Source organism: Physcomitrium patens, chromosome 24 (assembly GCF_059467195.1).
Source record: "Physcomitrium patens ecotype Gransden chromosome 24, ASM5946719v1, whole genome shotgun sequence".
NCBI classification, from domain to species: domain Eukaryota; kingdom Viridiplantae; phylum Streptophyta; class Bryopsida; order Funariales; family Funariaceae; genus Physcomitrium; species Physcomitrium patens.
Window position 1 is genome coordinate 13,922,381 of NC_143433.1, and position 72,089 is coordinate 13,994,469.

The window sequence follows — 72,089 nt, forward strand, 5'->3', positions numbered from 1 at the left end:
TTCTATTAACAAGATGTCAAGTATTTATTATATAAGCTATCTTGGATATAAGACAAAGAGACAAAGAAGTTTTTTGATTGATTGTGAAGAAGAAAACTCAAAGAACTTGGGAAATACAAGGAACATAGGGAACGTGGGAACAAAAGAATGTTGAACTTATGGAAAGTGGGAAATAGGGAATATGAGAACAAAAAAACCAACATGAGAATGAGAGAATGTAGAAACGTAGGAACTAAGGAACATGGAAATGAAGGAGCATGAATAAATGAGGAAATGGATGGATGTGCCAAAGATTACAATTCTCAATGGTATAAGTTTCTGCCAATATTATATATATATATATATATATATATATATATTGATGTTTATATTTGATGTAATAATAAGATTATTTTTTATTATTTTTTATATTTTAAATAATAAAAAATTATTATATATATATTTAAAATTAAATTATTTGATATGAATAATATTTTTACAATATATAATATTATATATAAAGTTATATAAAATTAAATTTAATAATTTTTGTATCAATTAATTTATTTATCTAAATTAATTGAAGAAATTATTGTTATAGAAATTATAATTTAATTGACACATATTTGAAGCTTAATATTGAATTTATAAAAAATATTCTTTTATTTTATAAAAAAAATGTTAAAACTATAGTTATTATTTTAAATATATGTTATATATTTAGGAAAATGATAAAGCAAACCAAGTTTTTACTAAATCAATTCACATGCCTCATTTCCAACTGTTCCTCTGTTTCCTTGTTTCCAACAGTTGCCACTGTTTCCAACCCCATGTCCCATCTTTAGCAATGGTTGGAAAACAAGAAATGGTTGGGAACAAGAAGTAATTGAGAACAAGAATGGAGGCTCTAAGGATGTAGTGATGCTTAAGATAGAGTGGATCACTTTAGTAAAAATTTGGGTTGCTTTATCATTCTTCTATATTTATCCTATTTTATTTCAATGACTTATTTAATTATAAGTTATATTTAAAATGGTTTTTCTTAATAATTATTGTTATTTTGGGTCAATTCTAAAGACCTAAAAAATAAAATTGATAGATAGATATAAGATGTCAAAGAACAAAAAGTTCTTCATAAAATAATATCTTTTACAAGTTTTTATTTATTTATTTATTTTATGCTCATTAATGTGGAATGAGAGACATCTCTTATTTAACATCAATAGAAAAAAATTACAATTTTAAGAATTGGTTTGTATATATATATATATATATATATATATAAGCATTTTGATGTCTTTTACAATCAATAATCAAACATGTGATCTTATTTAATGCACAAATAATCTCATAATGATTAAAATGTGACTATGTTCTTATATTAATAGTTATTCAAATTGACATTATAATAAATATATTAAATTGTATTTATATTCATATGCATTAGATTATAGATATTAGAAACAAATGCTTTATTGGATTTTAAATTAATTTTTGTATGTTTTTAATGGAAAATTATCTTAAAATATCATTTTGAATAGTTTATGAATTATTTCAAAATCAAAAAGGGTAATTTTATTTTTTAAAATAATTATTTATTAACTTCTCATCTGTAAATTGTTTTCATATTTATGAAGTTTAAACTCAATTTAAATAATAAATTGAACCAAAAAGAATTGAAATTAACTTTATGAGGTTATATTGTTATTTTTGTATTCTTCCTATGTGTCTAAAATATAAGAAACCAACATATTCAAATCCCATAATGTAGAATTAAAATTGTAAAAATTAGACAAGAGGCTTAATTGAATATTTGATTTTATAAATGTGACTTGGTTCTTTTTGAGAAAGAATTTCACAAAAAAATATCATATATATATATATATATATATATATATAAGGTTTCTTTCTACATTCACGTATTAATTTATAAAAGTAACTTTAGAAACTCACATTATGTTTTAATTTAGAATAGTTGGAGAAATCATTTTGACTTTTACATTAAACATAAAGTTCTACAAAACTTTTTTAAAATTTTATCAAAATAGCATTCTACATGGATGTGATGCATTCTTTAATTTTAATATAAAAAAGATTGTTAGTGACGCAACATGATGACTTGGATGTAAGTGATTGGATGGAGTTACCATGACAATGGCAAGACTCCAACATTCGATGTGAAGCCACGGAGACAGAAGAAGCTCCCAATTCCAAACCGAGATTTAGAACCGGCGAATCCTACCTGAGCATGTCAATAGCAAGTACCAACTGTACAACTTCTGCTTACCCGGGTATCTGTAGCACATACTATACCTGTTCATACACCCGCCCAGTCATGAGAATGTGGAACATACCCGTTAGCCTAGGTAGAGTGCAAATATTAGGGTTTACTCCTCATCGATGTCTTTCAGGGCTTCGCGACACTGTTTCTGTTGCAGACAAATGATTCTTCCGACGTAGGTTTCATCAATTTCGTTTTACGGACTGTGCAGCTCGGAGTATGGAGAGCGCGGCGCTCCGCAGAGCGTTGTGCTGCCCTCGCATTCGTTAATTTCGAGGGTTTCTTCATCCTCCAACCATACTACGTCCCTATTCGGCACTTGCTTCGCTGGAGTCGGTTTGGAAATTGGTTCAGGAAATGTCATCTTCTCTGAGCTTCAGCTGAGAAAACGGCGGTTTCATTGTAATTTTTGGATTTTTTTTTTTGGTTAAGTGAGGCTTCCAGAGAATTCTACGCGTGAGAGCCAGGTTGATGACATTGGAGGGGTTAGGATTTTCGTCGCCATGGCTGCGCCGGACGAGGCCATGTTTTTGTATGACACTTTAGCGCCGCTTGGGGATGAAAATTCAGAGATCGGGAAGAGAGATTATACCAGCTTGAATACTTCCTTTCTGCCGCTTGGAAGCGACGGGAGTCCGAGTAGAGAGGACTCTGTAGTTGAACTGATAACGTCGTCTGTGGAACGGCAAGAGGCAAAGGTTTTGAGGAACTCGTCACAGAAGTCGAGTGGCTTAGCAGGAGGGAGCAGCTTGACAGCCCTAGTTGCCGCGGAGAAGGCGGTGCTCGCCAAAGCCTCCACCCAAGAGTTCAAAGCGAGGGCTTATACCTCAGGTTCAACTGGCTTGGAAGTGCTCAGCACTGTTAATACATATTCTCTTACTCGAACCAATATTCAAAGCATTGGCAGTCCTCAAGTTGAAGACGATGCCGAAACATCAGAATTTATTGCCCTGGATATGGATGACGGGATTGATGCGACTGTTGTACATGAGGCATTGCAATATAAAGGAAAGGGGGTGGGCAATCTTGTAGACCGTAGTTTGGCTCCGAAAGAAGCTCCTCCCTGGGCCCGTGGTCGCGACTCATGGATTCAAAGTCCCCTGTTGCAGCTCCATCAAGGTTAGTTGCTCCTGGTCAATAAGATAGGTTTGCTTTTCCATGTTTTTTGTTTACAGTCTAAGAACATCTCGGAGGCTTCAAATCATCCTCGCGAATCAATTTCTGCACACGTTTCTTTGATGACGATCAGTATAGCTGCACTCAATATCTCATTTACTACGTATCGCAATGTCCAGAGATTGTGGATTTCTGCGAGTTTGTTGCACCAACTGAGGAAGAACAACAGATGCGAGAAACCGCAGTGGAGCGAGTAAGCGGTGTGGTTCAGTCAATTTGGCCTCACTCCCAGGTATCACATTCATCCTATTTCATGCTATTGAGTGATTATTGGATTGTTTTCGTTGAATCTCCATTTTGTTACGAATTGATGGTATATCTCTTGATATTAATGTCGCTATCAAATGTGATCGTTTTAAGTTTTTTCTATGGAGAGCATTGTGGGCTTCAATTGAGGGTTAGAGGGTTTTTGTGATAACGCAGGTGAAGGTTTTTGGTTCATTTGCGACTGGTCTCTACCTGCCCACCAGTGATGTTGACGTAAGCTCTTTTATTCGGCTGTTTGAACCCATTTTCATACATCCAGGAGGATTTTATCGTCCAATGGATCTTTCCTGTCTGTAGAGGGTCCATTTTGTGAGTGGATTTATCTTTCTTAGCAGGTTGTTGCAAATTCGTCTCTTTTCCAACTTTCATTTTTTCTTCCCAATGAAGACGAGGTTTTCAGCACGAATGTCAAAGTTTGTACTCGAGTTCTGAACCTTTCCTTGCTACTTGGCCTTGCCAGGTGGTTGTTTTGGACTCTGGATGTACCGCTCTACAGGATGGATTGAAAGCTCTTGCAAAAGCCTTGACGAGGGGTCATGTGGGCAAAAATATCCAGGTTGGTATTATCTTGTCTCTAGCAGTCAATTTAACTGAAGTACTTTTTCAGGGCTATGACTGAAAAGCTTTTATTGCACTGTACATGCGAGTAACGGAAATGTTGGATGTGTGTTCATGTGAAGATGTTTTTCTAGTATGCCGTATGTTGTAAAAATGTGCGGTGATCCATAATTGAGTTTTTCATCATGAAAAGACTCCTGTTTGAATCTCTACATTGACATAATTTATGTACTTAACCTGTTTTGTGTATGCTTGGTTTTAGGTCATCGGCAAAGCTAGAGTACCCATTATAAAGTTTGTGGAGACAGTAAGCAATATACCCTTTGATATCAGGTATGTGAGGGTCATCACGCAAACTCAGGTTCACAGCGATCATTTTGCCTAAAAGTCTCAAAAGTTCAATATGAACTGTTTCTACGCAAAGTATGAACTGCTCTGAGAATCCTTTTGTGTTTGTTTGTCCAAATGTAACACTTACTAGAGATGCTATTGCGTAGAGCTCGGGATCAGAAGCCTTTAATGTTGTCTTATGCTGCCAGTTGCATTCGTTGTGCTCGGAGCTGAAAGTCTTAGTTTAAGTTGAATCAATTTATGAGGGTCGAGCTAAGAATTCTTGGTGCATTTTGAGCTTATCAGTTCGTTAGGTGACGTCTTCTGCACGGCAGTTCGATGGTTTGTTTTGCATTACCTGTTTAAACATTGTCCTTCAGCAGCTTCACCATGTTGGTGACCAATGTGTAACCTGATTTCTGATATCCTGCAGTTTTGATGTTGCAAATGGACCTGAGGCTGCAGACTTCATTAAGGTACTTGCTGCATTTATCTTTTATGTAACATTCAGAGACCACTAGGTATTGGGAAGAGCCTACGCACATGGACTGTAGATTTGTGGAGTTTGACATATTGTTTCCTAGGGTTATTATATCTGGAACTTTCTTAACATTACCTTTTCATACATATATCCTACAGGCTGCTATGGGAGCTATTCCACCTTTGAGGCCATTATGTTTGGTGTTAAAGATATTTTTGCAGCAACGAGAACTGAATGAGGTATTATGCGTCTGCTATTGGGGTTTTCCTCCAAGGAAACGACTCTGAAGTCATTTGTTTTGTTTTGTTTTTGGTTTTTATTTTTTATACTGTCAACACTAATCATGTGACTTTCAACAAGGAAATTGCCTTCCGTAGCTGCCAAATGGTTCAGATATATCAAGTGATGAGATGAGTCCATTTTTAGGGTTGATCAACCAGTATCTCAGTTTTACAAATTTCTTGGTTGTCTAATATCTCCACAACGAACTTCTGCATGTCTATGGCTTTTCTGTAGGTTTATCAGGGTGGAATCGGTTCGTATGCTCTGCTCGTGATGCTTTTGACTCATCTGCAGGTTGGTTAGACCTACCTGTACCAGCGGACGGATCCTTTTCTGCATTTGCTGACGAGGTCTCTACGTGTCTTTAACATTTTCATCCTGACTCATAAAACTTGGAACAAGATAAATATATGTACGGTGTAAGTATTGGAGTAAGCAAACCTGGATGTGTTAAGTGTATATTAGACAAGTTCTCACTCCCTTTTTGATTATCTCCGTGTCATGCAGATGCATCCAAGCAAACGTCGTGTTAGTAGTCGTGGCCAAGGTCCTCCACTTGAAACCAATCTCGGCATTTTACTGGTAACATCTCATTCTTTATTGATCATTCAGTATATAAATTGGTAGTTCATCTTTACTCAATACTGAAGTTCCTTTGCTTACTACCCATTTGTATTTGGTGAAATCCAGCTGATGTAGTTCTTGACTACTTAGCTTATCACAATTAAAGGGGCGGTGAGCTTCATACATGTCTCACTTGGTTATTATTACACGTCCTCTTATGGCCTTTGTTCCCTTGTGTGACTCATCTGCGATTTGATGGTGTGGCTTATATCAGGTGGATTTTTTGGATTTGTATGGTCGGACTCTCAACATGAAAGATGTGGGTATATCTTGTCGAGGTGGAGGAAGGTTCTTTCCCAAAAGAGATCGAGGGTGAGAACATGCTCAATTTTTCATCATCACGATTTAGTTCAAGTTCCTCATTACATGAGGCTCTGACTTGCGTCCATGTGCTATTGTTTTTCACAGTTTCAATGACTCAAAGCGACCGTTTCTTCTTTGTGTTGAGGATCCACAGGTGAGTAATACATCGTGTTTTTACAATTCTGATTGTGAGTTGTCTAGGATATTCTTTCTAAGTGTGTTTGTCTGAATCGCTCATGGAACGTTTCTCACTGTTTTTTTACATCGTGCAGTCACCAGATAATGACATTGGAAAAAATTCTTATGCAATTCAGAAGGTACGTTCCATTAGTCTCTATCTGGACAGTTAAAAGACCCCTGAAGCATCAAATATGATCCTTTAGTTATTGCTCGACTGTATCATATCTAGATGATCGTGACTGACCAAAACAGTCATGTAGTTAACAGCTTACTTAGATTTATCTGATTCTTTGACTCAGGTCCGTTCAGCATTTATGATGGCACATCGGCTCTTGACAAACTTGAGTGCAAACAATGAAGTTGGTATACTAAGTCGAATCGTTCGTGTGGATGAAAAACTTGTGGGGCGCAAAGTACCTGCAGCCCTTACTCCGATGGCACAGAGTGTGCCTGCAAAGAGATCACGTCCGGCAACCTTTGCTGGATACTATCATGAATCCAAACCTGTGTCGGATGAGGACCGGTATGTTGTAGGTGATGGAACATTCTCAAATTCAGATTCCGACGATGTACTGGCGTACAAGACTCCACAGAGAGGGCGTCGAGGTCGCTGGCAGGACTACGAGGAGGAGGATTTTCCTAGGGGAGAATCAGCAGATGGTTATCTGTCTAAGAAGGCTAAAAGAGCTCATAAATACAAAGAAAGGGGTAATGATAAAGATCCATATCCTATGCCTCAATTTACACCTGACAATTACAAAGATATTGTCTCCCTACCTAAAGAGAAAGGAAGTGAGCACTCAAGAAAACGCCGTCGAGAGGAAAACCTGAAATCGCATTACAACTCCAGTGATGTACCGAGAACCAAGAAGTCATCGAATGTGGCGGAGAATTCTGGTCCAGAAGAAGGAGAAGTTAAACTTGGTCGAAGAGCCAGAAAGCGTGAAGAATTTCTGAGGTGGAAAGCTGAAAAGAGCGAACGTGAGAGCAAGAGCTCGAGCAATGCCATCGTGAGTGACGAGGAAACCACAAAGCGTGCAAAATCTGCGGCTAGGGACAATGGACGTAATCAGCACACGCATTGGAATGAGGATGAAGTAGACAATTCCAGAAGCAGGAAGAAGCATTCTAGATTCAAGGAGACGCCAGCAACTAACAGGGAAAAAGACATCAAGGATAGGTTGAGGGGTGATGTATCTGATTTTACACGCCGAATTGTTGTTACGAAACCTGCGCACAAGAAAATAAAGTATATGTAAGTTCTTCATCCAGGAAAGCTTTGGTTGTACTATGGTTTATTTTGGTGCCTAATTCATGGTATGTTGGTAGGTGCCGATTTTCACTGGCAACTTCGATTAGATTGTTTTTGCGCATGGGAAAGTTATTACCGACACTTGAGTTGGACAAATCTATTCAATTGATAAAAGAAAGCTTCAGTTGGAAAATTCGATATTATGTATAAAGTCGAAGCAAACACTTGCAATTTAGTCTTGTACCTCGAGAGGTGTCTTCAGTGGGGTTAATGCAAACATGGGAATCTAGTATGCTTGATCTAAACTCTGAAAGCCCAATTCCACGCCACTAAAAGTGGGCTAATTTTGCTCAGAATTGGGGCACACTAGTGAGACGCTGAAGGTGATGAGATTGCTTTTTTTGTGTTCTTGCTAGCTTTGTTTGAATTTGTGTCCCCACAAACAGCTATTGGTGCCATTCAAACCTGAAATCATCCTCGCTCACAAGTTCAAAGTATATGTACACGCTTATTCTTAAGTAGCACTTCTAGTTGATCACAATGAAGCAACATTACCTACATGAGTGTACACAAGAATGTATAAAGAAGAGCCTCTTCCTTTTGTAAAGAAAATGGGTGATGCGAGATCCTACATTTGGTGCCTGCCTAAAAAATCATGCATCGAGGGTGGAACCCATCGTGTGTGTTTCCTTGCGGTGGCGTCGCCCGTTAGTGCCAAAGATGAGCTGAGGTGGATGGACATGGCAGCTGCACCTCTAAAGGTTCAAAGAGTTGTGATGTCTGTGGTTACGTATAAATATTTGTTTGTTTTTTTGTTTGTTGTGCTATTTCATTGACCAGGTTTTGAGGTTGATTGTAGTGTCCGTACAATCAAAACACTTTTTGACAAACTGTGCACTGCGATTGGGTCACAATGTTCATGCCCACAGAGCCACAGTTCTCTTCAGACCACAAGAGATTTGCAAATTTTAGCTTTATGATTTAGTAGGTATCATGTAAAATATTGAAGTAATTCATGTTTGACAAGTACTATGATTTTCAATTTATTGATGAGTGTTTTTGACTGAGTTGTCTTATACATATGTTTCTAGTTGCTCTTAAGATTTTTTTGAAATTATCGTACTCTAGATAGAGTGCAACAACTATGTGCACCAAAATTTTAATTTGAATTACTATTTAGTTATGATATACTTACAAGCTGTAGCACAGCCAATACGAAACTTGGCAAAGGAATCACATTTGCTTGGAGGAAGGAAGACCAGGCACATGTGTGCTCTTTTTAATACATAAAATAGAACTCTTCGAAGGGAAGTTTCTATAGACTTTTTCGATGTTTCATCTCAATGAAGTGCTAATATAGCAAGAGTTCGCCTACGTGTAGTCTTCGCTACAGAAGCTTTATGCCACTTTGAAACATCATTGCGAGGAATGATAAATTAAGAATTTTTTTTCTGAATACTCCAAGTTGCATGAGTGATGTTGCATTATTTAAACAAGGTGCTCCGTCAAAATTTTGCCTCTTCCCCAAATCCAACCACACAACAAACACATTATTTACACTCGAATTTGTTCGTATTTTCAAAAAGGGTAAAGAAAAGCAAGCAAGACCCGGGTTGAGTTCAATTAAGGGTTGCGGTCCTGCCCTTTGTCCTGTTCAAGTTAAAGATTGCATCATTCCATTGCGAATCAACCTGACCTGGCATCTCTATCCTGCTCTCCGACTTGCAAGACCTTGACCACTACAGCACTGTGAGAGCTACAATTCCCCCACTTGGGTGAGAAGAATCAACTCCTGGCTTAGCTTCTTGTAGACCTGTGGTTATGCCCTCTACTACTGATGGCCCTGACACCACCCGATTAGACGTTGAATACAGTTCTCCAAGGAGTTAGCAGCCCTAAACTTACTGGCAAAACCTCTGAGATACTAGTTCCGCGTCTGACAATTATCACATCCTCTTCCGACTGCATGGTCTGAGCTTGTGAAAGGCTGCACTCGCCTGAGCACACGGCCGAAGCTTTTTGCTGGTTTCACGTCCATCATAGCTCTTAACCTGCAACACATAATTGTCAAGAGCGCAAGCTTGATGCTTTATGTTGAAATGGCATTCACTTGTACGCAGAAATGACAGACGGAAATGAGTACAGCCAGGCGTTTGATTTCGTCGATCACTTGAGGGAGGGGGGGGGGGTGTTTGGTGCACATTGTTTGTAGTGGTTGTGTAGCGCTGCTCATTCGGTTGGATTTGCAGTGGTAACATTGACTACCTGCTTGTTGAATTTAAAAAAGCAACATGCAAAAAGTCGAGAAATGCACGAACTTAGTATCGGCAAAAATTGTCTCAAGTATCCTCTGACGCCATACATATCGATGATTGTGAGGCAGTAATACGTATATGATTGAGAGTGTGTTTGGCTTCAACGCTGGAATGAAGACAACAATCTGAACAAACATTAATCTCTATCTGATGTCGCACACAAAGCTCAATCTGCGCACCTATGTAATTTTTACACCCGTGTCCAAAAAAGTGTTAGGGGTGCACTCCGTCCACTCAGCTTCTCCGAAGCTACTCGAAGTGCTACAATGACGGTTCTGGCTGCGGAATAAAGTTTACATTTCTACATTTATCGAATATGTGACAAACTGGCTTGTATCCAGCAGCACTGATGCATCTAATCCCTAAGCAAGTGATTTAGACTAATGCAAAACCTGCTAGCTGCGCAACATAACGAGTGTTAAAATCAAATTGGATAAAGTGGATGCTCCAAGTCCAATCTCCAGGTACTCTCCCAAAGTGAAAAGTTCCGGCTTCTCGTCTAGCTCTAGCTGCAACACATGAATCAGGATTGCAAGTCTCAACTACTAACTGGTCGGTATAGTAATTTCGGATGGTTGTGTGGCCCCAAGCAGAAACACAGGAGCTGTCATCGGCTCCTGTCAATCACGTTTCAGCTTCCAACATGAGGTTGAAGCTTTGTTTATTCCTCTCTTCTGTGGCTAAGACGTTATCGTCAGCCAAGGCAAATCAATCGAGCCCCTCTCCATGGGCTTCCTCTAGAATCCGAGACGGAAGCCGATTCCCCGACTCGTCATACGTGATAATCCCTGAGAAGGAGAGCGGCCGACAGCGCCTACCTTTGGGAATTGTTCGCTGCCACAGAGCACCATTACCGTCTCGATCATAATGGTCCACCACTTCGGCTGCTTCCAGCTCCTGCGACAAACCACTAGCACAACTACTCGTGCTCATCGTGCTTCTCGGAGTCGCCTCTCCGTCCTCTTCAGCTGACCTCATCACCAGTGGACCACGCACGGCACACATACCCATTGCAGTCCCTTCAGCCAACTCTTCTTCTCAACTTCCAAACTTGACAACAAAGTAACATGACACGCTTCCACCCCCCGAATCCTACCACAAACTCTCACTTCATTGCCAGAGCCCAGACCTCACAAAGTGAAACAGTAACTGAGACCTCGTAAGCAGACAGATATAACGAATATCGAGCTTCCAGTGTCAATAAACGACATAGCTGCGAGTTCTACGCCAAGACACTGAGAATCTAGACGAGGAAACGAGCCAGCCACTGTTACGATATATGCGACTCTTGTCGCAGTGGCCGGTGAACGTGATATTCTACTCTCTGTGATATGGGTCTCTCTCTCTCTCTCTTTCTGCGAGTGAAAGAGTGAGGGAGAGTGTGCATCGAATCCGCTCTCATGCGGTGACATCGCAACATCACCGACTTGTCTAGAACGCCCGGTGGCCTGGAATCGCAGAATCGCAGCATCGATCGCCGGAGTTTGGACGCGTAGCACCGATCACCTATTCTGGGTGGGAAAGAAATGAGCTTTTTGCATTTTAAACTTGCGAGAGGTTGATAGTGGGTCTTGGTGAGAATGGATCCAAACTTGATTTATTGTTATTGTTATTCTTATTTATATCAATAAGTGGGACTGCTCCTCCGACATGAGATTGATTCAGTCAAGCTCTCTGTATTTGGAAACAATAGGTGCCAATAATTCCCCTCTTTGTCTCAACACTTGCTCTCTTTTTTGTTTTGTTTTCTGGATTTGGTCGGTGGAGACTGATGCTTTCTTTTGATTAAGCTTTCAAATGTGACTTGAAGAGTACAATTGAAGTGAGTGTATTTAACCTTGAAGCATATTAAACTCTAGAATATATATGTATAAATATACACATACATACATACATACATACATCCATTCAGGCTTGATTCAAATTTTAGAGCTTCAAATCATTAGTTCTTTTTTGTAGCCAATCAAGGTTTTAATGTTTATTTTAGGGATTTAGCTTCTCATTTCTATCAAGTCCTTATTATGCATATTATTTTAAACTTGATTATTTTAAAGTTTTATTATCTCTTTTTGTTCTATATTTGTTTTTTTAAAATTATTTGAAATTTGGTTTAATAGGACTATTTTTTAATTTTGGTTAAGTTATAAAAATTTTTCTTTCCACACCTTAGTCTAAGACCAATGTTATAGCACCAATCATCTCAACAATTGGGTTTGCCAACTACCACAAGAAAATTGGTGTTGTAGTCTATTTCAAATTTCAAGTGCAATATTGCTAAAATTACAATTCTATCACTAACAACTAAATAATATCATCTACTATTAATCATATATGTAAATATAATAATATTTCTTAGGACTCTACTAATAACTCTTAACAACAACAATATAAGCTTTGTATATTATCTATAATATTAACTCCTTTATTTATAAAATATAATTAAATAACATTTTTACCACTTTTATCAACTCAAAAAAAGAAGAATTTAGAATCAACTTTTAAGAAGTCATTTTAGGAGAATCTCTTCTAAAAGAATATACATGCTACTATAAAAATATGTAAATTTTAAACTTTCATTGTAGGATTATGGTTAGTAACAAATTCTTTGGATAAGAAAAATAGAATTTTATTTTTTTTTAAAAAAAGAAAAGAATATTGTATGTTATATAGCTAAGCAAGTTTTCAAAATATTGCTAGAATTATAACTAATTTTTTTATAATTAAAGATTCATAATAGACTCATTTAAAAAATAAACATATATCAAAGATTTTTTATTTATCAACATCCATATTAAAGAGAGAGCTAATATTTTATTGTTACTATAATTATTTTACTTACAAAGATTTCCATAATTTCTAAATCTTGGAAGTTTAGATCTTAAATTTTTATCTTTTAATCAAAATAAGAAAACAACATAAAAATTCTTCTAAGACTATATTTTTTTAATTTAAGTTAATACATATTTTTAGATCCAAATAACTTCAATATAAAAATGTATGACAATTCTAAATAAAAAGATATTAAGATCTTACTTAGAAATTTTATCATGATTAAATAATTTTAAAATATGTAAGTAAGTAATAAACTAGATCAGAATGTGATAACCAAAGAATTATTGATAAGATGAATTTATAAGCTACGAAAGAAACTTAAATCACACATACATATAGATTTTATTTTTTAAAATTTATTTTTATGTATATTTTAATTTCAAGGCTAAAGGCTTGTTATTTAAACTTCTAATGTTTTTCTATCTTAGCTACCATTAGAAGATTTTAATAGAACTTTCTTAAGATGATATATTATCTATGTCATCAAAACATCATATTAAAGAAGTTTCTTTACAAAAAATTTTGAGCTTTAAAAAAGTCTCTTTATTTAAGAATTGTTCTTTAAGTTTTTATATATAAAATCTAGAGATTTTTCTACAAAGTTTTAAAAAAATAATAACAACCTATAAATTATATATATAACACCTATTATATTTTATCCTTCTTTATCTATTTGATCTAATATCATTCTAATTCAATATTTTGATTTAGCTTACTTCAAATCAAAAATCCTAAATCTTTTTATATTGATAAAGTTCATACCTTTTTTTTATCCAATGTTAATAATTTTACTTCCAACTACTAATTTTATGGCATATCTATAAATTATTTGATTAATTAATTAGCTATAGAATATAAAATTATAAAAAATATGATTAGTTAATATTAGAAACTAAGTTATATTATAATTAATATTTAATTATTTTAAGATCTAAAACTCTACTATAGAAGTATTATATAAACCTTATGGTTTTTTAAAGCCTCAACATTGCCTCATTATTAGCTAGTATATCTAAAAGGAATACTAAAATCTAACTTTAGTTTCAAAATTTATTTTTTATATTCTAATCTTAATTCAAAGTTATATATATATATATATATATATATATATATAGTTATTTTTTGTAGATATATTTTAATTTAGTATAAAAAAGAATAAATTATAAATGGTATAACCATGTATATTATAAAAAATATACATTTAATTAGAATTTTTCATTAGTTGGAAGAAATATAGATCCAAAATATTAATTTTAAATGGATAAATAGTAAGAAACTTATTAAATTATTTTATTCACTTTTAGGCAATAATTCTTTAATTTTTCAATCAAATTATTTAATTTTAAAATAAAATAATAAATAAAATAATAAATTTGATTTTTGGACTACAATCAACATAGTTCTAATTCAAGAGTTAAAGTTATCAATTATAAATTAGTAGATGTAAATCACAATGTTGAGGTTAATTAAGGTAGTCAATTTATTCTTAGTAACTTAAGTATTTCAATATATATATATATATATATATATATCTAGTAGATGTAAAAATAAAAATAAAATACTTCTATTTAGGAAAATAAAAATAAAGAATATTTGAAGTATTTTTATATAATTTGGATAAAAAAAAATTATATAAATATTTTAACTAAAGATTCTCTTCAATCCATTTCAAACATACAAGTCAAGCTAATTTTCACTAGTGGTGGGTTATAAAACCAAGAATCTAAATTTTATTAAAACATGATGTATAGCATTTAATTATGCTATCAAATTTCAACTAATTTTGTGCTACCTATGCATGTAAATAAATGGATGAAGCAACAAAAGTTCAAACAGTAGGTTATAAGTAATCCACCATATTTGAGTGGAATTTTTGCTACCATTCTTTTTTATTTTTACTCATCTTTAAATAATATCTCATACATCTTTCAACTTTTGATTTTGCTCCAATGGATTCCTAAAGATCTCTCTCTACTATAGGATTGCAAAAGCCACTCATAAGATATCAAAATGTATTACAAATTTGTGAGATTTAGATGAATCCAAAATTGTTGTGGTTGCAACATGGATTGTTTAGGATTAATATAGTTTTGAAATGGCCTCCCAAAGAGAAAATGAAGGCCCTTCATGAATTATGAACCATATACTAGAGGATGAAATAGAATACAAACTAGCCTATTATCATGGACATACATATTTGCTCTAAGATTTACTTATATGATTAAACATAAGTAGATGAAAGTAGATTTATTTCATAATATTTTCTAGAATAGCTTCCTAAAAGCTTCATAGATGCTACTTTGACTTTACATGTATTTGTAGTTGATTGGTAGGTTAGAAACTTGGTCAACAAGTTAACCACATATTAATAGCTTGTGAAACATGCTAACTATGTTGCATACATATAAAAAACTTGCCTTGCAAGTTAAAATATATGTCTTGCAAAGTCAATGCATTTTGGAGGTCCTATTGGACATCACTAGGTAGCTCCTAGTTAAGAGTATATATAGAGGTAAGAGTGAAGCCTTTTTCACTCTTGTCAACACCTTTCTATTCTTTAGTCTTCTTTCAAGACTTTTTAGTCTTCTTGTCTTTGGAAATAGCCATTCTATTGTAATATCATATCATCTTTGAGTGACTTTGTAGTTCTTTTGAGTGACACAAGAGTGTATTAAGGATTTCTTTTTTCAAGATTTTTGTCCTTGACACGTGTATGCTAGAAGTTGTGGTCAAGTACTTGATTGCAATAGTAAGGATAGATGCTACAAATCAATTTCAAGTAAGCTTGCACTAGTCTCAAATCCAACTTTTATATCCATGTGTGTTGATGAAGAGGTCCCAAATTACATCGTCCATCTACACTCCATGCTAGAGTCTTAGCATCAACAATCTTTATACACCTTTATAATCCCTCATAGTTTGATTTGGAATATTAAATTTAGAATTATATATGAATATTATGCAATTAATTCAAGATAAAAATCTTGATTAGAAAAAAGAGAATGAAAGAACAAAGATTTGACAAAAAGAATCAAAACGCTAAAGATTGATGGATTTAGAAAAAAAGAGGATTTTAAAAGAAGCTTGTCATGGAAAAAAAATAGACCTACAAAGTTGTTGAGTGAGAGGCTATTATGGAAGCATATGCCTACAAGGTGCTTGAATAACTAGCCACATGCAAAGTAATTACATCTACAAAGTTGGTACAACACTTTCAATTTTAAGCCTAATAGGTGAAGTCTTGGATGCTGGAGCTTACAAGAAGGTTGTGAATATCATCAGGATTATCTAGCATAAACATTCTTGCATGGAATGCAAGGTGATTTTTGAACCAAGTCGATACTATAGGAATTTTTTTAATCTATGTCAATATTGTATTAATGATTTTAAAAAAATGACTATAGAATCCACATTATATCTTATTAGATTGGACATATTTGTAATTGTGGGTACTATTAAGAAGCAAGTTATGGATTTTAGATTAAGGCATATAAGATCTAATTCATCAACTTTTTTTGCCAACTCCAAATCCGACATATTTATTTTAATAAATAAAAAAAATTAGTGGTAGAATTTGGAATAAGCTCTAAATTTGTTGTATTGTTGTGAACTAGAAAGACATGTAAGTCTTCACCAACTAATTTCATGCTTTTGCCTTCATTCTTTGCAAAATTTCCAATTGTGTTGTTTTATCTTGTCCAACTTCTTTTACAGATTGTATATATGTTTTGTTTGGATCCATATAATTATCCATTGTTGTTTTATCAAGTAGAAAGATTTTAATAAAGTTAAAACTATTGATAATATTGATCATTGTCAAAGCATGATTCAAGCTCAAGGATATCCAATGCACAAGAATTTGTTTCTATATAAGGTGGTTTAAGTTTTTGGATATCCAATAATCTTGATATTCTTTGAAATAGGTCTTAAATGGTTCAAATATACATATATCTAGAGGTTGTATGACATACAATGTGTAAGATGGTAGGATTAGAATGTCCAATTCTATGTCTTGTGCTAATCTTGCTACTTCAATAGTAACATTGTCATATAACATGAATTCTTGCATGAAAATATACTAGACATTTAGCTATGGAAGATAAGTAAAAAATGCAATAATAAGATCCTATCAAATCTAATAGACTCTTGAATAAACTTTAATTAGTCTTTAATAAATCTAATCAAATTTTAAATAATCCAAAAAAATTAAAGAAATTATTAAAGAAACATAAAAAAGATATAAATTAATTTCAAGAAAAATAATAAAGAAATCCTAAAGAAATACTAAAATAAAAAATTTAAAGAAATAAAAAATAATTCTTTAAAATTTTAAAAATAAAAATTATAAATAAATCCTAAATAAATATTAAATAAATCCTAATCAAATCTTAGTATAGTTATAAATAAATCCTAATAAACTTCTATGGATTCCTAAAGAAATTATAACAAAAAACTAAAAAAATTATAATAAAACTTTATCAAATTTTAAATAAATTTAAAAAAAAACCTAAAAAAATCCTAATAAACTTCTATTATTTTCTAAATATATTTTCACAAAAACCTAAATAATTTTTAATAAAAATTCTAATTAAAACTTTAACTAATCCAAAATCAATTTTAATTAAATCTCAACCAAATTCCAAATCAACTCTAATCAAATCTTAATCAATTCTAAACCAGCTCTAATCAAATCCTAATCAAATTTAAAATCCTAAACCAAATCCTAAACAATCCTAAGAAAATCATATGCAAATTATAACCAATTTCTATAGTTTTTTTTAAAATCTCAATAAATATTAATCAAACTATTGATCTTATTTAAAATTTTACTTACACTTCAAGCTACAAGAAATTAATATGCATACAAAATTTAAAGAATATCAAACTCACCAATTGAACAAAAAGCTCTTGCATGTCAGCTGTCTTCTTTCTCCAACCTGAATGTTGAACTTTTAGCGACAATTTTTTTAGTTCAATTGCTTTTAAAATTGGCTAGTGTATAGATTTCTAAATCCAAATAGTCCTCACCAATCTTTTCTTCAATTGAACTAGCAAATTTGACAAGATTGCAAAAATCCTTATTGATTCTAAATTTCAAGTATCTAAAATTCTAATTTGATAAAACTCTCTGATCCTTCAATTTATTTGTTCAATTGACATCTAATTTCTCAAACACATTTACAACAAGTAAAATATTTTTTTTATAAAATATCATGTATAAATATGCTACAAAAGTCACAAAATCTTGAAATTTATAAACTTTATTTTATTTTTCAAAATCCAAAACTATTAAGTATATCTTATTTTGGAAAGCCCTCAAAAACATAATATGCCTTCAAATCACATGAAACAAACTCTTCAAAAACCTCACACAAGTCTACTCCTATATCTTGCTCTTTGTTCAACTAAAAACCCTCAAATTGCTATAGGTGTGTGGTTTTGTGCCTTGGAATTTGATTTTAACCTTAATTCATAACTAATCCTTTTTAGATATTAGTTCTTAATATTTTAGAATATTTTTTACTAAAACCTATTCTTAACTCCCTTCTAAAGATGTCTATATGATTTATTTTCTTAATCTACTTTATTTTACTTAATTTATGGTCTTACAAAGTGAATAGAAGCCTCTTTTACAAAAAGGCAGCATTAACACTAATTAATTTTTACTACTTCCTTGTCTATTATCTATATTTTTAAGATAATTTGCTAAAATATTATCATTTTAGCTCCTCTATAATATAATCTTTGCTTTCTTCTTTCACCTAATGGATGTCTTACAACACAATAATGTAGGACTTAAGCCCAATCATACATAGCTAAAACATACTTCACAAGCTTGCTTTCTTCTTCTATAATTAACATTTTTTGAACTCCCTCTTTTTTGAAAGATTACCTTCTATAATACTACTTTTTAAAAATTATATATAGAATATCTTGACTTATTGCTACTTTTTTAATGCTTCTATGTTCCTCATACTTTGCTAATATTCCTCTCATTTGCTCATTACTCTATAAAGAATTCCTTCTTACATTGACAATGTTCCTCAAACATTGCTTTGATAGTAGTGGTTACAAATATTGGTTGCTAATATGTCGTAAAGTTGTTCAAATGTTTGTGATGTCCTATACATTATCGTGTGATAATATGCCTATGTAGTGAAAAAAGAAAGGAAAAATTATACTATTGAGGAGCTTAAATAAAAATACTTAAAAAAATTATCTTAGAAATATAGATAATAGATAAGGAGGTAATAAAAATTAATAAATGCTAATGTTGCCTTCTTGAAGAAGAGACTTCTATTTATTTTGTAGGCATATAAGTAAGCCAAATCAAAATAAACAAAATAAATAATTGATATATTCATTTTTAAGAAGAGATTAAAAATAGATTTTAGCAAAAATCACCTCAAAATATTAAGAATTGATACATGGAGAAGACCAATTGTGAATTTATGTCAAAATTAGACTCCAAGGCACAAAATGGCATATCTACAGCAACTTCGAGATTTTTTGGTTGATTAAAGAATGGAATTTAAAAGTAGACTTGTGAGAGAATTTTTGAAGTTTATTTCATGTAATTCAAAGGTATATTGAGGTTTTGAATGCTTTTCAAAGTGGAAAATGTATTCAATGAGTTTGGATTTTGAAAAGTAAAAAAAAGTTCAAAAATTTGAGGATTTTGTGAATGATGTAGCATATTTACTGGTGAAACTTTTTAGATCTGTAATTATATTTTTCTTAATTATGATTATTAGGATTAAGCATATTAAGAAATAAAAAAAAATTCAAGTTCATAATTACAAAAAAAAAAAAAAAGATTATGAATTTCATAATCAATTAATTTTTTTATGAGTTATTAGCTTTTTACAAAAAGAATTGTAGATATAGCCCTAATAATATACATACAAACCTCAGGTATCAAAAGAACACAAAACTCATATTATTAGAACTCTTAATAACATTACTTTAATCTGCAATCTAAGTGATCAATCTCCAATTCAAGTAAGCCATCAAACCATCGGATTTGTGCACAAGCATTTGAATAACAATACTACTCAACTCCAAGAGAATCAAACCCTCAGTCAAGGCCTTCAATGCAAGTCTTTGAATATAATATTTATTTTTAACACTATTAGAATGACACATGATAAAACATTAAAAAACTTACAATAAAGCTAGCACTAAATCTGATCAATTTTACACTTCCTAAATATTACAAAACAACAAATTTAAGCTACAGAAGCAATTCATTGAATCCAGCCAAAATTTAGCAAAGTATTAGCTCAAAAAATTTAGAATTTTCAAAATCCATGTACCTTTGACCATTGCGTCTTTTATGCCTTGCAATTGTCTTTTGGGAGTGTGTTTTAACAGTCGTCCAATACAAAGAAGCAAATGAACTCACAAAATCTAGAATTCACCTCCCTTGCCTCACAATCAATCTAGTTGCAAGTACAAATGTTGAAAAGCACTTTTGTTATCTTGATTTTATTTACAACCAAAGCATTTCGGATTTTTGCCATATCATCCATGCTATTCGAAAGATTAGAAGTACACATCCCAATCACAATATGAACATAAAAAAATCAAATGCTGATGCATAATGAATTGTCACATATTTGCAACTCCATTAATAAATACATTGATTTTTGACAATTCATGCTATCCATTTTAAGAATAGTGAATTGTTTATATTGCTCACAATTTAACATCATTTTTGCAAGGCCCCCAATCTATTTCCAACCACAAAATGTTATTATAGGTCAACAATAGGTTGCTGGCTTAGCAAAAATACTCCATCCTATAGATCAGAAATGGAGGGGTGGTTTACAATAGATTGGCTACCTGAGTATTAATTCAATTGTTAAAAGTATCTAATTAGTAGAGAAATCACAAAATGTATTGGTAAATTCCCACTCTAAATTGTCATCATAGTGGCATGAGTTTTGTAATGATTTAGTTATCAATATTGCAATGGATGAGAGTGTTCACAACAAAAACCCAGCGTCATTACAACACACTGTTTTGGTACAAAAAATGATTCCAAGCAAGACCACTTCAAACAATTCATTTTATGTATCCAGATGTACATTCCATTATTAAACTTACATTTCACAACAGCACTCTGTATTGTATTCCTTAAGGAACTATCCTCAATTTCACCGACAGCTCAATTCTACAAGCTTCGGAAGCATGGGAGTGAAGAAACAGGAGTGATAGGAATTGCATGAAACTGTAAGGCAAACCCACTGGACTCGAAGTTGAATGACATGGAAGTGTTTTTCTATGGACATGTGACCAGCTATCATTGCTGCTCTTCGGAGTACAGTTGCAAATATAAACAAGAAAGTCATTACTGCAACACCAATCTCTGTTTGAAATCTGAATGCCAGATTGCCATTCTACATTACAGCTATGGAAGAAACTCGTGGAAGAGCAAGTAAAGAAGTTTTCTTTCTTTCTTTCTTTCTTTCTTTTGTTCTCGTAGTCTACAACGCGTGGAGGAATCTTCCCACATACTTCTCCAAAAATTGTATAGATTTATCAATTGGGTTTAGATAAGCAACAATGCCGCGACCACGGCGGAGATGGACTCACATCTTGATCAAGTCTTGTAAGTGGATCTGCATCCTTTGACAATCAATTGGTTTCCGCCATGCGACTTACGGGAAACTGTGGACCAATTTTTATACTCCGGTGGCGGTCTTGGACTTCGGTGCAGAAGCAGCTGCACCCTCCGGAACAAAAACCTAAATCCTGGTGGTGACGGTGAAAGTGGATACCCATCCATTCACTGACTCTCTTCGACGACGTTACGGTGAATTCTTACGCGAATGTGTCCCGGGTTTCAGATCTGGAAGGCTTCTTCCCGCTCCGCCAAATTCTTGCGAGACCGGCCGAAATGCTCATCCACCTTGTCGTCGTAATCCTCCTGCGGCAATTTGAGCTGAGTGCCATGTTCGTCGTACACGATCACTCCTGAAAATGAAAGAGGCGTGCACCGTCTTCCTTTGGGGATTGTTCGCTGCCAAATTGCGACTTCCTGATAAAAGTGACTCGCGGCCTCTGTGACGTCTAGTTCCTGAGATACGGCGCTCACGTAGCCTGAGCTGTTGCTGCTCGTGGTGCTCTTCTGATCAGACAATTCGATCTCGTCGTCTTCGTGCAGGACCCGAGGGCCTCGAATGGCACACATTCCCATTCTAACGGATTGGTTTAATTACACGGCTCCAAGCGCACAGGTCGATGAGCTCCTTCAACCACAACACCTACACTACCACCGGTCGACGACGACGACGACTCTGGATCCTGAATTAAATCTTTGTCCAATCCTCTCAAACAGCAAGCACACACCAGACCACGGAACAGCAAACTTCCATGTAACCTGAACCTTGAACGGACAACGTGCATTGGCTCTAATATGGGGAAGGGGGGCTATTTCTCTTGTATTGTATGGCACGACAAAAGCGGAATCATATGAACGCAACGTGTCGCACACGGATGAAGTTAGAAAGATCGAAATCGGGTAGACAACGCCGAAGGTTCACGGACAGGGAGATCCAGAAGGGACCTGGTAGCGAGAATAGAAAGTTCCGAAATCTCGTGACATGGCAAACTACACGACGAACCTGGATCTGGAAAGGGAACGAAAATCCACGATAACGGTGGCCCTAAAGCAGTCCACACCGACGGGGGGGGGGGGGGGGGGGGGTGGGTGCAAGAGTGACGAAACAAACAAAGATAGAAAGAAAGAACGCGACGGGGAGGCCAAAGCGCGTGAGGATCAATCGATCGATCGATCTGGTGTCAGGATCATCGCAACTACGCTTGCTTGCCTGCCTGCCCCCTTCCACCCGGTTTCGCACGGCGAGAGGGGCCGTCGTCGGCGATCCTGCGCGGGGAGATCCCGGTGTGGTGATCCAGGGCAGCATGACGATTATGGCAGTGAGTGTGTGAGTGTGTGAGCGAGTGTTGCGCAATTCAATCCAATCAATCCAGATTGGATTTGCCTCCTCCTCCTCTTCCGTGATTGCGTCCCCTCCTCAATCCTCAATCCTCACGCGTCGTCGATGTCGTCGTTAGGGTTTTCCTATCTGCCCTCCGCCCCCCGTTTCTACATCCCATTCATTCATCCATAAGTGATGGATGGTGTATGTCATCCGAATATTCTCATCCATGAGCCGCGTTGTTGGGTCGGATGGGATCACAGTGGGAATGATGTTCCACACACACACAATTTTATCCTATATTGTGTGTGTGTGTGTGTGCGAGTGTGTATTGTTGAAAGGTGAACAACTGATAATAACATCTTTTATGTTAAAAATAGTTTTAAGTTTTGTATCCCAATTTTGTGCTTATTGATGTCATCAACTTGACATTGATGGTTGTTATAATGTCATCAAATGATATATCATTAGGAACTAATTGTGCTCTTTCCTTCTCTCTCTCTGTGTTTTTTTTTCTTTTTCTTTTTTGCTAAAAGGAAGCATGGCTTGCATCCAATGTGATCTTGGACCATATCATAATCAACGCTTGAAATTACTTCATTACATTGGACTCTCAATTTTTGGGTTTTCAATGTTTATGAACAAATGTTTACAATTTCTATGACTCGTGAACAAATATTACTAATTAAGATTTTTATCATTATTTCTCCCACATTCATGCTGACATAAATTTAGAAATGATTTTATTTCTATTATTTATTTTGGAATTTATCATATTTCTATATACATAATTACACATGATTGTACTGTGGAAGGATAATTTTAATTCCTTTTAAATATGTAAATTCCATGTATAACCATGTTATGTGCTCTTAATAGTATTAAAGAGAAACTTTGATTAAACTAAGTTTTTTTATACAAAATAAATAAAAAAATAAATAGTAACTTGGACTACATAAAAAAATAATGTTATTGAAATAAGAAAAAGAAAAAATGAAGAGAAGAATAAAAAGAAGGTTCTTAGCAAGCATCAACAACTACAACAACAACCCACTTTTTTATTACTTCTTAATTTGATGAAAATCATTCCAAATAATATTACTCAATGAACTATGGCTTTTGTGGTGCTAAAATATTAAAAGCATGATCCAAAACTTGGTTTCCTATGTCCTGTGTTTTGTTTGAGTGCCTTCTTTAAATAGACGCTCAAGCAAAGTAGATGAGTCTTTTTCATAAACCTAAACTTTTCTTAAGCAAAAATTGAACAATGGTCTTCTAAATTAAATACACTATGTGTTTTGATTCAATCTAATTGACATTTTCATTCAAAAATTATATATATATATATATATATAGGCCTATATTTGATATATCTAGAACCAAACCTAAATTACTGAAATTTACAAAAATCCAATAAATTGTCAAGTCAATAGGTCAGAATGAAATAAATAAATTATTCCAGAAAGTGGAAACAATGAAGAAAATTTTACATTGATTTATACTCACAAGTTCAGAGAATTGATAAGGAATTACTACATTGATTTTACAGGAGGTCTAGAATAACATTGTAATGATGTTATTTTAATTTAATTTTTTATTTTAAGGTATAAGTATACAGTTTATATTATAATACTAAATGCCTTCTCAATCTCTTCTTCTTTTTCTTTTTTCCAGTTACTTAAGAGAGAGAGAGAGAGAGAGAGAGAGAGAAAGAAGAAGAAGAAGCATTTGCACATGATGTCACCATTAAAAACCTATTTGTGTCTATTATTAAGTAAATAGTTTAACTATCGACTAGTGAAAATATACAAAAAGAGAAAAAAAAATATTCTCATTTATATTATAATTTTATAACTTCACATGCTTAAAGAAAGTTTTGATTTGAGTCTTATTTAGTATTCACGTACACATATTAATATATCAGGATGCAAAGTATTGTGAACTTAAACAAATTGCATTTTATATACATCCAAGCTATCAACTATATATTCCTATTTTGGACAATAATTCCTCAAAAATAAATGATCAAATACTGTGTACTTTGTATAAAAATCAAATAGTTAAGAACATAACATAACATAACTTTCACAAGCTTCATGAACCACTTTAACAACATAAATTGATTTTGTAAAATTGATAATTCTGTTTTTAACTTTTATTTTATTTTTTTAAAAAATATACATGTGAAATACAACATAGAATTTTATAGAGATGGTGAATTTGTCTTTTTACTTTTACAAATTACCATGAGAACATCTAAAAAATTCAGAACATCTAAAAAATTCATTAAATGATGTAGTTTGATTAAAATATTGCAACCAAGAAATTTTCACTTACAATAGTTTAAGGACTTAAATAGTTACGAAATATAATACTTCTATAACCCATAAAAATAAAACTTGTAAATTACTATTCATTTAAAAAAAGAATAATATGAATCTTTTTGATAAGAATAAAACACATTTTTAGCAAATTATAAAGTTGAAATAAATTTTAATCATGTCTTGCATAATTTGTTTTTTTAATCTTTAATATTAAAAAACTTTGTATTCACAAATAGGACAAAACAATAAAAAATAAATCTTTAAAAAAATATGTCAACATAAAAAAAAGACTAACAAAACTTAATTTTGATAAAGATCTCAAATATATTTACAAGTAAAGATTAATATCATTATATATTAATAATTCATTTTGTGATAATGATTTTAAACTTAACTTTGAATTTTTTTGTAGATTAATATTTATAAAAAAATAAAAATACACCATTTTGTTAAATATTATTTACAATTAGTATATTAGCTTTGTAATAATTAACCAGATAATGAGTTATTTTTGTAGATGGAATTGCTAGACAATGTGTTTTTTTTTAAGGAGAGATAATAATACTAAAAATAATGGAACTCTAAGATAAAATCAATGCTTGGTGGAATTATTAAATAAAAAATAGAATAAAAACATAAAATGAACATAATTTGTATTTATTCAAAGTTAAAATATATTACTTTGAATTTTTTTAATATTTTTGAGGATTATCAAACATGATATTAACTAACAATAATATAATAGAATATTTCTATTTAAAATATATAGCTTGTTTAAAAAAAGTATTTTTTTATAAATTATTAAAATAGAACTAATAATGTTGTATTAGCATGTAAAAAAATAATACTAATGTTTATAATAAAAAATAAGGTAATGATCTTTGTATCAATTTTAAGACTTTTTGAAATGATATGACTTCAAAAAGAAGAAAAAAAAACCAAAAAATAATACTAAAGTGGTATTCTAGTTTTTTATTTTTATTTTATTTTTATTGGAAAATGTATCTTAAAACTTCTAATGTGTATTGGAATTCAAATTAAAAAAGAAAGAGAAATATGATAAATAAAATGTAGTAATTGAAAGTGTGATAAATGAGATTCTTTATAGGTTTGTTTGTTTTAATTTCTTTTAAAGATTATTAAAAAAATATTTATTTTATACAAAAAAATCATTTTCTATAGAAAATATAATTAATTTAAAAATAAAAACCTCCAAAACAAAATTGCTTGCAAATGTATCCATAACAAACTATGTATATATATATATATATATATATATATATATTTCATTAGAGCCAAATATTATTTTACTAGTTTAATAGTGGTATTCATAAAAAATTATATATATATATTTCATCAAAGCCAAATATTATTTTATTAGTTTAATAGTAGGTTGGCATCTAATTGTAGTAACAATGTTCTTTAATTATCTAATTGAATAGACCATGTCTTTGATAAGAAAAACAAGGTTTGATACTAATGTAGATAATTCATTTCTGATAACTTAAGTATTTCAATATATTTGCAATAAGTGTAAAAATGAAATAAAAATACCTTCATATAAAAATAATAGAAATAAGGAGGATTCCAAGTATTTTTATACAATTTGGCTTCAAAATAGAAATTAATTAATCAATTACTACCACTTGTTGAAAATTCAGACATATCCATTCTAAGAATTAGGTAGGCCTATATATTGGAAATGAGGGTTGGTCAAAAATGGATTAGCTACTTTACATAGGACTTAAGTCAATCTTTGCATACAATATATTTTACACATTTACTATTAGTAATGGTTGAAATTGGAATCCAATGGGTTATGCTCCTATAAAAAAATATCTCTTAATAAATTATTCAAGAAATCATCCAACTTAGTATCTTGAATATTCAAAATACTCAAGGTGATTTTGTACAAAATATTTAAGATAGCACGTTGGTTGATTCTATACAAAATATTGAAGATATTGGATTAGGTGATTTTGCATAGAATATTCAAGATATTGAATTGATTGATTTTGTATAGAATACTCAAGATACTAAATTAGGTGATTCTAGTATCTTGAGTATTCTATGCATAATCACTCAATTTGATATCTTGAATATTCTACACATAATCATTCAACCCAGTATCTTGAGTATTTTACATATAATTATCCAACTCAATATCTTGAGTATTCTATGTATAATTACTCAACTCAGTATCTTGAGTATTTTGCACATAGTTACTCAATCCAATATCTTGAGTATTTTGTACATAATCACTCATTCTAATATCTTGAGTATTTTACACATAATCACTCAATCCAATATCTTGAGTATTTTGTGTATAATCACCCAACTTGGTATCTTAAATATTTTGCACATAATCATCCAACCCAACATCTTAAATATTCTATGCACAATCACCTAAAGTATCTTGAGTATTTTGTGCATAATCACTCAATCCAATATCTTGAGTATTTTGCATATAATCACTCAACTAAATAACTTGAGTATTTTGTGCATAATCATCCAACTTGGTATCTTAAATATTTTGCATATAATCATCCAAATCGATATCTTGAATATTCTATGCATAATCACCCAAAGTAACTTGAGTATTTTGTACATAATCACTCAATCCGATATCTTGAATATTTTGCACATAATCACTCAACCTGATATCTTGAATATTTTGTGCATAATCACCCAACTTGATATCTTAAAAACTTTGCACATAATCATCCAACTTAATATTGTAGAAGTGGGAATTTGCCTTAAGAAAGTGTTGGGCTTCTAGCTGTCACTAAATGTTCAACCAAGCTTCTAGATAAAAAAAATACCAAGTATATATATAAAATTATTCCTATAGGGGCAATTATATCAATAAATGAGCCTTAAGTACCAAAGATCACCAAAAATGTAATAAAAATATTATAATTTTTTTGTATATTCTTAAGGTAAATTCTTCTTGAATTTCAATAGGACATATCTCACAATTGGACCATCCAAAAAAAACCAAATTTTACATAAAGTATTGATGTGCTTTTAACAAAAACCACAACAAATTTCAACTATAAATTTATTACAGATCTTGAAATATTGCCAAAATTCTAACAGTAGCTTCATACACTTGCTTACATACACCCATGTACAAATTTCTTCATATTTCACAAAATAAGTATTAAAATAACATGAAATTTTGATATATAGCTTTTTAACTCAATAACACACATTTTTGAAAATTTTTAGCCAAAAATTCATCCAAAAACTTAAGATATGGCTCCAATCATTATTATCAACAAAACGACTTACTTATTGCCTCTGAATTACATATGTTATTTTCATCACTCTATAACTTCTTCATATAAACTCTAAATGTAAAAATTCCTCCAAAAAAGATATAGATCTTGAAATCACCCTTGTGGTTGCACCTCTCGATTTCCAAAATCTATCATAAAACTCTTTGTATCCTCAAAATAGAAACAATATGTCTTAAAAAGATACCTTAACTTCAAACAGCTATAACTTCATCATCCTAACTCCAAATCCTCTAAAATTTGCATACAAATTGTATTCTAAATCCTAAACCTTACAACCCTTGCTTCTGATTCTCAAATGCTCATTCTGAAGTTGCCAAAATCCTTACTATGGTCATCGATAGCCTACTAAATGTCTATTGAGTCTTCAACCAATAGGGATAAAGATTTTTATCTTTTGCCTTCATCTGACTATGGCTTGATTTCATTCCTCCACATAAACCTTCTAGTAGTTTAAATTTTCATCCTTAGATTTCCACCTTTTCTTAAAACTCTATACTAAACATCTATATCTTATATAATTTAAACACTATAATACAAATAGATAAAATTCAAAATAAAATTTCTTATATCCACTCTCTTTAAATTAATTTAATAACCATTCTAATACACATTAAGATTTATGAACATAAAATATATTTTAGCTAATTTTTACACACTATAAGCATTTATAATACAACATCCACCTCCTCCAAACTTGCACATCTTCCAGCATGTGTCAATCTAACCATGCTTGTCCTCTTCATCATCTCTATCTATTTGTGCATCTTCCATTTAGTCCAAATCTTTAATCCTCTTGCCATCATGGCTACAAATTCTAGCATAGTATGAGCCATCATCCAACACCTTAGTTTCCATTCTTGTTGCAGTGATATATGGCTGCCTCAAAATGATTAGATAACTTCCTTGATTTTGCACAAAGAAGTTCTGCTCCACTTCTACATCACCAATTTTGATGTCTATTGCTGGACATGCTCCATAAAGGCTACCTTGTTCATCATTGGCTGCTCTCAATATCCATCCATGGTTGATGTCCATTGACCACTTATCTTTCTCATAAATCTTTCTAGACAAGATGTTGATCTTAGAGCCATAATCCACCAATGCTAAGATTGATTCTTCAAGGCTCCCAATCTTTACATGTGTATTTGTAGTAGCTCTTACCCAAAATGGATGAGTATAAGTTGTCAAAGCTTCACCATTATTCCTCCATAGATTATTAACCTCACATTGGGACACCTTGGCCTCCATTATAATTTTTTTTTCTTGGTTCTTGCTAGTATTGGCTTCCACCTTCATATTAGCCACCCTATTACATAAAAGCATGTGTAGCACATCATCTTCTATCTCATTACATAAATCTTCTTCCATAATTTCAACTTCTATTTTCACTATCTTATCATAAATAACTCCATATATTTTGCTTTGGTCACTATTGCCCATATTATCACATTTCAAGGCAAAAACTTCTCCAATCTCCTCTTCTTCTTCTTTGGTCATCAGAGTATCCAATGCTCTTGCCATGATTGTTTCAGCTGTCATTTGTCTCTTTCTCTTGATAACATTAATAATGAGCTCATGAAAATCTCTCTTACCAATACCAAGAGCTTACTTCAAAGTAACTTTATCTTTAATATTCTACGCATATCTTGATTATTTTGCGGATAATCATCCAACCGGATATAGTGAGTATTTTGCGCATAATCAATAAATCTAGTATCTTCAGTATCATAAGAGAAAGACAAAAGAACGTTCAGAAACCGTGCCGAGACTCTGCACGTTGCAAGAAAAGAGATCAAAATATAATTTGCATTTCAATGCAATTTTATCGTTTGCAACTAATAGATTACCTGAATTAGAAACCTGCTAGGTTTATGTTCACTACTAGTTTGCTCAATCGTAAGAGTTATCTTTGAAATTATCTCGGGTAACATCCTTGAAACCAACTCGGGTAAAATCTATCGACACAACAATGGTCATAAAGTAACTACGAAGTTTCCCAACTCCAATTTCCACAAACATTGAAAGTAAACATTATCAACATAAATCATCCAGGTCGTCTCCCGGTGCTAGTAATTCGCTTGGCGGCTTCTTTTTTTGATTTGATGATTTCCAACAGCGCCCTCAGAATTGAAACCCATCTCGTCATGGCCACCGCTGCAATGAGGACCATTAATGACCGTCGCTTGGAGTGGTCTCATGAAATTTGCAGTCGCTTGCGTAAGACCATCTCCTCCGCCAGGGCCACTGTCGCCTCGAGTATCTTATGAACGATCGTTGAATCCCACCCATGAGTTGTCATTCGGACTGGCATCAAAACTCTCGTCTTGAGTCCCCCGAATCTCCTCCATTAGTATTTGCTCTTCACCTGTACAAATTTCTTTACCCTCTGCAGAATGAACACCTCTCAACACTCTCAATGCTGTCCATCTAAGCAACTATCTTGCATGCAATCTTCTGTCTACTTTACATATAAACAGGTAAAGTTTATGCCAAAGAAAAATGAGGTGACAGCAGAATGGTATTGCAGCATGAGTAGCTGTCAACTCAACGAGCGGGAATATTCCTGAATAGAATGCCGAGTGAGGCCTTCAAGTTTTAGAATACTGACATGCGGAATGTACCATATCAACAACTCATTCACATCCACAAGAAATTTTAAATCTAGATTGGTAGAGCCTCATTACTCCTGCTTTCTGTTAAGGTCCCGTCAATCGTCGGCTCTCTTTGCGTTTCCTCTCGTGTATAAGACCGGGCTCTCTTTCCATTCTTGCCTCTACTGCTTTGTCCAGAAACGCCAGCTTGACCACCCTTAAAACGATTCACGGCTTAATGAAGTATCTCCGCATTCGTCCTCTCTTTCCAATTCCCCGAAACCCCATGATCCTGACCCGAGACGCCCAAATCATTGTTTGACCGATCCATTCCTTCTTTATCTGCACAAATTGTTACTACGTTAACAAATACTCTCTCCAGAATGAACGCCTCTCGACACTGTCAATGCTGTCCAGTCAATGAGCGATACCCCTGCCTGCACAAGCTTCTGTATACTTTTGTAAACAAGCAAAGTTCGTACCACAGATCAACATAAAATGAGAAAACAAAAATGGTAAAATAAAACAAGGTGCGGAAATAGAATTGGCGGCAGCTGTCAGCTCAACGAGTTAGAATATTCGGTAACGGGAATTGCTCCCGTGATCAATCCAGTAGCTCAAGCTGAAGATTGGGGAGCGCAAAAACCAGAGGAATGTGAGAAATGAAGCAGCGGGCACATGAAGCAGAAGACGCAATGATCTTACAAGATTAGCTTGAAAATGAACTTGGAAAGAGCGTCGGTGCCTTGTTCCCAGTGCTGCACAACGTTGATTTTTGGGAGGATCAACCCTGGCACTCCGATAATCCACGCACTGCTGATAACCACGCTCCATCAACGGACTAAGCTCGAGGAAAACTTCTCAAAAACAAACCACAGATCCTGCGTGCGCACGGCTTGGACGACGGGAGGCAAAAGGTCACCTTTATACCGCAAAGTTTATTAAAAATGCTTCATGATATTCTAGGACAACCACTTGTTTTGATTTTAGATCATCACACTTGCTTCAAAGAATACTTGTTTATTGTCTTATGTAATAGCACTCAATGTGCATAATACTTATGTTTTGAGAAAGAAATTTTACAACTCAAAAAACTGTACTCATTAAATTCTTCTCCAACACATATATTTTATAGCAAGGAATCAAAATTAATTAAACTTATTCAATATTGATTCAAAATTTAAACTTCCACAAGTATGTAATCCTTTTTCTTGTTTTTTTTTTTTTTTTTTAATTCATTCATCTCCATGTTTCTTTTTTATACAGTCATGGATAATATTATATATATATATATATATATATATATAAAGATATGTATATATAAATAGAGGAACAATAATAAAGCAACAAATCCTTACAAAACCATCATTACACTTCGTATGCTACATCCATGTTCTTGTCGTTTCCATATCTTGTTCCCATACATATCCCTTGTTCCTCAAATACCCCTCTCCAATCCCATTCTTAACATCCCCTTGTTCTTCAATTAGCCATCCTTGACCCCGTTTCCAACCTCCCCTTGTTCTCCATTAGCCCTCCCTAATCCCATTCCAAAATTCCGGTGCTATCAAATATTACAATTTTTTGGTGCTATTGGATATTGCAACTAAATGTTGCAATATTTTGAAGCTACTAAGACTTGCACTCAGATGTTGCAACTAGATGTTACAATTTTCTAGGACTATCAGATGTTACAATCAGATGTTACAATATTCTAGTACTATCAAGAGTTGTACTTAGATGTTACAATCAAATATTGGAGTTTTTTGGTACTACTAGATGTTGCAATATTTTGGCACTACCAAGAATTGTACCTAGATGTTGCAACCAGATATTGCAATTTTCTAGGGCTATTGGATGTTGCAATATTTTGGCACTACCGAGAATTGCACTCACATGTTCCAATTGGATGTTACAATTTTCTAGCGCTACTAGATGTTGCAATTAGATGTTGAAATATTCTAGTGCTACCAAGAGTTGCACTCACATGTTGCAATATTCTGGCGCTACCAAGAGTTGCACTCAGATGTTGCAACCAAATGTTGCAATTTTTTGGCAATATCGGATGTTGCAACTAGATATTGCAAAATTCTAGCACTACTAAGAATTGCACTCAGATGTTGCAATTGGATGTTGCAATTTTTTGGTGCTACTAGATATTGCAACATTCTGGCGCTACCAAGAGTTGCACTCAGATGTTGCAATTTTTTGGTGCTATTAGATGTTGCAATATTTTGGTGCTACCAAGAGTTGCACTCAGTTATTGCAACCAAATGTTGCAATTTTTTGGAGCTATTGGATGTTGCAATTTTCTAGCACTATTGGATGTTGCAATATTATGGTGCTACCAAGAGTTGCACTTAGATGTTGCAACCAAATGTTGCAATTTGCTCGTGCTTCTAGATGTTGCAATATTTTGGAGCTACTGAGACTTGCACTCACATGTTGCAAACTGATATTGCAATTTTCTGGTGCTATTGGATGTTGAAACATTTTGGCGCTACCAAGAGTTGTACTTAGATATTGCAATTGGATTTTGCAATATTTTGGCACTACCAAGAGTTGCATTGAGATGTTGCAATTGGACGTTGCAATTTTCTAGCGCTATCGAATGTTGCAACTAGATGTTGCAATATTTTGGCACTACTAGGAGTTGTACTTAGAATTTTGGCACTACCAATATTTTGGCACTACCAAGTTGTTGCAATTGGATGTTGCAATTTTCTGGCATGACTAGATGTTGCAATATTCTAGTGCTTTTGACAGTTGCTTTCAAATATTGCAACTGGATGTTGCAATTTTCTGGCACTATTGGAAGTTTCATATTTTGCACTTGTGTATTCCGAAAGATTGTTTGTTTTTGATTATTTTGATCTCATTTATTAAGTGTATGTAAAGTGTATATAAGGCGTTGCAATCCAGCATACCAAGCGTAGTAGTATTTTCAGAACGAGGTCCCGGAAATCTGGGTTTATTCAGGGCTGCCAGGTCTCTTTTCTCATTTTTTCCCTTGATTATTGATTTCATGTTTTGTTCATTGTTCTCATTTTTTTCCTCCTTTGTATCTTTTCTAGTCTTCAGTCGGCACAATCGTAGGGTATTTACAGGTGACTTTCACAAACATCGACGCTGCGTGTCGGTCGCAAGCCGATTTCAATTATGGATTGTTTCGATTATGCTCGGGTGCCAAGTTCAACCATTAATTTTACATGCCTTCATGGAGGAGAGTCCCGGGCCGACCTTGGGTTGATGATGAAATTTATGCTATGCTGGAGTCTATGCTGGAGCCTATGCGGGAGTTTGTACTGGAGTCGAAGGGAGTAGCCGCGAGGGCGTCTGTAGGATTCAACACCTGGGATTATATTTCTGATAATTTGTTTGATGAGTATTGTTTCGACAGAGCTTCCATGTCATGCCAGCAGCAATGGGACACTCTTCTGCAGTCTTACAGGGCTATTCAAGATCATGAATCGAAGATCCAGAGTGATACACGCAGCTGTGTCAGTTACTGGAAAATCTATGCGGAAGAGAGATCCAACAAGAAGTTGCCACTGGCATTCGACTTGGAGTGGTATAAGCTAATCGAGAAAATTTGTGCCGCGAAGATTGTGGAAGAAAATTGCATGAAAAAGTATCGATTTATGTGCTCTGAATTCGATGAAATCAACACAATGAGCGAGTACGAATTTTTGAGCGGTGTCTCGACTACCACAATGGAGTCTCAAACAGAGGTTGCTGCCGGTAGCTATGACTCAGCCGTAAGTGCGCCTTGCTACGAAACCAAATCGAATTGTTCTAAAGTTCCACTAAAGTTGCTCTAACGTTGAGTTGGGAGGAAGGAGGCTTCTCTTCATTTCATGGCAATAGGGATTTAAAGTTTGTACGTAACCCTCAACATGGAAAAGAACAAAAAATGAAGTAAAAGAGAATCAGGATTGTAATAGCGGTTTGTAGAGTCAAGAGGAATGATAATCTTGACAAGGATGCGAGGTTTTGTCATATCACTGTGTCTTGGTCAAAGAGCTTAAAGATCAACAGCTAATACAGTATGCGTGTCAGAGCATGCGCTTAGTCGGGTTTTGAGCTGCAATCGGTTTCACAATTGCTTGTAAGTCTCATTTGAAGGATCCACAACGAACTCTGGAGGGTCACTTTTTCAATCCCCCTTTCATGCGTTTAGAAACAGTAATTCGACAAGCTTTGCATCTCTTTGAAATAGAATTTTCATTCGTCAATGGTTTCTTGAATGTTTTACACCTGAGATGTTTTTTCGAATGGATTCTCCGAGCGGTGGCAAGGGCGACCTCAAGCTTATTCTCTCAACAGAAATCAGCATAGGAAGCAGCGTTAGGGTTCGATCGGCTGAAGGATTGGAAACCTAACATCTATGTCAATGGATACGATAGGCACATGGAAGGAATGACAAAGTCGGATTTCGAATATCCACGTTCACTTCCATTTTGAAGTGTGGACCTGGATTGGGGAGGAAGGAAGGATGGAAGGCTCTAAATCTGATCTTGGGACCTAGGTCATGCTTCTATTTGCAATTCTCTTCTCTTCTTTTTTGGGTTGAAGAATGGCTCTAGCTTTCTCCACACCCTGGCTGAAGCTACTGCAATTGCAGTCACGTCGGCATCGCTACAGCCTCAGTGGCTTGCGACCCCAAACTAGCTCAGGTTGGTGCTTCCAGAAAAGTATCGCAGTCGTTGTTTCCTTGAAAAGTCGACTGACGTGTTTTTGTGTGCCTTGAACAGGATTGACGGTAGGCCTGCACATTTCCACTCTGGTCGACATGGTTGCTGATCTACTGTGACCTGATTCACGGTCTAATGTTGAACCATTTACCTGTCCCGCTGCCGATAATATCCCTCTACGCCCTAATTCCAGGTTCCAGGACCGATGAAGTGCATGTCGTGAAGCCCAAGCCAAACCGTAAAATTACCGAGGTAACTGCTGCACTCATGTATCTCTCTCTCGGTTTCCTTTTAATTCTTTTTCTTTTATTTTTGAAATTTTGTTCCTTCACACGTTTCGTTTGTGCGTGTGAATCAGGGGTTTCAGAGGGTACTGTATCTGAACTCCTGTTTCAAATCTTCGAAGTGTAGTTCCACATGCTCTCGAAGGCTTGCGCAGATGCCAGCAAGTTGTTTTTCGTTTTAAAGTTTTGTCTCAGAATAACTCCTCCTTGTTCTGCTTCGTGAAACAACCTTCACAGGAAACGTTTGAATGTCCGAGTCACGATCAGCAAAGGAAACCCTAAAACTTGCCTCTTGTCTGAGTGAGAAACCACTCCATCGTATGCAATTAGCCCTAAACTCAGAAGTTACATTTGGATTAGGTATGGTTTTGTAAAAACTTAACTTGTGGAAAAGACATATACTATCTAGCTAGTGTACTTGGGAAGAAAGAGATTGAAAACTTAGAAAGTCATCTTTGTTTCTATATCCATGCTTACAGTACGTCATATTGTTTTCAATTTTTGAATTGTAAAATAACCCCTTTTTTTTGGTTTATGCTGAAGGATTGTAGGTTAAAGCATTGTCATAGCGGTTCTCAATTTCAAAATGCAAATTATGTCATGAAATTTCTACACATGAAGGACAGAAAAATAATTAAACTCCATTAAAGAGATATCAACATCAAATGTAATAGAGTTCGCCGAGTTGCCACTGCAATAATTCATATTCTAAATCTATGCCACACAAAAAGTTTCTATCTTACTTAACACAAGTGTTACTGTGATGGGGAAACGCTGGGAAGCACGAATTAAATCATAATATATTAACCAAGGAACATCCCACTGAATGAAAAACCCTCACAACCTTGGCACCACACATACTTACGAACATGCATTCATTCGTCGACGAGGTTGTACCCGTCAAGGTGCCGTGGGCTCGTGAGCTCATGAGGGATGCGCCTTGAGAAATGCGAGCTTAGCAAATGCGGAGATGGCGCGGTTCACTGCCCGGCGGATGCTCCCCCCTCTCTTTCCAATCCGTGCGCTGCTTGCGCGGAGCTCACGGCACAGTGAGTGAGGATGGTGAGTTACAACTCTGCTGCAGCTCGGGGCTATGAATCCCCTTCCCATTCAATGCGGGTTGTCCTCCGAACTGCGCCTGCCCTGCTTGCAATCTGCTATGACCACTGCCCACATGAAAGTCCACATCCTGGAGTGTGGTGCAATGTACTTGGACCATAATGGCGAACGCAAGGCACGGGACACACCAAGTTTCTCACACACGCGACCCTGATTTCCAACACGGGAGCAGACTCTACCCCAAGCGATTGTCAACCCTCTCGTCAGGAAGCTGGCGCTGTGACCAATGTGCGAGAAACTTCTCGCTCAGGGTTCACCGCACTTCTGTCGCTGTCGTCGCAATGCCCGGACACCGAGACTGTTGATGATGTGTACTATGTAGCGTAGGGTGGCGTGGGTGCGGGCTGCGCACAGTGTTTCGACGTCGGTTCTTCATAACTGCATGCCAAATACAACTCGTTCTGTCACGTGCAGTTGCTGCACTTGTGTGATGCATTGCTGGAGCGATTAAAAGTGCAAAGGGTTGAGAGGAGAAACCGTTCAAAAGCGGATAGTGTTGTGGGTTCAGAAAAGGAAAGTGGCAACATGATGGTTAAATTCACAGTTGTAAATTACAATGATCCTGGGTTGCTTTGTGCCAGTCTGGACCCAGCAGTGCAGCTTCGAAGGATGTATATACCTTTAATGAACTACTCTCAGATTTCAATGGCCGCTCTCAAAATATTAGTGTGAGAGTGGGTGAAAGCAAAGAGTTCATCAAGCTGCTCTAACCAGTACAATCACGAGGTCTCTCGGACCACATTCCGCAGATTGGAAACATCGTCAACGCATTCCACCGCAAGGAACATGCATCGCAAGAAGCTTCCTACTTCGGAGCCGATCCAAAAAATAATAATAATAATAATAATAATCCCTACACCCCCCTCTCGTCCTCCCCTTCTTAGCGACAGAGACTCTGTACCCACGGATAGTCCAGCTTACAGAGTGCTAATATCACCCAACGCCTAAATGTCCATGTGGTGCACAAGCCTCGGCGTTTTGATATACAAGAAAAAAGTTGGCTATCGCAGAAACATTCCTTTCGACCAACCCAGTCCCTGATGTTGCTGCGAAGAATAAGTCTGTACATGAAGAATGTGTTCATTCATCATGCAAGGGGGATGAAACAAGTCGCAAGAGCAGCTTCCGCAGGAAGCGTGATTGTTTAAGTCCTCCCAGGGCTCCTCCGGGTCAGGGGTGTTCAGTCGGCGCCACGATCTTCGTTGTGTCCAAGCAGCTGTGCAACCACTCATGGGGAAAAATAACCCCGAGGTGCTCCCAAAAAAAGACTGGTGAAAGTTCGATGCTAACTGCTCACTTGCACTTTGCGGTGGGATAGAAAATTCTCAAAATCTGGCGCGCTGAAGAAGCTCGTGGGCTGCACTCGGCGACGGCGAGACATAGCGCGGGGTTTCCTTGGAGCCGGAGGGCAAAAGGTGACATCCACGTCGGGTATCCTGTGCTCCCCCGATTTGGGTGTCTCGCAACCAGACTCCCGCGTGACAGCTTCGTCGTCTCCGCTGAGAGGCATGTCCGACGTCGCAGGCTTGCTGTGAGGCAAATCCTTTTGCGTCGTGCAAGAACTCGTAACGGTTAATGAAAGCTGAGAGGCAGTGCTGCTTGTTGTGAGCACTGGCCGTGGAATAGGCAGACAAACCCAGCTGTCAAGAGAGAGACGTCGCCTTCCGGATCCTGCCTCTATGGATTCGTGAGGTTGCGTTTGCAGTATCTGGAAGCGGCTTACAGATGTGGGTGCCATTGCTAGAATGCGACCAACTAGCGACCTTGAAAAAAATATCCAAAAACACCACCACTATCACCCTTGACTTATTAAAAAAGAATAAAGAAAAAAAAATCCTTTGAAGCTCACCGTAATCCAGGAAACTATTCAACGTCCACGTCCAATTCTTTCACAAATATTCCAACACTCGTGCAACACCTCCACTCATCAGCAATGTAAATCACCACTGCAGAAGAGATTGCCCACTTCAACACCTACGCAACCAATTCCTTCGACACAACCAATATCATAACCCCTACCCAATTCTCATTCAAACCTCCTAAACCAAACACTGTCCTCACCACTCCTTGAACCTTCGCTTTACAACAACACCACGCCTCCGAACTCAACTCCCATAATCAGCAAAACACGACATATTGGAAGAGACCGAACACAGCTACGAGTAATGACAAACCCAAGTCCTTTTAGCGACAATTATACTTGGAAGAAATAAATTGCAGAGGAAAACATTTTAGAAGCAGGTTCTCAGCAGACAGCAGGAAAAAGGGACCTGCATCTTGGACGTAACAATGAGTGACGACTCTCTCAGCGTCGCCAACTGGAACACCCGTGAAACTTACAGCACAAGGCACCAAAGAGTGGACCAACAATAAGGTAGATGAAAGGAGGAGGCGATGAAGAGGAACAAGGAACGAAGGAGGAGGCGATGAAGGGGAACGAGGAACGGAGGAGGAAGTAGTAGTGGAAGAATGAACGAGGAGGATGGAGCCACTCACTCTTCTGCAAGTCTGTCTTCTCCACGACGAAGTGCAAAAGTATGAGCCAGCCAGCCTCACATGGGCAAGGGGATGAGCAAAACCTCCCACTCACTCACCCACTGGTTGATACCCTGGGCGTTGATTGAAACCCCGGACCAACCCCACTCCCCACTGGGACCAGCGCCCGAGCCAGGTCTCCCAGGGCACTTCCGCGCCAGACCGGAGGTGAGCGCGGTTCGCGTCACCGGCGCGGACGGGTACCCCGCGCCGGGGCTGCCCGCGGGAAAATCGGGCAGGTCGGGCAGGTTGGGTGAACTGTTCAAGAATATATATTTTCATGGTGTGTGTAGTTGACATGAGTGGATTATTCCTGGGAGTTATGAATACATACATATATATATATATATATTAATTTTTTTTATAAATAATATTTATAGGTTTAGTTTTAAATAGAAAATAAAGTGGAATTCATTTACAACAACCCAAAGATTTGTAATTCAATTTCCTCATTTGCTTACGAAATCCCAATAAATCCTATAAAACTAATTTTGTTTTTTAGTGCTATGGAATAGAATAGTGCTTACAAAACTTGGCAGTTGGGATGGTAATTGCCTCTTCATTTGGAGGTGGATTTGGGATTTTGATCATTATTGCCTCATTTAATTGCTTCTTTAGCTTATGATTGGCATTCTAGTACCTTCCAAGGCTGGCCCCATTAAGCTTTGGATTGAGCATAAAATCAAGCACATCAACAGGTTCATTTATTAATAAACCCTAAAGAGTAAAAATCATACAGAAATGCAAAAAGCTTGATTGTCATAAACATGAGAAATTTTTGACATGGACCCATTCATTGTCAATTATGAAGGCTACACCAATGGTTTTCAATAGACAGTGTTTCTAAACCATGTTGGATGATGGTGTAGATAGCAATGTGTGCATTAGAAGATTTTAATTTAAAAAAAAAACATGACCCAATGTAGTGTTGGATCAATTTATTGACATTTTGAAGAATTTGTATGTCTTGAACGACTTCCATTTCACCGCAGAATTTTCTATTTAAAAATATATGATATCTTGATGTTCAGTATTGAAGTAATTATGAATTAAAGATGACCAACCTCAACCATTTAACAAAACCTCACACAAGGTTTAGTTCAAGTGAAAAAAAACATATTTTTCTTTTGGAATAACATAACACAAGCACCTTAAAATTGTTGGAGTTTGTAAAAACGTAAATGAACACAATATTGTATAATGAGTTTGGAATCATATCTTATGAAACAAATACTTGAGGACTTAATTCCAAAATAAAGAGCTTGGAAAAGATACATGAATCTGCATCTACACTACAACATAGGTAAAGAAAGCTTCTGAGAGGGTCTAAAGTTGCAAAATCAACTAATTAATCCTTGAAATACTTAATTTATAAATAAGAAAAACCATATATTTTAAACACTAGTTTTTTTCTAAAAATAAAAATTTAAGTGGAATACCTTGGTGTTTTTCTTCATGTAATTTTAAATTTCACACCTTGAATAAAAATTGAACACATATGTTTCTGGTCATAATTAAAATTAAATTAAATTAAATTAAAAACCAATATCCAATGTGGTTTGGCATACTTATCTGCCTTGAATTCTTATATTCTCTTTAAAAATAGTAAATTATATGATTTGTAATTTATGCATTTTTTTTTATTATTATGATTATTTTTCTATTTCAAAGTATGACAAGTAAAATTGAAATAGTTATGACGAAGAAATTTCTAGCAAATCCTTTAGAACTGGGAAATAAATTGGTTATTTGAGATATGTATTAAAATAAATAAATTATATACGTTCATTAATTTTAGATGCTTTTGAGTAAGTTGGATTCAGAATCACTTGAATGAGATTTCTAACATTTGCCTTTTGATTGAATATATCATCTTTAAAATCATTGAAATCAAACATTACAGTTTGTGATTTGACACATGTGATAGATCTCAAGTTTTGGATTTCAGTCTTACATGTAACATGTTTTAAGAATTATCACATATTTGGCAAGCATTGGATTCCAATAAGAGTAATTTCAAAGAAGAAAATTTGAAGGCTTGTATGCACTGGCTAAATGTTGGAAAACTTTTCTTCTCTCTTCCTATTGCATGAACTGATTTTAGACTCTCGATGCTCTACATATTCCCTAGGGTCCTGAGATGAGCAGACTCCTGCAGAATTTCACATCTCAATAGTATTATCCGAGTAGCTACACCAAAAGCATAAGCTAGCACACCAAGATGTGCAGAATTCAAATCATGAACTCGCAAATTGATTAGAAACAAAACTGCACGAACTTTGGTCATTGAGGACAAGTGCATAAGCCTTGTCCCAAAGGCTTTTAACATACACTGCAAGTAATAGTAGTAGACCTGGAGTTATCAGTTTGATTGCTAAAATGATACACCAGGTAAAAATACAAAGGTTACTAGGACAAATCATGTGATTCGCCTAATCCAATCACAAGAACTAATGTGGAATGTCTATGATTTGGAATGCTGTCTTCAGAACCGCCATGGCTGGGCACATCTGATGCTCTACTAGCCACTCCTATTCCATTAGATATCCGACCTGTGCACATTCCAAACACTCTATGTCTTCACAAATTGTGTACTACATTAACACGGGCAACACTGCATTGAGAGTACACTACAATTTCACTAACCTATGTGACGAGGTCCATATATGATGGTGAGAAACAGTTACCATCTAGCCTTGCATTAAGACTTCTTTAGAGTCCGTTAATCGAAAATGAAACGAAATTAAAAATGAAAGGCAGTTTGTGGCATTGTACAGGAACAGTTGGCCCATGTTCATCATACAATACACCAACAGCCGCTGCTGTCGTTAAGGCGTTGAAGAAACACCGACACCTAGTGCAGATCAAATGGAGATAAAAGCTGTTTCTGTTGCGATTATCGTGAAGCCCGCTGCATCGCCCGCTCCACACCAACATGTGGACGTAGTATAGGTCTGACGACACTGCATTTGCTTCTATCCCCGAGTCAAAGAACAGTAAAAGAGGAAATATTCCTCCTTTAAAATAAGTTGTTACCACTGTCGAAAGCCAAGTGGCATTCCTTGTTCATACCCAAAGGCTGGAATGCCGATAAATTCTCACTATTGAGCCAGATTCCACGCATCGGTCATTCACATCACAGATAACTTCGGCCGCTTCAGCACTCAAACTAACTTCTTGCTTCCATCAAACAGTGAGTACGACATCTGAAGTCATCCTAGTCCTCGCAGACTCGGACTCCAAATCGTTGAAGATGTCTCGCAAGGCTGTCAAAACAAGTAAATTCATCGTTGGTCAGTAATAGACATGACATCATGAAAGGCAACATTGCGGCCAGTTTCGATTCCTAAAACAGAGAGGATCAGTATAACTACCTCTGTTGGAGAGCCATTCCATAGAGCCTCATGCATTGGAAGACATGCACCGAATTAAATTACTCGTGGAGTAGAGCATTACCTTGATTACCCCATCGATACCGCCGGTGATCATCGATAAAATCTAGATGGAGAAGCATACCATTCATGACAATACTATCACCGCGCCTTCAAATGCAGATCGGCTGTCTCGAATGTAGCAATGTTAATGATTAATCGAGCCTAGACTAATATATATATATATATATATATATATATAAACATGAATCCTGGTTCTATCTCATAAACTAACCGTGGCATCGAAATGACACGCACACACGGCGAAAATCCCAGGGAAAAAAGCACCACGCGTTCGGGTGCATGCAGCTGCAACCAGCTCAGGGTTCGCAACTACAGCTGTGTCACAGAACGAGCAATTACGCGCATAATACTGCGGGGAAGATTACGAGGCACCAACTTTTTAAAAATTAGTGGTTCAATGCACCTACCTTTCAAAAATTAAATCACGTACACCCCATCACATGTAGAGATCAATGTCCCTATTGTGGAGGGTCGTCATGCCAAAACACACCCTATCCTTCATCTCAAATGTACGACCCATCTGCAATTCCTAGCCGAAATCTGTAAAATTGCCTTAGAATGCCTTCTCAAAAACTGCTCAAAACAAGTAGCACGGTGCCAAGCGCAATTCCTGGCAAGTGCCATGGTCCTCAGATGCAACGGAGCAAGCAAGTGCCAATCGACCCACACCGCGGGGCTTTTTCGGAGCTGGAGGACATAAATCGATTTCAACAGCAGGTATCATATGGTCCACGGATTTGGGTGTCTCGCAACCGAACTCTCGCGATTCCTCGTCCTCGGCAGAAGGCGCGACAATTTCCAATTTCTCAACAACAGAGGAGTAATCTTTCTGCTTCTTGTAAGAGAAGCCACGCAACGGCGCACGAACCGACCGAAGAGCGGCCATACGAACCCATCCTTCAAGCGACTGACGGCTCCTCCCAAAACCCACCTCCATGGACTTCTCATCTTGCGTGCTCAACATACTGGACGAACTCAGCTCGAAACCGTCCGAACTGAAACAGAATGCAAGCACAGAAACACCCTCCTCACTAACGTAGAGCCAAAAATCACAAACAAAACCTCCGAGGCTCCAATTCACGGCAGTAAACTCAACAATGTAAAGCGTGAGAGATTCCAAGAGAGAGAGAGAGAGAGAGAAGCTAGAAGGGAATTAAAGAGAAGTCCACCAAGAGGAGCGATGTTTACCAGGATCGCTGCTGCACAGGCAACTAAACTCAAAAACCAGAAAAAGCGATTTTTAGGCCGCTTTATGCCGCCCACTACCGCTCAGCCACACGCGCGGCACGGCGCGGGTGAACGCGGCGCGGGTAGCTGGGGGCCCGGGCCCGAAGTTGGAGCCCCCTCGTGCGTACAAATAGGGGAGTGCAACTTCGATGAGGGAAAAATTAACAAATTGTTTAATATTATCCAGGAAAGAGTATTAAATTGCAAGGCTCCGATTGCATTGAGTTGGCTGCCAGTCCGAAATTGGTCCATTTTTTTCGGTTCTTTTTGGCCCTAAATTGGATTGTTCATAATTGTTGTGAATGGGGAAAAAACACCCACATGCTATCAAGCAAATTTATGGATGATTAAATAAAAATAAATTCTAGAGTTGATTTTGTGTTTCATCTGGTGAAGAGCCACGCTGAGCTGGTGGGATATGGGTTGCAATTTTGACATGCGTGGGACATAGTGCACATATTGAGGTGTATTTGTGATTTTATTGTGTTCATAACATACATTCAATCTTTAGGATATTTGATTGTTGTGAATCAAAGGGTTGTGCTAAATCACAAATATGTTTAACATAAATATTCATGATAATATCTGATTTATTGAGATAGTAAAAGGTTAGAACAAGTAAATAACATTTTTAAATGTACATGACATCATGAAGTATCTAGTATTCAAGAGTTCTTAAATCATATAAAATAAATTGAACTTTGAGCCAAAATTGAAAACAAAACTGGAAAAGAACAGATTGTTTTGGATTGCTTTTGAACAAACCAAGGAACATTGTAATTTACAATAACAAGATTGGAGGATAGAAGTTTGGCAGAATAAAAATAAACAAGTATATATGTATGTATATATATAGTTTGTCTAATATAAAAACTAATCTGCTAAAGATTATGTGAAATTTAATAATACCATGAATTATTTTTCTGCAAATATTATGTTTTATGAAATTATTTAACAGCATTTAACCAAAGAAACATCATTGATTAATAAATAAATAAAAAAAACTAAACTATCTTTCTTATAAGTTTTAAAAAAAATCATCCAAATAAATAAGTTATTTAGATTGAAATTATTAATAATTATGTCCAAATTTGAAAGGATATTATTCCAATAGAATATATATACATATTAAAAGCTATAAAATTTTCAACCTTCAAAACAAAATAATTCCAATCACATTTATCAAAACAGATGAATTATGAGGAGTCAAAAAGTGGTTATGAAAAATAAAAAACAAAAAATAAAAAATAAAAAAATAAAGAGTTCTATATATATATATATATATATATATATATATAAATATTCTCAAATAAAAATTCTGAGATATGCTTAATAAACATAAGTATGAATATATAAAAAATTTTAATACATCAAATTATACAGTCTAAAAATAGATTACACATGTACAAAAATAGATCTTTCTAATTTGATAATTATATATTGGCACGAAACAGAAGAATTGACTTGAATGAAATTAGAATCAAAACTCTAAGAATGAAATTTAAATCAAGACTATTTTTTTAATATTTAAAAACTTATAATAATAATAATAATAATAATGGTAATATACATAATTTTATTATTTTTTGTGCAATATTTGTAAACATAATATGAACATATTATAAAAATATCTTTTGAAACACAACTTCTTTTTTTACACACACACACACACACATATATATATATATATATACATTATTTAAGATTGTAATTAGTTAATGAATAATATCAAATTCATAACTTTAATTCATAAAATATTTTTTTTTTTGTGATAATCAAATGTAAAATATAAATTATAGGTTTTTTTACTTTTGATTTTGGTTCAGTTTAGTATAAATTATTATTATTATTACTATTTAATTTTTATTTTTACAAAGTATAAATCTAAGTCTTGTGCATTTAAATTATAATATCATATATATATATATATATATATATATATATTTAAAATATATATTTAAGTGCATTAAATTAACTATTTTATTAGTAAATTAATTTACTAGTTTTTTTTGGAGATTACAATAATGTCTTGTCTTTAAATGCCTAGGTCTATAAGTCAACTTTTGTACATATATATATACACTCAATTATATAAGTTTTCTATTAATTACATATAAGATTTTTTCTTATTATTAAATTTTATATAATTAAACCTTGTCAAAAATTAAATCCTTTCATTTTGATTAATCTTCCTCAATTTTTAGTATCTTCAACCTATGCCATTACCGGATAGTGGAAATGAATAGTAATTTAAATGAAATCTCAATGATACGTACATGATTTATTTTTAAAGTTATTACATTTATATGTTATGTATTTACAAATACAAGTAAGGTATTTTTGATTTGAAGTTTTAGATTCAACCTAATCTTAACATGTCTATCAGTTTATGGTGTCTTTTCACATTAAAAATAAATAAATTTGGATACCTGAAAAATTAGTTGTTATATAATTTGGAAAAGATATATTTCATTTTCACATTCTTAAAGAGGAATGTTTCATACAAAGGGCAAAAATTTCTGGAATATTGACTAAGTTTCGTTGTATTTATTTATTTATCTATTGTATTATAGTTAAATATAACATGGGTTTTATATGAGATTATTTAATTCTATGAAACACAAAAAAAACAGATTTATTACATGTTATAATAAGATGATAAAAATAAAAATCCTTAATCAATATAGTGATCATTTACCTTTTTACAAACAAACAAGATGGCAACATTAAAAGTCGAGTAAAAGTATAAAAATAAAGTAAAAAAAATACTTTGCCAAATTGAAACACAAATAAATATCAAATTATCCTATTTGAATTATTTCAGAAGACTACTTCAGAAGATTATTTCAGGTTTGAATCATCTATAATACTAATATTGAAAAAATCATACATAACAGTCTTAATGTGATGCTTAAAGAAAAATACTAATCCAAAAGTTTTTATTTATTTATTTTTATAAAGGCATTTGTTTATTTTTAATTTCTTAAAAATATCTCTTTGCTTGTGAAGATTCAGATGATGTTTTAGTACAGGCGTCAAATTTCATGGAACTTTTTATGCATTTGATGTACATACATAGACATACTTTTTCATTATTATTACTGCTATTATTATCATTATTATTTTTTAAATTTCAATTTTATAATTGAATAATATCTCTTATTATTCCTAAATTATAAATTTGTGTACGAAATATATCCCATTAGCTTTGGAATTAAAGTTTCAATATTCTCTCTACTGAAATGTTCATTATCACTGCTTTATGATGCAACTATTGCTCTTGAAAGTCTAAATTTAATAGTTAAACAGATGGTGTGATTTAATTCTAATATGGTGTATTCAATCTAATTTAATGTTGCATGCATACTCCTTTCAGTTTTAATGTATCTTTTAGATGAGTAGTTTACAATCCCAATTCCATGAAATGACATGATATATCCAATCATGGTTTGAGCATACTTTTGACAATGCTCCTAGATCAATAAATTATCAAACCAATAAAAAGAGTGTTTTACGTTTGTTTCTCTTCAAAAACTTTATAAACTAAGAATGAGAATAAGGATAGCAAATGATCTATACTATGTTAAAAGAGTGTATTTAATAGAACTAGAGTCCCAGACCATTGAGGAAAAATACTTAATACACTTTTAAGCATATTCCATTTTATTAAGTTTTGAAATAAATATCCTATAAGAAAAGGTGTTGAAAATAAACCATCAATGAATGAGCATCCATGGAAAAATTATAAGTAATTTAAGAGAAGTACGTGTTTTAGTTTAATATATTAAAAGTAGAAGTGATTTATTTATGATTTGATATTTAATAATAAAAATATACAATTGTGCTCATTTTTATTCAGTAACATTTAAGTGGCCATAAAATAGAATCTCTTGTGATTTGTCATTTAGTTATGTACCATTTCAAAAGTAGTTTTAAATACTTAAACAATACAATATAAAGTTTGGTTATACACACAAACACACACACACACACACACACACATATATATATATATATATATATAGATATATATATATATATTATTTTGTGAATGTAGCATTTAAAAAGACAAGCATTAAATTAACCATCACAAAAAGAAACATGTTCAAGGAATGTAGCCTCCTGCACACAATACACAATGAATCATTGATAGGAGTTTTTAACAAGCATAATGAAAATATTCTCATGTTGTTATGAAAATTACTATAGACTCTATTTTTTCTATTCCATTTATGATCACGTTATATTCGTTTATTTTTAAAATAATTTCGAATACTATCCTAAAAAAATACGAAATATGTTGACTTTGCAAGACATATGTCTTAACTTGCAAGGCAAGTTTTTTATATACATACCATATTGTTAGCTTGTATCACTAGCTACTAATACGTGCAATACATGGCTAGCTTGTTGGCCAAGTTTCTAACCTACTAATCAACTACAAATATGTATAAAGTCAAATACGCATCTATGAAGCTTTTAAGAAGCTTTGTTACAAGATAATATCAAATCTATATATATTTATTTTCTACTAACACTTCTTATTTAAATAAATATAGATATCCATGACATTATCCTCTCTTCTAGAAACAAGTTCTATAAGAAGTGGTCATTATCTTTCATAGATCTTGTTATTCTTCACTTTAATTTTGATGGATGTCATCAATAAAAAGCATCAACTTTCTTTGCTGTATTTGCAAGTTTTTTTGCAAGCTCTCATGTGCATTCATTAATATCATATCTGTGCTAATAAATTAGATATTTCAATCTATTTTGGTATTGCTTTGAATTTAAGACTTCTTCTTCCTTAAAATTTTGATTATTATCCACTTCTATTAGAAAAAGTGATATTTTTCTTCTTTTCAAGATATTTACTATCTTATATGGCTCAAGAAGAGATATATAGAATTTGAGATGAATCTTTATAGACTCCAATAGATATAATTGATGAATAATTAAATTAATTTCTTCACAAATAAGAAATGGTCCAAAAAGATAGTAATCTAACTTATTACAAGGGCAACTAGTCTTGATATTGTAATGAAGTAACCATACCTTGTTACCAACATGGAATTAAGTTGCTCTTTGGAATAGACATTCATATCAATCTTTTGTCATTCTTGAGCTTTTTTTTAATTATGCCTTCATTTTTGTATGTAACTCAAATAAAAAATTTGTTAAATCTTTTGCCATAGGATTATCAAGTTTTTAAAAGTAAAAAACATCAAGTTATGGATGATAATCATAATTAATAAAGAAAGATATTTATTGCATAAAAAAATATATCACATTATTATAAGAAAATTCTACTAATGACAAAAGAGTTGTTCAATCATCTTGTTGGTAGTTGATGGTATATTTTAAATATTACTCCAAAACTTGGTTTATCTATTCAATCTATTCATTGGTTTAAGAATAAAAAATTAAAGATAGTTTTATATCTATCTTTAAAATCTTAAAAATAATTTTCTAAAATCTTAATATAAATTGAATTTCTCTATCTAATATAATATCTTTGAACAATCTATAATAATAATAGATATTGTCAAGAAAAAAACTTAGTTGTTTCTTTACTTGTGATAGTTTTTGTATATGGTATAAAATATACCATCTTAGTAAAACAATCTACTATCACAAATATAAAATCATACAAACCTAAGATTTAAAGATCCATAATAAAATCCATTGAAACAAAAGACCATGATTTTTTTAAAATAGGTAATAATTGAAGAAGTCAATAAGATCAATGACAAAGAATTTTTTATCTTAAATAAATGTTGTATAATTGTAGAAAGTCTTTTATTGCCTTTCACATTTGAGGCCACCAAAAATCTCTTGATATTAGCTCCAAATTCTTGTTATATTCAAAATATCTAGCTACTAAAAAGTTGTGAAGAGCTTGAAAAATACATAATTATGCTTCACCTTTTAGAATATATAATTGTCTCTCAAAATATAGTAGATTATTTTTGCATTTGAATTTAAAAGAATTATGAGATTTAAAAGAATTATTCTTAATATCATAAAAAAAATTAGAAAAAATATTCAATTGAACTTTCTTAAAAAATATTGAATTAATAGTGAATATTGATTTTATTGCTTAAAGATGAAAATTCTTTAGCTTTAAGAAAATCATTATTTATCAATCAAAAATTATATTTCTTTCTTATGGTCTTAAATAAGAATATTTAAAAAGATGTTCAATAAACCTTATTGTTTTCTAATTTGATAAATAATTTTAAAATCAAATCTTAATAAAGACGTATTTCAACGAACTTAGGAAGAATTCAAAATATATGTTGACATGAAATACTTGAGGTTCTTGTAATCAATATATGTGGTGATTGGACTCAAGGTACATTCTAAATAATGATATCATTTTTGAAATGAATCCACAATTGCAAAAAGCCTTATGTTGTGAATCTTATAATTAATCTTAATTAATGAAAATTTCTTAGAATAAAAAGCTACTAAATGGAGCTTGTCATTTTTTCCTATTTGTGATAAAATAAAACTCATAGAAAAATCTAACGTATTTTTTTTCATAAAAAATATCTTAAAAAAATCAACACAATAGAAGATTCATGCAAAAATAAATGTTGTCTTCAAAGCTTTAAAAAATGCTTCAACTTCTTTGTTCCATTCAAGTTTGTCTTTACATATCAAATGTTTAAGAGAAGGTACAACTTGAGAATTATTTTTGATAAAGATTCAATAATAATTATTAAATTTCAAAACACATTGCACATCTCTAATTGATTTGGAGATCTTTCAATCTATGATAGTGTGAACCTTCTTAGAATCTATTATAAAACCATCATTTGAAATGATATATTTTAGAAATTCAATTTGAATAGTGTGAAATATCCACTTTTCTATCTTGGCATATAATCCTATATTTCTTAGATTTTGTAATTTATAAACTTTATTCTATTCTAAGTTCTTAAAATTGATTAAGATATTGTTTGAATAACACATAATATAATCATCAAGAAATCCATAAAAGACATTATTTATTAGATGTTGAAAAGCAATTGATGCATTCATGAGTCCAAAAGGCATGACATTATATTCAAAATTTCCATACTTGATTTGAAATATAATTTTCCATTCATCTCTTTTTTTTAATGCATATCAGGTTGTATGCTTCTAATAGATATATTTTTGTATAGATCTTTGCTTGATTGAATTGGCCAAGAAATCTTGAAATCAAAGGTATAAGATATCTATTATTAATGGTGATCTTATTGAATCCTTGATAGTCTACATACATCTATAGAGATTTTTTTTTTTCTTCACAAATAAGATAAAAGCTTCAGCTAGAGATTTAGAATGACATATGAAGTTCTTAGCCAAATTTTCATCAATGTACTCCTTGAATGCAATCAATTTGTTTTGTGATAGGTTATAGATTGGTTCAAATAATAGTTGAGCTTCTTCTTAAAGATTGATGGAACAATTATGTGGATGATGTCCTAGAAGAATATTTATATTTTTTTAAAAAAACCTCTTAATAATCTTAGTATTAGCTTAGAATGATACTTGAAGTTTTTTCTCTATTGATAATAGGTGTGGTGTATATAACAAAACTTAACCTTTTTATTGCAACATGCATGAAAGCTCTTGCACCTGCCAATAATAATTTGGATGTATTGATCTTATGGGTTTCTACTTACCTAACAAATTCTTGGGCTAAACTTTAGAAAAAATCAAGGTTATAAGAAATTCAATCTATTTGAGGATTATATTTTTTTAAAATAATCAGATTAAAATAAGTTCTAATTACATTAAATATTACTAAAATATTATACCACTAATTGCTATATTTAAATAAATAGTTTTATATATAACATCTCTAAAAGACAAAATCGACCAACTAGTACTTCTACATGCACATTTTGTTTTTGTTAACTAAATATATTTCTTATTTTTTGACAAAGTCTTTGTCTATAAAAGAAGTTGAGGCTCTTAAATCTAACAACGTTAAGACATTATTATTTTTTGATCCTAAATAAACTTCTATTATGAAATAAGGTGATGGATCTAAGTAGAAAATATGACCTTTATTAGGTGTTATGTAAGATTATAGTTGCACAATTCCTATTATAGTTTTTTAATTTTTTTTTTTGATACATTGTCTTCTTTGACAACCATATTCTTCATTTTATAATTATATTATTTTTTTAGAAAATATTAAGTAGTGTGCTTGGATTTTCTATAATATATGCATAAAACTTCTTGATAATGATGAGTCTTTTCTTGCTGAGTAAGAGATTTAAAACATAATATATCAATTTGCATAGGCTCTAGTCTAAGCAAGTAAGCTTCTTAAAACTTAGAAGGTATTACCATGGCTTAACTAATACTTCTTCAATTATATATATATATATATATTTTGTATCTTTTAAAAAATCAATTATTATATGCAATGACTTAAACAATAAATTGCTCCAATAAATTTGTTCTTGGAATTATCAACAATAAATCTTTAACATTATTTTTTAATTCATATCAAAATTGATTAATGAGGGCTTTGTCATTCCAATCTACATTGTAAATAAGATTTTGGAATTCAACAGCATATGGTGGTTGAATGTGATCCTTGTCATAGAGATATGAACTTGGCATCTATTACCCTTTTTCAATCACTTTCTCCAAATCTAGCCATAAACACTTTCAATAATGAATTCAAATTATAAATTAATCATAAATCTTTTTTAATCAAATATGTAAACTAAGAAAGAATACTCTTAGAAAAGAGTGATCTTATGAATGCAACCTAAATAAATCCATCAAGATATTAAGAAAGATAAAATCTTAAATAATACTATATTTATTATAAAAACCTTCAAAACTTTGATCTTATTCTATCAATTTTTTTTGGCATACTTATCGTTGACTCTCTTATATTTGGAGTATGGTAAAAAGGCAATGCTATACTTTTTGCAAAGTAATTATAAGCCATTGTATAAATTCTTTTATTTTTGGATTGTTGGTGTTGATAGGATAATAAAGAATTACTGGCATAATCAAATATTGATCAGTATTAAAAAAAATGGAGAATGATTGATACTTACTTAAATACTATCATTGTAACCAAACTCCAAAGGCATCAAATATTCATCCCAATCATTATGGTGAACTATTATAAATACTTGTAATATATCTTTCAAGGTTTGATTTGCATGCTCTATTTTTCCATGTGTTTGAAGATAGAAAGTCATAGATATAGTAAGTCATGTATTCAATAGCTTGAATAAGGCTTGCTAAATTTTTTCTATAAAGTATGAATCTCGATCTGAAAAAATGACATGAGGAAATCCATGGTAATGAAAGATATATCTAAGAAGATCCATGCATGTGTAAGGGCATCAATATAAGATCACATTGTAGCCAAGTGAAGTTGCTTTGAGAGTCTGGCCATAAAGACACCAACCGTAGTATAATTATAAAGCATCTGTAATAAATACGTAATGAGGTCTATAGTCACTTCTTCCCAGTGTGTTGTAGATTATAGAATTGCCTATAATAGACTAATAGATGTTAACTTGTATGATTTTTTACATTAATATGACTTGCAAGAACTCACAAAAGCTTAAACATCATGATTTAAACCTACCTAAAATCATATCCTTGAGATTTTTTATAGAGTATTCTCACATCTTAGATGCCTAGATATTTGAATGTCATGTCTTTCTTAAAGTATGCACATCAAAAGTATAATATCGTCAAGTATATAAATTTACTTCTTGAAATAGAAAAAATCATTATTAAGACTATAATCTTGATATTATACATCACCTACCTTCAGCTAATCACTAACCATCTTAAAATAAGCATCCCAATATATAGTTTCTTTTTATTTTACTTCTTTGGTTAAGTTTGAAATGACACTACTAATAGTAGCAACTTCTGCCCTGTCCTCCAATTTGATCTTCAAGTTTGGTCTTTGCAATAAGTTGTCTCACATGGTATGTTGTTGACTTTGCTTATATTTAAGCTAAGTGTCAATAAACTACAACTATTTTTCTCAGCAATGATGTCATAATTTCATATTTTTTAGATGTAAATTGTGTAGCAAGGATCAATGGTCAGTCCAAACAATCATTAGTTTTTCCAACACAAAGTATTACAATATATTTATCGCATGTATAATTACTAATTGCTCTTGATCACATATAGAGTAATTACGCTCTATCATTTTAAACTTACATAATTCATATGCCACATATTGAAGGCTTCTACCAAAATTTTATTGAAGGACCGTTCCAATAGCAAAGTCAAAAGCATCAATGTCAAGTATATAAGAAAAGTTGGGATTATACAATTATAATATTAAAGCAATAATGAGTGCCTCCTTCAACTTATCAAAGGTACTTTGCTACTCTAGTTTCCATTCAAATGGGGCATCCTTCTCTAATAGGCTTGTCAATGAAGCAACAATATGTGTAAATCATCAAACAAAATAATGATAATATCCAACAAGGCCTAAAAATGAGTGGACTTCAAAAGCATCTTTGGAGGTTGGACAATCTTCTATTGCTTTTATCTTATCTTGTTCCATGTGCATGCCCTCAAAAGACACAACATGCCTTAAAAAGGTGACTTTTGACTTCCAAAGTTCATACTTTTATTGCTTGTAATAGAAGTGACTATCTTGTAGTTGTTGCAATATTTTTTATATGTATTATTTATACTTTTTAGGCGATTTACTATAGACTAGGATATCATTGATGAAAAAAACTACATACTTGTTCAAAAGATCCCAAAATATTCTATTTATGTGACCCATGAAGGAGACTAGAGCATTGGTGAAGCCATAAGGTAAAACAAGCCATTCAAAATGTCCATAGCATATATAGAATGTCATCTTTTGTATATCCTACTTTGTAATAGGTATTTACCAATAGCTATTGTGAAGGTCGAATTTTCTAAAGATAGTTCCACCTTGAAGTTGGTCAACAAGATCATCCATGAGTAGAGGTGGATATATATTCCTGACAATTTGCTTATTAAAGCCTCAATAATCAATGTAAAGTCAAAGTCCACCATCTTTTTTGGATACAAAGAGTACAAGAGCTCTCTATAGCAATATGCTTTTTTGAATAAAGTCCTTCTCTAATACTTCTTCTAATGTCTATTCTAACTCTTTAAATTTATTTAATAGTAAGTAATAAATTGATCGACTTGTCGATTTGGCTCCAAATAATAATTCTATTTGAAAAGAGGTATCTCAATCAAGTGGCATACCATTGAATAAGTTAATTAGAAAAACATGCCATTGAATAAGTTAATTAGAAAAACATTATGATATTCACATATGAGTTGCTTTCCTTGTTCTATTCCTTCATTTATCTTTTTCATTATTAAAATAAGATTTAGAACCACTATATATATATATATATATATATATTACTTATGTTATATTTGTTTCTTTATAAAGGTCATGCCTACAAATAATCTTTTAGTCGTAGGTTATTTTATTACTTCATTTGATATGGAGGCACAAAGAATCACCTTGCATCTATCGTCTTTAAAAGAGATCATCTTTACAAGCCAACCAACTTGCTTATTTTCGGCCTCTAGCCATAGCATACCAAAGATAACTTCATATCTGAGCTTTGTTATTTTAAACTTCTCTCTTAAGACATAAGTGTCATTCAATATGAAGATTTCTTCTTCACATGTCTCACTTAATATATTTTCTTGGTCATCAACTAGGTATATACTTCTTCTTTTGATCACCTTAGTTTCAAATCCAAGTTGATCAGCAATCTCAATTAATATGTAATTTTTTGTAGAGATGCAATCTATAAGGATTCAACATAGTTGTCTTCTTAGTTGATCTGTTAGACATACTAGTTGCCCTTCTGATAGTTGTTCAAGGTCATGCCATTTATTTCTAATAGATAATAACTATCTCCAATATTAGTCCTTGGTACTTTTATTGGAAAGCGTCATTTCCTTGCTCCACTTTTTCATTATTTGGACGAGCTTCAAGATTATAAATCTACCTTGATTTGTTAGTACCTAAAGTTTGATACTTTGGGCAATCTCTAATCTGATGGCTTAGCTTTTAATAACATAATTTCTTCTATATCAATATTTTTTGTCTCTATAGTGTCAATGGTCCTTACAAAGCATTAATCTCCATTGATATTGGTTGTTATACTATAATATTAGATAGGAGCATAGAATTTTTTCTTATATGTCAAATTCTACAATTTTTGAAATTTGTAGCATCAATCCTTTCTGCAATCCTAACTATCTTTTTAAATTTTTGTGAATCCTTTAATTTTACTTCTTATTGAACTACAAGTTTCAACTCTTATATAAATCAATCCATCATCTCTACCTCTGAAATGTTACCAATTTAGAGACATAGGGACTTGAATTAAGAGACATAATCTTATATTGACCTACATTATATAAGGTTAGCCAATTGATCGCATACTAACTTCTTTGCATTGATGGGCCAAAATTGATTTCTAAGTTTAATCTTAAACTCCTTCGAGTTACAAAATCTACTTTAAGCTCCATAGTTTTGAATTTGATGTTGTCACCAAATAGCTGCATATATAATTCTTTGAGTGATGCTTGCCTCAGATAGTTCGACATATTTTTACACATTGAAGAGTTATTGAGATAAATCTTCTTGTCTTAAAGTTCCATAATATGTTTGAAACTTATTTAATTCTAGCCTAGTAGATGTCAACTTCCTTATCCAAGAAGCTTCTATTTATTCTTGCAGAGTAGCTATCTAGCCTAGGAGGTATTGTACCTAAGCCTCCTTCTAGAATGGCTCCATTATATCTCTCATGCTGCAATTTCTTTGCCAAACTTTGCTATCATAATGCCTTCTACCCTTTTAATTGACTTCTTAAAAGTAGTTCATGGTAGCCTCAAAATAATAACTGGTGTGACTACAATAATTGACTTTTAACTAGACAGTAGCTATTAACATACTACTAAAGAACAAACTAATATTTACACTAATATCAATAAAATAGGACTAAATTCTCTTAAAAATCTAAAATCCTTGTCGTCTATAACAATATAAATCTCATGACAAAATAAGAGAAAATGAACTAAAATAAAATTGAATAGAACTAAATAAAATAAAATAAGAAAGATAAATTAGAGCAAAAAAAAATAGAACAAAATAGAATAAAAAATACAAACTAAACTTTATTAAGAAAAAAAATCAAATCCATACTTGACCAAATGTTCCAAATGGCCTTAATCAATCTTATTTATACTTTGTCCAACCATCTTAGAACTTTTAAAAGTGTCTTTGATGATAGGCCCTATCAAGATAATTGCTCTTTGAAAAGATTTTAGAGGTTGATCTTACCTTAATAATTGCCCTTTTAGAAGATTCTAGAGGTAGATTTCATCTTAATAACTATCTTTAATTCTTCTAAGATGTTTTATGGTAGATCCCACATGAACCACCAATCTAGCCTTAATTTTAGAAACTTCTAAAAACTTTCTAAAAATGGCCTCAATTACTTATCTCTACGTATCAATAATACAATTATCTAATCCATATCCCATTACAACTAGAAAGGCATTGACAAGAATAAAGAAGGCTTCATTCTTGCCTCTATATATACTATCTAACTAGGAGCTACATATCAATGTTCTATGAGACTTCTAATATGTGTTGACTTTGCAAGATACATGTCTTAATTTGTAAGATAAGTTTTTTATATATGCGCCACATTATTAACTTGTATTACAAGCTATCAACATGTACAATATGTAGTTAATTTTTTGGCTAAATTTCTAACCTATTAATCAATTACAAACATGTATAAAATCAAATACTCATCTATAAAGCTTCTAAGAAGTGGATCCATAAGATAATATCAAATCTATCTATATTTATTTTTTATCTAATATTTTTTATTTAGGTAAATATGTATGATTATGACAATATGATTATTTTTTATAAATTGATATTTTATAAAATAAAATAATAGATTAACTATTATTATTATATATTTATTTAGATTAAAAGTATTAGATAGAAGTATATAGAAGTATATAATTTTGATAATATCTTATAGAAAAAAATTATAAAAGCTTCATAGATATGAATTTGATTTTTTATGTATTTATAGGTAATTGATAGGTTGAAAACTTGGCCAACAAATTACCAACATATTGCATCTATTGATAATTTGTGGTACACGTTGGCTATATAGCATATATATAAGAAACTTCTCTTGTAAATTAGTCATGTGTCATATAAGTTATATATGTATTAGATATCTTACAAAATATTACTATGTAACTCTTTATAAAATAATAAGTAAAAATAATGCCTTTTTTACTTTTATTAATGTCTTTTTTGTTATTAGTCTCATTTGAAGAATCTCTAGTCTTCTTGACATTAATAATAACTATTCTAATCTTAATATTATATCATTTTTAAGTGATTATCTATTTATCTAGTGAAACATGAATATATGGACTCTTTGATTTTTTGTAATTCATATCTTTGATAGTTTGAAAAGAATTTTGATTTATTATTCTTATTTTTTAAAATTAAGTAGATTACTTCATTTCTTTTGTTGTATTTTTGAAGATTTCAAACTATCTATCTTAAAATTAGAATTTTTATTTTTTTTAAATTTATTTTTTATTTTTTGATGGAATAAGATCAAAATTCCATCAAACTTTGGCATATTAATCACGCCTTCTTTAAGCTTATAATAATAAGACTTCTTAAATTCATTTATGAGGTTGATCAACTTACTTCTCTTAATTGTACAACTTCATAGTAGAGATATTGAACTTTATTGTTGACTTCTTTTATATACATAAGAATAATACCTCTATATTTGATATTGATAATACATAAAATATCTACCTTAATAATATTGATAAGATTATAAAGATTTATATCAGTTGCAAATCTATTTTCAATTTTATCAAGTGTAATATCTATAATTTTTTCTTCCATCCCTATAAAAAAATAACTTTGAAAAATTTACAAATTAGATTAGAAGAAGATAATCTCTAAATTCTAATATTAAATAAAAAAAATTCCAAAGAAAGACACTTTTAAAAAAAAAAAAAAAAAAAAAAAAAAACTGCTAAAGATTATGTGAAATTTAATAATACCATGAATTATTTTTCTGCAAATATTATGTTTTATGAAATTATTTAACAGAATTTAACCAAAGAAACATCATTGATTAATAAATAAAAAAAACTAAAATATCTTTCTTATAAGTTCAAAGAAAAATTATCCAAAAAAATAAGTTATTTAGATTGAAATTATTAATAATTATGTCCAAATTTACAAGGATATTATTCCAATAGAATATATATACATATTAAAAGCTATAAAATTTTCAACCTTCAAAAAAAAATAATTCCAATCACATTTATCAACTTTTTGAAATATGAGGAGTCAAAAAGTGGTTATGAAAAATAAAAAACAAAAAAAATTAAAATTAAAATTAAAGAGTTCTCTCTCTCTCTCTCTATATATATATATATATATGTATTCTCAAATAAAAATTCTGAGAAGTTTGATGGAATAAGATCAAAATTTTAAGAATTTTTATAATAAATCAAGCTCTATTTAAGGTTTCACTTTTTAAATACTCTTTAGAAAATGCTTCTATTTTATTTATAAAGAAAAATGACAAATCATTGTAGATGTATGTAGATTATTAAGGACTCAATAAGATCATCATCAAGAATAGGTATCTTCTACATTTGATATTGAAATTTTTTTAATTAATTAAATCAAGTAAATATCTATACAAAAATATATCTACAAAGAACATACAATCTAGTATGCATTAAAGAAGGAAATGAATGGAAAATTACATTTTAAATCAAGTATGGTATTTTGAATATAATATCATGTTTTTTAGATTAAAAAATACATCAAATTCTTTTTAAAATCTAATAAATGATATTTTTTGAGAGCTTTATAATAATCATATAATTTATTATCTTTTATATTTTAATCTATTTAAAAATATAAAAGAACATAAACTTCATGTTTGTTGTATATTATAAAAATCTAAAAATACAAGAATGTATACAAAATTATAGAAGTGTGTATTATTTACAATTCAAATTAACTTCTTTGGATACATTGTTTCAAATAATGGTCTTATGATGGATCTTAAAAAAGATTAACCATTAAAGATTAAAATATTTTAAGAATAATGAAAGATGTTTAATATTTTTAATTTTTTTTATTACTATTGGATCTTCATCAAAAAAATTATCAAATTCTAATTCTACTTTTATGTTTGATTTATAAAGACAAATTTTAATCGATTAAAGAAGTTGAAGCAACATTTGAAGCTTTAAAGATAATTTTATTTTCATACTAAACTTGCATTGCCTAAATTTTTCTTAGGTATTTTTTTTTGAAAAAAAATACATCAAATTTTGCCTTATATATGACATTTTCATAATAGAAGCAAATGATAAACTTCACCTTGTTGCTTTCTATTCAAGAAAATATTCAACTATTGAGATCTATTATAAGATCAATGATAAATATTTTTTTGTAATTATAGATTTATTTTAAAAATAATAAAAGATACTTCTGGTTTAATGATTATTTATAAAAATCACAAGAATCTTAAGTATTTTGTATTAACATAAGTTTTAAATTTCCACTAATTCCATTGAAATATACTTTTGTTAAGATTTGAAATTAAAATAATTTATCAATTAAAAAAATAAGAAGATTTGTCAAACACCCTTTTAAATTCTTTTATTTAGCATCAAAAGAAAAAAAATATAATTTTTTTATCAATAACAAATTATTCTTTTGAAGCCAAAAAAATTTCATCTATGAACTGTAAAATCAATATTAATGGTTGATTCAACTTCTTTTTAAATAAATCAAATCAAATATGTCTTGAAATCCTCTTATTTATAATATATGAAATAATTCTTTTAAATTTCATAATATTTTTAAATTTTAATTGAAGAAAAATCTTTTTTATTTTAAAGGATGTTTATATATTTCAATTGGTAAAAAGTACAACTATGTGCTCTTTAAATTCATCACAATTTTCTATCTATATGACATTATGGATACAACAAGACCTTGAAATTAATATTAAAAGATTTTTGGTAACCTCAAATATAAAAAGAAATTTAAAACTTTATACAACTATGTGTTTTTTTTTGTTTAAGATCAAAAATTCCTTGTGATTAGCCTTGTAGACTTTTCCAACCACTACTTATATCAAAACAAATATAGTCTATTATTTTTATGAATTTTAACTTAGATCTTTTAATTTTAAGTTCTTCTTACTCTATATTTGTAATTTTAGATTGTTCAATAAGATGATATATTTTGTATTATACATAAAAACTATTACAAGTAAAAAAATAATTAAACTTTTCTTAAAAATATTTATTGCTACTGTAGATTATTAAGAAATATTATATTGGATAAAAAAAATCTATTTGTATTAAAAATTAGAAAATCATTTTTAACATATTAAAAATGGATATAAAATTATCTTTGGCTTTCTATTATCAAATTAATGGACAAAAAAAAATTGAATCAAATTTTGAAGTGATACTTAAGATGTACTATCAATCATCATTGAAATAATTAGACAAAATATTTTCTATTGGCAAAATTTTCCTATAATAATAAAAAATATTTTTCTACTTAATAAATATATTTTATATTAATTGTGGTTAACATTGATTATTTGATACTTTTGACTTTTCAAAAATTAATAATCATATGGAAAAAGATTTGAAAATTTATATTTTTTAATAATATATAATAATAAAAAGCATAATTAAAAAAAATTAACAACAACAAAATATTAATATAGATGCGTGTTAAAGATATGGATCTCAAAAGACTGAAATTTTGATACATTCTTTTGTTACTTGAAAAGATTAAAAATTTATCCAAAAATGATATAATATTAAACTAGAATGACTATTTTTAAAGAGAAGAAGACTAGAAAGTCTTGAAATAAGACTAAAGACTAAAAAGACATTGGTAAGAATAAAGAAAGCTTTACTCTTTCCTCTATATATACTATTTAATTAGAAGCTACATAATAACATTCTATACAACCTTTTAAGACATGTCCAACTTGCAAGATATGTATCTTAATTTGCAAGGTAATTTTTTTTATGTATGCTATGTAATTAGCTTGTATCACAAGCTATCATTACTTACAACATGTAGTTAATTTATTGGCCAAGTTTCTAGAAATGAATACCACAAAGAGTAGTGATTTCATATTGATGAAATTAAAGATTTGATAAATTGTATTTTCTACACACTTTAATTTTTATTCTCTTTGAAGGTAGTTAATAGGTCTTCTTAATCATCAATAATATTCTATTTTAAGGCATGAAGACCAATCTATTATTTAATTGTTGTTGAAGCCTTCATAACTTTCTTCAAACAATACATTTATAATAACATTAGAAGTCATTTTTACCTCCAATAAAATCACCAAATATTGAGAGTTTCTTCCAAGGTTATAATATCAAATCTATTTTATCTTACTATCTATTAAAAAAATAAATATTATTCTTAAGAATCTTTATGTCTATTATATCATCTTGAAAGTTGTAACAATTACAATGTCTTGTCTTATAAATCAACAAATAATAATTCTTGAGTTAAATCTACTAATTATTAGTTCTTCATACTCTTAATACTAAAAATATATAAAAATTATAAAAAAAAATAAAAGATAGAATACAATATTTTTTCAATCATGTTTCTTTTATAGCAAAGATTTGTTATTCTTCATCTTAGTTTTGATGGATATTATTGATGAAAAGCATCAATATTTTTTATTGTATTTGTAAGATTCTTAGTAGGTTTTTATGTGCATTTATTAATATCATATTTATACTAGTGAATAAGATATTTCAATCTATTTTTCCACTATTTTGATTCTAAAATTTCTTCTACCTCAAATTCTTGAATATTATCTACTTCTATAATAGGATGTGGTATTTGTCATCTTTTTTGTATATCTATTGTCTTATAAGGTTCAAAAAGAGATACATAGAATATGAAATGGATCTTAATAGATTGTAGTAGGTATAATTAGTAAGCAAATAAATTGATATTTTTACAAATAGAATATGATTCAAATCTATGATAATTCAATTTATCAAAAAAACAAATAGTCTTAATATTATGATGAAGTAACCATACTTTACCACTAATATGGAATTAAGATTGTCCCTTGCAATAAGAATCTATATTAATTTTTTGTCATTTTTGAGCTTCTTTTCATTGTACCTTTACTGTTGCATATAGCTTTGACAAACAATTTGAAAAATCTTCTATTGTAGGATTATCAACTTTTAAAAAGTCAAAAATAATAACTTATGGATAATAACCATAATTGAAAAAAAAAAAAAAAAAAAAATTATTATATTATTATAAGCAAACTCTATCAATAAAAAAAATTATTCAATTATCTTATTAATAGTTGATAGTACACCTCAAATACTATTACAAAACTTGATTCACTCACTTTATTTGTCCATTAATTTGAGGATAGAAAGCCAAAGATAGTTTTATATTTATTTTTAGAATCTTAAAAAGATTCTTTAAAATTTTAATATAACTTAAATCACTCTATCTAATATAATATCCTTTAATAATCCATGATAGTAATAAATATTGTCAAGAAAAAATTTAGCTATTTTTTCATCTATGAAAGATTTTGTACAAGGTACAAAATATACCATCTTAATAAATTAATCTACTATCACAAATATAGAGTCATAAGAACTTGAGACTAAAAGATTCATGATAAAATCTGTAGAAACATAAGACCATAGTTGTTTTAAAATAGATAATGGCTAAAGAAGTTCATAAGGTCAATGATAAGGAAGTTTTGATCTTAAAGAAATATCACATGATTCTAGAAAGTCTTTTATTGCCTTTCACATTTGAAGCCACTTAAAATCTTTAGATATTAGCTCCAAAGTCTTATTGCATGTAAAATGTCTAACTTTTGAAAAGTCATGATAAGCTTAAAGAACATGTAATTGTATTTTTTTTTTCTAAAACATATAATTTTTTTTAAAAATAGAATATATTATTTTTAAATTCAAACTTAAAAGTATTATAAAATTAAATAAAATTATTCTTAATGTCATAAATAAGAAAACCAAAGGACATACTTGATTGAACTTGCTTAAAAAAAGTTGAATCAATAGTTAATGTTGATTTCATTGCTTGAAGATGAAAATGCTCCAACTTTAAGAAAATCTTTTTTTATTGATTAAAAGCTGTATCTTTTTTTTTAGATGCAAGATAGAAACATTTAGAAAGGAAATTTGATAAGTCTTGTTGTTTCCAAGTTGATAAGTAATCTTAAAATCAAATCTTAATAAAGACATTCTTCAACAAGCTTAGAAATGATTTAAAACACATGTCAACATGAAGTACTCAAGGTTCTTGTCATTCTTATATATAGTGATTGAATTAGAAGTACCTTCTAGATAATGATACTATTTTTGAAATGAATCTACAGTTACAAGAAGTTCTTTGTTATAAATCTTATAGTTGATCTTGGCTAATGAAATTTTTTTGAAATAGAAAGCTACTAGATAACATTTATTATCTTCTTCTATTTATAATAAAACAACACTTATAGCAAATTCTAATATATACTTTTTATAAATAATATCTTAAAAAAATCAATGCAATACAAGATTTGTTCAAAAATAAATACTATCTTTGTGGCTTTAAAAGATACTTCGACTTCTTTACTCCATTTAAGTTTGTCTTTACATGTCAAATGTATAAGAGGAGCAGCTGATGTATTATGTGTGCACTTGCTTGAAAATGCATAGGGCATCTAGTTGTAAAAGGTAAATAGAAATGCAATAACAATCCTACAAAGTCTAATAGAATCATAAATAAACTTTAAGTAAACCTTAATAATCCTAATAAAACTTTTATCAATCCAAAATAAATTTAAAAGGAGTTATAAAAGAAACATTAAGAAGTCCTAAACTAATTTCAAAGAAATTTAAAAATAAATCTTTAAAGAAATCATAATAATTATAAAGAAATATAAGAAATAAAAAAAATTTTAAAATAACAAATGATCCTAAAGAAATACTAAAAACAAAATCTTAATTGAATCTTAATCAATTTCTAAGCCAAATCCTAATTGAAACCTTAATTAAATCTTAATCAATTCCTAAATCAAATCCTAATAAAATCCTAATAAAATCCTAAAATCTAAATAAATCCTAATTAAATTTTAATTAAAATTTAAATGAAAATCTAAGAAAATACTAATTCTAATAAAATCCTAGATCAAATCCTAAGTCCTAATTAAATTATAGATAAATCCTAAATCAAACCTTATAACAAAATAAAACCTTAATAACTAATGATCAAACTGTTGATATTAACTCAACATTTGTAAACTTCTTAATATCTTAATTAAAAAAAAGTATAAGAAAGATGAAATTGATTGCACTTATTAATTGAAAAAAATGCAAGGTAATCCAATGAGATATTAGGCGGCCTCCTATTTCAATCTGAATACTAAGCTTTTAGCACCAATATATCCTTCTTAAACTATTGAATTCTTTTTAAATTTTACTTAAAATATTGAAAATTGAGTCTAATATTCATACAAAAAAAATCACTTTACTCTAATTGATAGATTGCTAAAGATCTTAGAAATACTCACTAACCCTCAAATTCCAATTTCTAAGACCTTAACCCACAAAAACCTTCATACATTTTGATTTGACTATTTGATTGACCTCAAAATTTGCACACATATTTACAACTAATACACCAACACATCACCTAAAATTTATTTGTACATACACCATAAAACTTAAGAAATCTTCAAATTTATGAACATATTTTTATTTCTCAAAATTGAAATCAATGAAGAACATCATTAACTTTAAAAATCCTTCAAAAATTCAATATTGATTCAATATCAATATAAAATCAATACTCAAAAATCTTTTCTTAAGTTTTCTCTCAAATTCTACTCTTTGATCTCCTAAAGAATCCTAAAGTCACCATAAAGGCATGGTTTTATACTTTAAAGTTTGACTTAATCTTAATTGACAACCAATCTTCTTCTAGTATCAATTTGAAACAATTTGAAGTAATTTTTGCTTTATTCTTTTGTTATCTTTTTTTTAAACATGTCTATTTAATTTCTTATCTCGTTTACTTTGATTTGACTCATTTATACCTCTACCAAGTAAATAAATTTTTTTTCTATAATAAAATAAAATTTAGACTAAATATTTTATAACAATTTTTTGCTAAGCTTTTCTATAATAACATCCATATTTTTTTTTTTTACTATGTAGTTGTATTACTATATGATATTGCAAATTGAGAAAAATTATTGATGAAGATCCAATAATAATTGACAAATTCTAAAAAATATTACACTTCTTTAATTATTTTTGAATCTTTCAATCCATAATAGTCTTAATCTTCTTAGGATCCATCATAAAACCATCATTTGAAATGATATATCTTAAAAAATTAACTTAATTAGTGTGAAATATAAACTTTTCTATCTTAGCATATAATCTTGCATCTTTTAGTTTTTGTAACACACAACAAATATAAATTTTATTTTCTTTTATATTTTTAGAATTAATTAAGATTTCATCTAAATATCAAATGACAAAATCATCAAAAAAACTCATAAAAGACATTGTTCATTAGATATTGAAAAGCAATTGATACATTTGTGAATTCAAAAGATATGATATTATATTTGAAATATCCATACTTGATTTGAAATGTAATTTTTCATTCATCTCTTTTTTAATGTATATCAGGTTTTATGCTATTTATAGACCTATTTTTATATAAATCTTTGCTTGATTGAATTAATCAAGAAGTCTTAAAATAAAAGATAGAGAATATCTATTCTCAATGGTGATTTTATTGAGTCCTCAATAGTTTATACACATCCATAGATATTTGTCTTTTTTTTCACAAATAAGATAGGAACTTCTATTGGAAATTTAGAATAGTGTACAAAATTCTTAGGTAAGTTCTTGTCAATATATCTTTTAGATGCAACCAATTCATTTTGTGATAAGCTATAGATAAGTCCAAATAGTGGTTGAATTCTTTCTTAAAGATCAATTGAATAATCATATGGATGATGCTTTAGAAGTATATCTACATTTTTTTCTCAAAAACATCTTCATAATCTTGATATCAACTTAAAATATTACTTATAGTATTTTTGTTGTCAAATAAATGGATATAGTGTATATAGTAAAAAGTGACATTTATTTTGCAACATGTATGAAAGTTCTTGCTTCTAACAATAAGGATTATTTTTTATTAGACTTATAGATTTTTACTTGACTATCAAAATCTTGGACTAAACTATGAAAAAAATCAAGGTTATAAAAAATCTAGTCTATTTGAAAATTATACTTCTTTGGCCATGATAATCCTAAAATGATTAGGTTGGAAGGAGATCTAATCACATTAAATATCATTATGCTATATTAACCATTAATTGATATATCTAAAGGAACAACTTTGTAGGTAATATTTTGAAAAGACAACAAACGACCATCTACTAGTTCTATATGTATGAGTTTGATTTTTTTAATTATGAATATTTCTTATTTTTTGACAAAGTCTTTATTTATAAAAACAGGCTAAGATTCTTGAATTTAACAAGACTAATACTTTCTGATTTTTTGGTCTTAAACAAACTTTTATTGTAAAATAAGATAATGGATCTAAAGAGAGATTATGACCTTTACTAGATGTTATATAAGATTTCAGCCACATAATCTCTATGATAGTTTTAAAAACTTATTTTTTGTTATATTGTCTTCTTTTGCAACTATACTTCTCATTTTATGATTATGTTATTTTTATGAATAATGTTAAGTAATGTATTTGGATTTTCCATAATATAAGCATAAATCTTCTTAATGACGTTAAATCTTTTCTTGCTCAATAAGAGATTTGAAACATACTTTATCAATTTACATAGGCTCTATCTTGGATGAATAAGCTTCCAAAAACTTAACAGATTTTACCACAATTTGATTTGTACCTCTTCAACCAACTCTTTGTTCTTAGCATCTTTTAAAGAATTGATTGTTACATGCAATGACTAAAGCAACAAACTATTCTAATGAATTTGGTCTTGAGATTATGAAAAATAAATCCTTAACATTATTTTTTGATCCATATCAAAGTTAATTGAAAAAGGCTTTGTTATTCCAATCCACATTGTATGAAAGGTTTTGGAATTTAGCAATATATATGATAGTTAAATGTGATTTTTATTGTAAAATTATAAATTTATTTTCTACTTTTTTTTTCAATCACTTTTTCCAAATGTAGCCATAACACTTCTAAGAATGAATTTAAATCATAAATATTTTTTTTTATGAAAGGTATAAAAAAGAATAGTCTTAAATAGAAGTGCATCTATGAATTTGACTTGAATAAATCTACAAGAATATTGGAAAAGATACAAGCTTAAATAGAACTTCACTTATTATAAAAATCATTGAAACTTTGATCTTATTCTATGAAACTTTTTTAGCATACTTATCCTAATTTCTTTTATATTTTAGTACTTAATCTTCTTAGATTTGATAATAAATTTGATCTACTTACTTCTTTCAATTATACAACTTCTTATAATAGACTTTGAACTTCATTATTGACTTCTCTTATATGCAAAGAAATAGTACCTCTATGATTCATATCGAAAATACCTTTGGAATAACAAAACCTTTCATACAATGTCAAAATTTCTATCCTAGGAGTATTAACAAGCTCATGGAGATTTGGAATAAATGCAAATTTATCTTCACTTCTACCAAGAATAGCATCCATAACTTTTCCTTCTATAGACAATTCAAACCAATCCAAAAGTCAAATTAGATGAAGATAATTTATAATCTTTAATATTAAATAAAAAATTTTACAAAGAAGGATAATTCTCTCTCTTTAAAAAAAATCAATGTTATAAAACTAAATGTTAGTTGAAAATAGATAATACATAATCTTCAAAATAAAATAATAAAAGATACGTGTTTAACTTATAAGATAAGTTTTTTATTTATATACCACTTAATTAGCTTGTACCATAAGCTATCAACACATGCAATACATGGCTAATTTGTTTGATAAGTTATTAATCTATCAATCAACTATAAGCATATTTAAAATCAATTTTATATTTATGAAGCTTTTAAAAAGCTTTACTATAAGATAATATAAAATCTATCTATAATAATATTTTATTTAATATTTTTCTATATATATATATATATGGTAATTGACAAAGTTCTATAATAGTTAAAAATCTATTTTCACTTTTGCAAAGAGTAGCATCCATAATTTTTTCTTCCATAGCAAACTCAAATGAAGTCATAAATTTAATTAGAGAAGGATAATTTGCAACCTCTAATAACAAATAAAAATTTCTACAAAGAATAATTATCCACTCCCTTTAAAAAAAAAAAAAAAAAAAAAAAAAAAAAATGTTAGAAAATTAAACCATTAGTTTAATAGTAGATAGTCTGTAACCTTCATAAATACAAAAATATAAGTAAAATAATTTATTTACTTCTAAAAAAATAAAAATAATAAATTAGCATTCTTATAAAATTATCAAGGATATGAATTTTTAACAATTAAAAGATCAATACACTCCTGTGTCACTTGAAAAGACTAAAAAATCATTCAAAGATGACACAATATTAAACTAGAATGGCTATTACTAAAGGCAAGAAGACTAGAAAGTCTTGAAACAAAATTAATGAGTAGAAAGGCATTGAGAATAGTGGAAAAGGCTTCACTTTTGTCTCCATATATACTATCTAATTAAAAGCTATATATCAATATTCTAAAGGATCTCTAGTATGTCTTGAACTTGTAAGATATGTATCTTAACTTATTATGTGAGTTTTCTATATATATGCTATATAATTAACTTATACTACAAGCTATCAATATATACAATAAATGGCTAACATATTAGCTAAGCTTTTTTATAAGATATTATCAAATTTATCCATTTTAATCTACTTCTATCTAATCATATTATCTAAGTAATTATTAGAATAAATATGTATATTCATAGAAATATCTATTGTAATAAACAACCTCAATTTTATATTGGCAATATCTCAAGGATGTGAATCTTAAGGAAAGAAAATCCTTAATACACTCTTGTATCACTGAAAGGAAATAAAAAGTCATTCAAAGATGATATAATATTTAACTAGAACGATTATTGCCAAAAATAAGAAGACTAAAAAGTCTTGGAATAAGACTAAAGACTAGAAAGGCATTGACAAGAGTGAAGAAGGCTTCACTCTTGCTTCCATATATACTCTCTAACAACAATATCATAAGCCCTAAATCCTAAACCAAACCCTAAGTAAATCCTAATCCAAAATCAAACCCTAATCAAATCCTAACCATAAATCAAATCCTAACCAAATCCTAAACCCTAAACCAAATCCTAACTAAATCCTAGTAATTTCTACAACAGATTTAAACCTCAATAACTAATGAATGAATCATTGATCTTAATTCAAATTTTTCACACTTTTTAAAACCTCACTTAAAAAGAAGCACAAAATTTTTGAAAAGGATCAAAATTACCAAATAGACGATAACCTCAAAAACGTGCTTAGGTATTGGTCGGCTTCCTTCTCTAACCTTGATGCCAATCTTCCAGAGCCAATATCTCTCCTTTTCACCATTCGATTGACCTCAAAATTCTTATACATATAGAAAAACAATTCTAATATCCTTTCACATAAATTTCACTCCAATCCAACTATTAGATTGCAAGAAATCTTAAAAACCCTCATTAGACCTAAAATTCTACTTTCTGAGATCTTGACCCTTTTAAACCTCAATAATCCTCAATCCAGCCCTTTGATCAAGCTCAAATTCAAAAAACATATTAAGCATAACTATAAATATTTATCTACAAAATTTTACCCATAGATCTATTACCAAACTCTTGAAATCATCCAAAACATAAACCCTATTTTATTTTATAAAATCCAAGTCATCCGAAACAAATCTTGACTTTGAAAAGATCTTACAAAGTCATAACAACTCCAAATCGCCCAAAACTAATGCTCATATAAACCTTATTTAGTTTTTTCTCAAATTCCTTTCTCCAATCTACAAAAGAATCCCGGAGTCGTCGTCAAGACTCGGTTTTGTGCCTCAGGGTCTAATTTGGATCCTGGTTCATAACCGACCCTCTCCGGGTATCAATATCTAGTTTTTCTAAGTAAATTTTACTAGAATTTACTCTTAACTTCCTTATAAAGATGCCTATATCATTTATTTTTCTAATCTACTTTTTTTTGCCTTATTGTGGTCCTACAAAGTAAGTAGAAGTCACCTTTCTAAAAAAGTAGCATTGATACTTTTTAATTTTACTACCTTTTTGACTATTAAATATATTTCTAAGATAATTTGCTCTAATACTTTGAACTAAGATCTCCTACATTATAATAATTTCCACACTCTTTCACCTATTAGTCATTTTACATCATGACAACGAGCTACGTTGTTGTATTGTAATACAACTATATTGTGAAAGATAATAATATGGATCTTATTATAGAAGAGCTAAGTTAAAAGATAAAGTAGAAAAGTTTGGATAAAAGATAGGAAGGTAGTAAAATTCTTAGTAGTAATATTGTCTTTTTAGAAAAGTGGCTTCTACTTACT

The 72,089-nt window shown here is 31.1% G+C and overlaps 5 protein-coding genes and 1 long non-coding RNA gene across 10 annotated transcripts; 2 read left to right on the forward strand and 4 right to left on the reverse strand.

Moving 5' to 3' along the window:
• The first annotated feature begins 2,409 nt into the window (after positions 1-2,409).
• LOC112276814 (uncharacterized) lies at positions 2,410-7,737 on the forward strand. Its single transcript, XM_024508535.3, has 13 exons — positions 2,410-3,379; positions 3,556-3,668; positions 3,860-3,916; positions 4,164-4,259; positions 4,524-4,594; positions 5,025-5,067; positions 5,231-5,311; positions 5,589-5,648; positions 5,862-5,936; positions 6,193-6,290; positions 6,387-6,435; positions 6,554-6,598; positions 6,761-7,737. The coding sequence occupies exons 1-13, from the start codon at positions 2,764-2,766 to the stop codon at positions 7,718-7,720; spliced, it is 2,364 nt and encodes a 787-aa protein (XP_024364303.1). The 5' UTR covers positions 2,410-2,763; the 3' UTR covers positions 7,721-7,737.
• Positions 7,738-10,085: 2,348 nt separating this feature from the next.
• Positions 10,086-11,039, reverse strand: LOC112276334 (uncharacterized). Its single transcript, XM_024507561.3, has one exon. It carries the CDS (start codon positions 11,037-11,039, stop codon positions 10,737-10,739), a length of 303 nt encoding a protein of 100 aa, XP_024363329.1. The 3' UTR covers positions 10,086-10,736.
• An 18,181-nt stretch (positions 11,040-29,220) lies between these two features.
• Positions 29,221-32,287, reverse strand: LOC149986453 (uncharacterized). The gene is made up of 2 exons (XR_016500540.1): positions 31,730-32,287; positions 29,221-31,366 (listed from the first exon to the last, which is right to left on the reverse strand). It is a non-coding gene; the product is annotated as an uncharacterized LOC149986453 (long non-coding RNA).
• A 1,553-nt stretch (positions 32,288-33,840) lies between these two features.
• LOC112276311 (uncharacterized) lies at positions 33,841-36,537 on the forward strand. Of its 5 annotated transcripts, none has more exons than XM_090247029.1 (4): positions 33,841-34,782; positions 35,431-35,700; positions 35,779-35,970; positions 36,077-36,537. In XM_090247029.1, the coding sequence occupies exons 1-2, from the start codon at positions 34,234-34,236 to the stop codon at positions 35,608-35,610; spliced, it is 729 nt and encodes a 242-aa protein (XP_090103155.1). In that variant the 5' UTR covers positions 33,841-34,233; the 3' UTR covers positions 35,611-35,700; positions 35,779-35,970; positions 36,077-36,537. The 5 variants fall into 5 exon arrangements, with proteins under 5 accessions (XP_090103155.1, XP_090103157.1, XP_090103153.1 ...); XM_090247031.1 differs by having other exon boundaries at positions 35,431-35,552; XM_090247027.1 differs by having other exon boundaries at positions 35,431-35,970.
• Positions 36,538-37,617: 1,080 nt separating this feature from the next.
• Positions 37,618-39,660, reverse strand: LOC112276312 (uncharacterized). Its single transcript, XM_024507497.2, has one exon. The coding sequence runs from the start codon at positions 38,857-38,859 to the stop codon at positions 38,407-38,409; it is 453 nt and encodes a 150-aa protein (XP_024363265.1). The 5' UTR covers positions 38,860-39,660; the 3' UTR covers positions 37,618-38,406.
• A 2,335-nt stretch (positions 39,661-41,995) lies between these two features.
• On the reverse strand, positions 41,996-44,319 carry LOC112276409 (uncharacterized). Its single transcript, XM_090247110.1, has 2 exons — positions 43,113-44,319; positions 41,996-42,922 (listed from the first exon to the last, which is right to left on the reverse strand). Exon 1 carries the CDS (start codon positions 44,073-44,075, stop codon positions 43,689-43,691), a length of 387 nt encoding a protein of 128 aa, XP_090103236.1. The 5' UTR covers positions 44,076-44,319; the 3' UTR covers positions 41,996-42,922; positions 43,113-43,688.
• Between the last annotated feature and the right edge of the window lie 27,770 nt (positions 44,320-72,089).

Coding starts and splice junctions, on each gene's coding strand:
- LOC112276814 (XM_024508535.3), top strand. CDS start 2,764: ATGGCTGCGCCGGACGAGGCCATGTTTTTGTATGACACTTTAGCGCCG. Junction 5,937..6,192: donor CCAATCTCGGCATTTTACTG/GTAACATCTCAT, acceptor GGCTTATATCAG/GTGGATTTTTTGGATTTGTA. Junction 6,291..6,386: donor TTTCCCAAAAGAGATCGAGG/GTGAGAACATGC, acceptor TGTTTTTCACAG/TTTCAATGACTCAAAGCGAC.
- LOC112276334 (XM_024507561.3), bottom strand. CDS start 11,039: ATGGGTATGTGTGCCGTGCGTGGTCCACTGGTGATGAGGTCAGCTGAA.
- LOC112276311 (XM_090247027.1), top strand. CDS start 34,234: ATGCCTTCATGGAGGAGAGTCCCGGGCCGACCTTGGGTTGATGATGAA. Junction 34,783..35,430: donor CCGGTAGCTATGACTCAGCC/GTAAGTGCGCCT, acceptor TGGATACGATAG/GCACATGGAAGGAATGACAA.
- LOC112276312 (XM_024507497.2), bottom strand. CDS start 38,859: ATGGCACCCACATCTGTAAGCCGCTTCCAGATACTGCAAACGCAACCT.
- LOC112276409 (XM_090247110.1), bottom strand. CDS start 44,075: ATGTTGAGCACGCAAGATGAGAAGTCCATGGAGGTGGGTTTTGGGAGG.